The 72,089-nt window shown below is 41.1% G+C and overlaps 2 protein-coding genes and 1 long non-coding RNA gene across 5 annotated transcripts; 2 read left to right on the forward strand and 1 right to left on the reverse strand.

Annotated features, from left to right (window-relative positions):
• Positions 1-8,927: 8,927 nt before the first annotated feature.
• Positions 8,928-45,902, forward strand: FERMT1 (FERM domain containing kindlin 1). 2 transcript variants are annotated; one of them, XM_060785673.2, is made up of 15 exons: positions 8,928-9,031; positions 14,670-14,878; positions 17,186-17,419; positions 24,634-24,774; positions 25,204-25,417; positions 26,274-26,376; positions 28,753-28,860; positions 30,898-31,029; positions 31,769-31,818; positions 32,921-33,045; positions 34,726-34,832; positions 38,210-38,431; positions 40,317-40,441; positions 41,932-42,073; positions 45,049-45,902. In XM_060785673.2, the coding sequence occupies exons 2-15, from the start codon at positions 14,719-14,721 to the stop codon at positions 45,220-45,222; spliced, it is 2,037 nt and encodes a 678-aa protein (XP_060641656.2). In that variant the 5' UTR covers positions 8,928-9,031; positions 14,670-14,718; the 3' UTR covers positions 45,223-45,902. The 2 variants fall into 2 exon arrangements, with proteins under 2 accessions (XP_060641656.2, XP_060641665.2); XM_060785682.2 differs by having other exon boundaries at positions 14,670-14,866.
• A 3,859-nt stretch (positions 45,903-49,761) lies between these two features.
• Positions 49,762-55,771, reverse strand: LOC137095913 (uncharacterized). 2 transcript variants are annotated; one of them, XR_010909060.1, is made up of 4 exons: positions 55,666-55,771; positions 52,456-52,554; positions 51,424-51,579; positions 49,762-50,001 (listed from the first exon to the last, which is right to left on the reverse strand). It is a non-coding gene; the product is annotated as an uncharacterized lncRNA (long non-coding RNA). The 2 variants fall into 2 exon arrangements; XR_010909059.1 differs by lacking the exon at positions 55,666-55,771 and adding an exon at positions 54,017-54,109.
• Positions 55,772-57,621: 1,850 nt separating this feature from the next.
• LRRN4 (leucine rich repeat neuronal 4) lies at positions 57,622-70,249 on the forward strand. Its single transcript, XM_060755023.2, has 5 exons — positions 57,622-57,722; positions 60,161-60,892; positions 63,474-63,678; positions 66,038-66,175; positions 66,838-70,249. The coding sequence occupies exons 2-5, from the start codon at positions 60,181-60,183 to the stop codon at positions 68,135-68,137; spliced, it is 2,355 nt and encodes a 784-aa protein (XP_060611006.2). The 5' UTR covers positions 57,622-57,722; positions 60,161-60,180; the 3' UTR covers positions 68,138-70,249.
• Positions 70,250-72,089: the final 1,840 nt, after the last annotated feature.

Here is a 72,089-nt window from a genome sequence, read left to right on the forward strand (position 1 = left end):
CCCATGTAAGAGATCCATTGCCATGAAAAATACAGATTCTGGAAGTTGTTAGTGTTGCATACCTTCCATTTCTTTCCCATTTATGGTGATCCAAAAGTGAATCTTGGGACTTTCTGGTGCTAAGAGTGTGTAACTAGCCTGGGGTCACCCAATAGATCTTCCTGGCTGAGAAGGGCATTGAACCCTGGTCTCCACAGTCATGGTCCAGCACTCAAACCACTGCACCATGCCATTACTATCTAAAAAGGTAACATTTCCAAGCTTTGCTCAGGTCTTTGGGTTGATTTATATAACCTCCAGTCATTGGGGACAGACATCTATAACTTCATCATCACAAGTGCACTTCAAAGTTTGACACTACTCCAAACACAATGTTTTCAGGTGAAATAAGTCCACACAATCAATAGGGAGTGTATGTGTTGAGCAATCTGTACAAAATGCGTAAGCAAATCTGAGTCAAAGAGTGCAGGAGAATATCTGCTACTGAATTCCACTACTGAACTGTTTCATGGGCAACTTGAAAATTAAAATTCAGGATTGGCTGTCGGATGTGTGTACAGTGACATCTACTGGGGGAAAAGACTAATGTTGTTTTATTTTTTTACTCAGTGAATGTTTTCCGGGAGCCTTAAGTTTTCTGCTAGAGATCCCTAGGGATTCCATAACAGATCAAGATTGGGAAAGCTACAGGTATACTATTTTTAAACAGAGGTTCCCTAAGACCTGACAATTATTTCATGGGTTCCTCCAGGGTAAAATGATTGAGAAGTTCAGCTTATTTTATTGTACCCAGCTGTTTATGTTTCCTGCAGTGTGGTTCAGAAAGTAGATACAGGCAGTCCCCAAGTTACAAACATCCAACTTACAAATGTCTCATAGTTAAGAACAAGGGTGAGACAACAGGAAGTGAGATAAATCTACCCTTCAGAAGAGAAATTAACTCCTGAAAGAGTTATTATCATGGGAAAAAGGTGTCTCCACTGAAGTGTTAATCACCAATGATTGTTTCCAATTATTGTTTCCACAACAAGTCATTTTTTTCTAAATCCAGTTATCACAGGGACAGAAAGTATAGTGAAATCTTTGAACATGTTCATAGACAGCAAAACAAATACTACAGGGGTGTTAACAACAATAATTGCATGCATTTGAAGAGGGTTGGTGCATCTAAACTAAAATTAATGCAGCTTGATGATATTTTACTGTAGTTTTACAAGTTCTTCAGCCTCCTCTGCCAAATAATGCTGGTGCCTTGCCAAACTACAAATCCCAGGATTCTATAGCATTGAGTCATGGCAGTTAAAGTGGTGTCAAATGAGATTACTTCTATAATGTGCATGCACCCGATGTCCGGGGCTGGGAGTTTCCCATGCTTCATACACTAATTCGAATCTCATCACAGGGGTTGCCTAGATGAATGTGAGGAAGACAAGTGAGTTCCCTTATTGCTTAAATGAGTGATTCAGTAGCTCAAAGTATTGCCATAATATCTCAGTCCAGACTTTCCTGTCATGACTAAAATGGCTAACAATATTCTTGAAAAGCCATTGGAACTGAAAATGTGTATTCATGTTCATGAGTCATTGGTGAAAATAGAAGGAAACCTATGACTCACCTAAAACAGGAAAGGAAGCTCCATCACTTTCCATGTACATGGTCTGGGCCACAGGTCAACAACTATAATGGCCACAGAAGGTATTGCTGGCACCACCACCACCCAACTGGTGAGTCAAATGACATCCCGACATGGGTGGGACTAGGGCACCTTCTCTGATGTCATCTGGCCTGACCCACCCTACCCTACCAGACCTTGCTTTCCTTTTCTCTATTCCAATAAAGGTACATCTTGCACATTGTAAAATTACTACACCATGTAAATATTTAATTTAATTTACAGCAGCATGAATGATTGATTATTGGGGTAACTACCTAGAATCCATTGGTTTGTGTTGTAATTTCTGGAGCATCAGACAATAAGCTGGCTCCATCTTCTACATGACATCTCTTCAGATATTCAGATATTTAAGGGTGGCAATCATGAATCTATTATTATTATTATTATTATTATTATTATTATTATTATTATCTTTATTTGTACCCCGCTAACATCTCCCGAAGGACTCGATGCGGCTTACAAAGGCCAAGGCCCTCAATAAAACAACAACATAACAATACATTATATAACTCATAAGCAAACAAAAAAAACATTAAAGCAGTAACAATAAACAATAAAACAATATACCATGACACATTTAAAAGCTAGGGCCGGGCCAAATGTAATGGATACAGTTAAAAGTGCTGGACATGACAGGTGAAATGTAGGATTTTAGGGTAGGTGCAATGTGCAGACAGTCTTAAATCTCTAATAAAGTGCGTCCGGGACATGATGCTGGGAGTTTCCTATTCTGGAAAGGCACACTGGAACAGCCAGGTCTTCAAGCTCTTCCTAAAGACTGCCAACATTGGGGCTTGTCTGATGTCCTTGGGGAGGGTGTTCCAGAGTCGGGGGGCCACCACAGAGAAGGCCCTGTCTCTCGTCCCCACCAAGCGCGCTTGTGATGCAGGTGGGATCGCGAGCAGGGCCTCTCCAGATGAACGGAGGGAATGTGTGGGTTCATATACAGAGATGCGGTCATGCAGGTAAGCAGGTCCCAAACCGTTTAGGGCTTGGTAGGTAAGCCCTAAGACAGTTTGTAGGGCAACAAAGAGTTAGAAATGAGTTGTTGTGAATATAGAAAATCAATTAGACAATAGTTTACATAATTACACAACTTGCACCTCTCTCAATTTGCCAGGGACAATTCTCTGCCAGTTTGTTTCTGGCTGATTTTATTATATATATATATATATATATATATATATATATATATATATATATATATACATACACACACACACACACATATATATATACATGCATACATACATACATATATATATATTCTCCCTTTCTACCATTTCACTCTTTGCATGCACTTTTTGCAGCTTTTTGCGAACTCACTGTTTCGTGGGTTTTGCCTCCCAGTGTATGAATGGTTGCCATTGCCCAGAGCTGTGTTCTAATCCTGCCTCCTGGAAACGATAGAGTATGGAAGGGGGTTGCACACACACACACACACACCCACTCAGGAGAGAGAAAGCCATCAAGAGAGATTGCAAAATAAAGTAGAGATAGGTAGCAAAAAAAAAAAAGGTGTGTGGTGCCTTTAAAACTCTCCTCACTTCTTCCTCACCCTCGGAATGCAATATACATATATAGCATCCCTACTTCACGGATTTTCACTTTTTGCGGTTGGTCCTGGAATGTAACACCCACAATAATTGAGGGAATACTGTACACTCAACTCAGCAAGAAGAGTTAGGGGCAATATCTTGCCTTTTTTGGTAGGCCAAGGAAAAAGCAAACTGCTGCATAATCTCTTAGCTTTTGTGTTTTGACCCATCAATAATGTTTGCCATATTGACTTTACTCTGATGTTGCTTGGCCACATCTCACAGTTTTCATTTATGAACTCTTTTGGGGGTATGGAATTAATAGCAATATAACCATGGCTCAGCTTGCTAGTATCTGATGTGGTATCACAACATTATCAAGGTAAATGAGGGTGGAGGAAATAGCAATGGGGCAATCAAAGAGACTGTTTGCTGAAAGCAGAAAGTGAACAGGATAGCAACGATCTCAAATGTGATGAGCAAAGTGGGTTCGTGCCCAAAGTATCCCAAACTTGGGGCAGTGATTCCTCCCTGCTGCTCCCCGCAAGGTATTATCGGATTTGAAGAAGAGCATATAAGCACAAGCTTTTCTTCTTCCACACAAGATCACAAAGAAGAGAATCATCATAGAGAAAGCACTTTGGACAGGAAACTATCCGACTTTTCCTCTGCCTACATAATGTCTTTCGAAAGCTGGATATTTCAGGAAAGTGTCTCATTGGCTACTTCCTCATCCCCCGCCCTTGTCTGTTTTTCAGACTGAGCCACGAAGTGCTCCTCTTCCAATTCACCTCATGATTTTGTGCTCAGCGTGCTCCAACTTGTAGATTTGTTCAAGGAAGTCTTTTGGAATGATGCCACTTGCTGGCAGATCATGCTGACATTGTCATCAGTGGCTGGCTCTTCCAATCTGCTGCAGAGGATGGGTGAAGTCAGAGTATGGGAAGGGACTCCAGATGTAGATGGACTGCAAATCCCATCAGTCCGAGACTTCATGGCCAATGGGCTACAACTGATGGATACAGCATCCTTGCTGTAAGCCTTAGAACCCATGTAGGCCAAAAGTGGTCAACTGTGGGGGACTAGGATAGCTACATCACCCCTCCAAGGAGACCTTGAGGAATGGCACCCACCACAAAAAACAAAAGGAAATATTCTCAATGCCCCCAATGCTCTTCACAAACTATGAGTGAAATTTTCATTTTTTTTTAGATTCCTTTGTACTATTTTAGGTGCAAAGTAACAAGTGAGCAGTTTAATTGTGGTTTTAAAAAAGCTTTCCCTGGTCCTAAAACAACTGAGAGGGACAAAATGGGGCAATTATGCTCTCCACAATTAGAAGGCATGGGGATGGTACATAATGCTTGCTTCTGAGGACAAGGAAGAACATGAATGTCAAGTACAAGCATGGTGTGATCGGTTGGTGCAATTCGGTTTTTGCTTCAACGACAAAAAGATGGAGTACTGACGACCAACGAGGAGACTGGTATCATCCAGGCAAATGAGGTGTATATCCCAAAGTCAACACCTTCAAGTATTTTGGATTGAAAATAACTTCAGATAGCAAGCTTTATTGAAGAAGTCACCACATGGATTAATGGGGCTTGGATGAAATGGCGCTTGGTAGCATGTATACTCTGCAACATAAAGATGCCCGATTATGTGAAATCAAAAATCTATCAAATTGTCATAAGGCCTGCCGCAACATATGGAGTCGAAGGTTGGCCAGCAACAAAGGAAGAAAGCTGCCTTGGTGTTATGGACATGAGGATGCTATGATTTACAGCTGCCATCACACGGCTTGACCACATCTGCAACGATGACATCCGGCAATGCTTTGGCATTACTCCAATTACTGACAAACTACGAGAATTATGCCTCAAATGGTAAGGTCATACTCTTCAAAGTGAAGACCAATCCATTCTCAAGATCACTCTTGATTTAGAAGTGCATGGCAAGAGACCAAAGGGACGATCAAAACAATGCTGGCTGGATACATTGCACAACGATCTGAAGTCTGCTACCACACTCTGATCAGACACATGACTGGGTGAAATGGTGCCAACAAACCAGTAAAGTGGACCCCACCATCAAGTGGGACAAACACTGAAGAAAAAGAGAATGAAGATCTGCTTTGATAATGTGGATTATATGACAATGTAGAAGAGATCTGAGACCTATATTTGAGAATTCATATTCTCCAGATTGTTGGAAATGGCAGCCTTCTCTAGCAATCTGTCTATGATCTTGTTGCTTTCTGTTTCCTGTATGTATGTTCTGGTGTGCAGCTTCCTTTACTCTATGGTTTCTGAGAAGTTATAAAAGGGGCTGCAGACCACATCTTCTCTGTCTCTCTCCTTTTGACTATGTGACCTGTTAATAGCTGTTTTGTTACAAGACAGATGTCCTGGCCAGCTGGCACAAGGAACCATCTCAAAGATATTTGAAATTGGACTAATAAGTTTTTGTACCTGTGTATGCTGAACACATGAAAGTTGTGAGTAAACGAAATATGTTATTTTCATCAAAGTCTATTTCATTTTTTTCTCTTGAGTGCATGATATAAAACAAGTTGTTTTATGGGAGAGTATTTTTGGGCACTAAAAAAGAAAACACTTGTAAAGCTCTGCTGTTTTTATGCAGTGGTAGATCGGAGATGGCAGGTTATTTAGTCTAACAACTGAAACCATTGCTTAGCATAATTATATTTGGTTGTATACTACAAGAGGGGATTCTACTCTAAAGGGTTTTTTGCTCCTCTCTAAAAGATTATGTTCTCTAATCAAGATAGTGACAAAGATGTGACTCACTAACAGGTCTAGTAGGATGGAGACTCAGTGCTGATGTGTTAAGTTTCCTTATATGACTGACCTTTTTGAATCAGAGGAAGAATTCTGCTGGGCCATGTACTGTACATGTCATGATTACTCATAGGAGAGGCAACGGGGTTTGCATGACTTTCTGTCAGTGTTTGTCAAGTTCGGACATGAAGAAACCTGTGTGTAAAGCATATGGTCAACACTGGAATGGTAGCATTATATGAGCCTTGTGGGCTGGAGGTTTGGAACAAGGATGGAAAAACAATGCTATCCTTGAGTTATAAATCTGCAAGGTCTCCCTTTGCCAAAGAGTGCCGGTGCCTCATCGAATGACAACTCCCAGGATACTACAACATTGAGACAGGGCAGTTAGAGCACAGCATTAATTCTGCAGTGTTGATACACCCAATGTATGGCCACTTGAAATGCACAAAACACATGCGAAGGAAATCTGGCTTGTTTTATATCCCCCACTCGATTGCTCCGCTTTGTGCCAGGAACAATGAAATGAGCTCTGGTCCATGGATTTCCATGCTGTGTAAACACAGGCAACTGCCCATTCTAGGTTTGGTGCTCTCATAACAAACCTCGCCCTTTTGTAGTGGTGTTGTTGAAGAAAGAATCAAAACAGAGACAGGTCGCTTCCTGCATATTTCCTTTCTTCTCCATTTACTTACTTACTTAGGCAATCCCTCGTTGTCTGAGTACAAGAGTCTTCCAAGATCAGTGTACTGGTGGGTCTGTAGGAACCCTATTCTTGATCTGCATCTTCTCACACAGTGGTTTACAGGTGGAAGGCAGTCTCAGTCAGGGTTGGCTTGATGCGCCTTCCTCTTGGCACATTTTTCTCTTTCGCCCTCCATTCGTGCCTTTTTAAATTCTACAGCACTGCTAGTCACAGCTGACCTTCAGCTGGAGCGCTCAAGGACCAGGGCTTCCCAGTTCTCAGAGTCTATGCCAGAGTTTTTAAGGTTGGCTTTGAGCCCATCTTTAAATCTTTTTTTCCTGCCCACCAACATTCTGTTTTCTGTTCTTGAGTTCGGAGTAGAGCAACTGCTTTGGGAGACGGTGGTCGGGCATCCGGACAACACGGTCGGTCCAGCGGAGTTGATGGCGGAGGACCATCGCTTCAATGCTGGTGGTCTTTGCTTCTCCTCCTCCATTTACTGGGGCCCCTTCTACACTGCCATATAATCCAGATTATCAAAGCAGATAACCCATATTAGTTGCCTTGAACTGGATTATATGAGTTTACACTGCCAGTTCAAAACGGATAATCTGGATTTTATATGGCAGGGTAGAAGGGGCATGGACTTTCATTTTTGTTCCTGGTTTATAACTGTCATTTCCTAATTGGTTCTGTCATAAAAACATGGGGAAAGTTGGGTTGCAGTGAATTTTCCCCTCTGTATGGCCATGTTCCAGAAGCATTGTCTCCTGATGTTTCACCTGCATCTATGGCAGACATCCTCAGAGATTGTGAGGTCTGTTGGAAACTAGGACAATTGGGTTTATATAGCTGGGATGTCCAGGGTGGGAGAAAGAACTCTTGCCTGTTGGGGGCAAGTGTGAATGTTGCAATTGATTAGCTTTGAATGGCCTTGCAGCTTCAAAGCCTGTCTGCTTCCTGTCTGGGGGGATCCTTTGTTGAGAGATTTTATTTATTTATTTATTTACAGTATTTATATTCCGCTCTTCTCACTCCGCAGAGGACTCAGGGCGGATTACAATGTAAACATACATGGCAAACATTCAATGCCATAGACACGCAACACATATAGACAGACAGTCAGAGGCTATTTAACATTCCAACTTCTGGCCACCAGGGGAGCTGTTGCTTCACCGTCCATCTGCAACACTGATGAAGTACTTTCCGCCAGGCCCGTAGCCTGGATTTTGATTCGGGGGGGAGGGGGGAGGGGGCTGAGTTTTTTTCAGGGGGAGTTTCGGGGGGTGAGTTTCGGGGGGGGGGGCTGAGTCTGAGTGAAAGAGGGTCTACCCTAGCAAACCTTTTGTATTGTTACCCCAATACCCCCATGCATATGGGATATATTGAGTATGGTGATCAGATCATGATATGAATAAACATAACAGTTTAAATAATGCACCAGTAAGGCCTTTTCGCGAACCATCATGAGAATTTCGGGGGGGGGGGGGGGCTGAAGCCCCTCAAGCCCCCCCCCCCCCCCCCCCCCCCCGGCTACATGCCTGCTTTCCGCATTCTCCGCATGCTTTTGCTGGAGATTTTTTATGGCCTCGTAAATTTTGTTAGACTCCCCACACATAGGTGGTACCTAAATTTCCTACTTGACAGATGCAACTGTCTTTCAGGTTGCAAAGGTCGACAACAAGCTACACAATTGGCCAGATGCTCACTCTGACCCGGACTGGCTTCAAACTCATGACCTTTCGGTCAGTAGTGATCTTTAATGCAGCTGACACCCAGCCAGCTGCGCCACAGTCCCGGTGCAGATGTTAGCTGGCCCTGATTGATTCCTGTGTGGAATGCCCCTGTTTCTTGAGTGTTGTTCTTTATTTACTATACTGATTTTAAAGTTTTTTAAAAATACTGGTAGCCAGATTTTGTTCATTTTCATGGACCACGAAAGACACTGCAGACTAAGTCAACCAGAGAAGTCAGCCATAGCAGAGCACCTGATGAACCAACCTGGACTCAGCTCTTGATGGAATGTGTGATTCTGCTGAATCTACAGAGGCCTTCTAGAAAGAGGATCAACACAAGAGGATCCTGGAAGCTGCACTCCCCAAAGCTCCTTTCCCAGTCCAGATCTCCTTCCCTCCCAGAGCCAGATGAGCAGGAGTAAATGGGCTTGCCTTGCCTGCTGGGGGACGTCTCAGACGGCGGGGAATGAGGGGCGTCACCTGCAAGAAGGTGGGGCTGGAGACAAGCAGCAGCCGGAAGCCATAGGGAGAACGGGAGAGGAGTTGGCACGTCCGGCTTGGGAGAAGCAAATGGGTCTTGGATCAGGCTTTCTCAGGTAGGGGAACGGCTGGGAAAAGTTGCATGATTCTGGACAGCCACTTCCAGCACCTCAGCTGGGGGGTTGTGGGAGCTGTAGTCCCCAAAAGGCTCCCCAGTTTGCTTCTTTCTTCCAATCCAGAAGAAAACTCTGCACCAAGAACTCTGTAAAGGCAAAAGAGTTGTTGCAAGGGCCTATGCAGAGAATGAGGGGGAATATTATGGAGAGAAAAAATTGATAGATGAAGAAGTATGTTGTTGTTGTTGTTGTTGTTGTTGTTGTGTGTCTTCAAGTCATAGCCCATTGATGGTGACTTAAGAATAGAATAGCTTTTCTAACACCAGATAATCTCCCAAAGAAGGATTCCCCCAGGCAGGAAGCAACCAGGCATTGAAGTTACAAGGCCATTTAACGCTAATCAATGTTGCCAATTGCAACATTCACACTTGCCTCAAGCAGACAAGAGTTCTTTCTTCCCACTCTGATAACACCTCCCAAAAAAGGATTTCCCCAGTCAGGAAGTAGTCAGGCTTTGAAGCTGCAACTCCATTCAGCGCTAATCAAGGTTACCAGTTGCAACTTTCACACTTGCTTCAAGCAGACAAGAGTTCTTTCTTCCCAACCTGATATCACCTTCCAAAAAAGGATTTCCCCAGGCAGGAAGCAGCCAGGCATTGAAGTTGCAAGGCCATTCAACACTAATCAGGGTGGCCAATTGCAACATTCACACTTGCCTCAAGCAGACAAGAGTTCTTTCTTCCCACTCTGATAACACCTCCCAAAAAAGGATTCCCCCAGGCAGGAAGCAGCCAGGCTTTGAAGCTGCAACTCCATTCAACACTAATCAAGGCCAATTGCAACATTCACACTTGCCTCAAGCAGAAAAGAGTTCTTTCTTCTCACCCTGATAACACCTCCCAACAAAGGGTTCCGCCAGGCAGGAAGCAGCCAAGCTTTGAAGCTGCAAGACCATTCAATGCTAATTAAGATAGCCAATTGCAACCTTCACATTTGCCACAAGTAGACAAGAGTTCTTTCTTCCCACCCTGATAACACCTCCCTACAAAGGATTATCCCAGGCAGGAAGCAGCCAGTATTTGAAGCTGCAAGGCCATTTAATCCTAATCAAAGTGACCAGTTGCAACTTTCACACTTGCCTCAAGCAGAAAAGATATATATATACACACACACACACACACACCACTTGTCTATATGAAGTGTGGACTCAGATAAACCAGTTCATAGCAGATATTGTGAGATTTTCTGCCTTGATATTCTGGGATATAAGGCTGTGTGGAGGGGCCCTGAATCTACACTGCCATATAATCCAGATTACCAAATTAGACAATCCACATTATCAGTGTTGAATTGGATTATATGTCTATACTGCCATATAATTCAGTGGTTCTCAACCTGGGGTCCCCAGATGTTTTTGGCCTTCAAGTCCCAGAAATCCTAACACCTGGTAAACTGGCTGGGATTTCTGGGAGTTGTAGGCCAAAAACATCTGGGGACCCCAGGTTGAGAACCGCTGAATCCATTTCAAAGCAGATGACCTGAATTTTATATGGCACTATAGAAGCGGTGTCAGGCTAGAGTCTACACTGCCATATAATCCAATTCAAAATTGATAATCTGGATTTTATATGTTGGTGTAGATGGGAGAAACAAAACAGTACATTGGTTTTCAACAAAAGGAAGTACAGTCCATGGAATATTATGTAGTAGTGACTCTATAATTCTTCAAGATCTTATAGAACTCCCTGTTGTTTTTCTTGAATGGGTTTATTGCAATGCATTGCAGCTGGGTTTACCTGTTGGAACAAAACCCAGCACAGATTCATCAGAAATCTGTGAATCGTTATGAAATATCCCAAGATTCCTCTGCTTGAATTTGATGTTTGATAAGGCACGCCAACTGCCCATGTAGACATGCATTTCCTCCACCGTTGTTTATCAGTTTTGGAGACAGCGAAAGTGTTTTCTGGAAATGCTTTCCAGTTCAAAAACACATTAAAACAGACCAAAACAATCAGAGTGATATCATCCTGACTGTTTGAATAAATCATCTTCACAGTCCTCATTGTTGTTTACATGGAGAGAAAAGCTGGGCACTCAAAAACTCAAGAGTTTGGAAACATTACCTTTGGTTTGTGAATTGTCAAGAATTCCTTTCTTTTTGGGGTTGGTGTTCCATTAAGTTCTGGAAAAATATTTTTTTCATATGTTTCAGATTTGAATAGGTTGGTCCTATTGCTGGTTAACATCTCTAATCTAGTTAAATTCCAAATTATTCCAAAATCCAGATGGGGCCAGAGTGGAAAGACTCTGTAGCCCAACAGATGCTATTGAATTAGAACTCTTGCCTCTATAGGCTGAATGGAGCTGGGATTTGGCAATTAGGCATGAATCCTTTGCCCCTGACCATTATTATTATTATTATTATTATTATTATTATTATTATTATTATTATTAGTGTCAGGAGTGATTTTAAGTCGCTTCTCATGTGAGAGAACAGACCGTCTGCAAGGATGTTGCCCAGGAGACACCCGGATGTTTGATGTTTTACCATCCTTGTGGGAGGCTTCTCTCATATCCACGCATGAGGAGCTGGAGCTGAAAGAGGGAGCTCAACCCATTGACCGCAAATTTTAACTGCTGACCTGTCAATCAGCAAGGTCTGCCCGCACAAAGGTTTAACCTATTACACTACTGGGGGCTGACTTATAGCTTCAACATTAAGGATAAGGAAATTGTGATTATAGTTTTTTCATTGGCCCCTCTACACTGCCATATAAAATCCACATTATCTGCTTTGAACAGGATTATATTTCTCTACATTGCCATATAATCCAATTCAAAACAGATAATCTGGATTTTATATGGCAACGTAAGGCTCCTTCCACACAGCTGTATAAAATCCACATTGAACTAGATTATATGTCAGTGTGGACTCAGATAAACCAGTTCAAAGCAGATATTGTGGATTATCTTCCTTGATATTCTGGGGTATATGGCTGTGTGGAAGGCCCCTAGATGGAGCCCTTCCACATGAGCTTTTCCTCACCAAAATTGTATAGTTGTTAAGGATGTACTAAAAATAATTGTGGCACAAAAACTTTCATACTAGAAACCAAACTTTAGGCTCCTTCTACACTGCCATATAAAATCCAGATTATCCGCTTTGAACTGGAAGATATGCCAGTGTAGAAGGCCCTTACAAACAAGACATTAGATAAAAGGTCTCTTTTCTGTTATCTCTGTTCAAACTGGGATCCAACATTGGTGGCAGATGGTTCATATGTCAGTGGGATAGTCAATCTGCTTAAAGCAGTGATTCCCAAAACTCTGGTCCTCCGCGTGTTTTGGACGACCAGTCCCAGAATGTCTGGCTATTAACTAAAGTGGCTGAGGATGCTGGAAGTTTAAGTCCCAAACATCTGGAGGACCAGGTTTTGTGGAATCCCTGGCTTCAAGGACTCCAAACCTTAGAGCTTTCCAAGTAGTTGAACTAATTTTGGATTGGGGTTCAGCATCTTGGATAACTTAATAATTTTTTAAAACTTTTAGACCTAAATCTCTTAGCTTTTGTGTTTGACCCATCAATAATGTTTGCTATATTGACTTTATAGCAAACTGACTTTATATTGACTTTATAGCAAACTGACTTTATAGCAAACTGCCACTGGATGTCAAAATAACACTAAAAAGAATATAGTTACATTGGATGTGACAAACTTAAGGAACTCTCAGTGTTTGGCAGGACCTATTAGTAAGAAAGCACAGAGTCAAAGGGATAGTGACAACAGTATAGGTTACCAAAGATACTGACTGTATAGTGTCTCTTCTAGACTGAAGAGGAACCTTCAAATTCAGTGGTGTTATGACAGTTTTCATCATGCATTGTGTAAAGTAAAACATTTCTTGTAAACATGTCAAGCTAGTAGTCACCATTTAAGATGAGTTTATAAACCCATCTTAAAGTAGAAGTGTGACACATGTAAAATCCAGGTATAGAGCCATCCCATATTTTAAACTAGTGGTTGTGAGCCTTGGCTTCCAATATGTTATAGTACAAGGGTTTTTCGGAAAGTAAGGTTACAATATTTTTTTAAAATACAAAGAATGAATATATTTTAATAAAACTTACATGGATTGTAGCATAGGTATTACATTTTTTCCACATAATCACCACTCAGTTCAATACATTTTGTCATCTGTGGGATGAATTTTTGATGCCTGTGTCCTTCCACTTTTTTCAGCCAGTTTGTCACCTCGCTGTTGTCAAAAAAGTGTTTTCCACCCAGGTGTTCCTTCAATTTAGTGAACAGATGATAGTCACTGGGTACAAGATCGGGGCTGTGAGAGGGGTGGCTTAAAACTTCCCAACCAAATGATGTCAACAACTCTTGTGTTGCGTGAGCAGTGTGCGGATGCACATTGTCATGAAGGAGACAGACTCCTGTCATTAGCATCCCACGACGTTTGTTTTGGATGGGTCTGCGAAGTTTCTGCATGGTCTCACAATATATTCCATACCCATTTTGTCACATGCTGTCTTGATATTATGTCCTCTCCATAAACTGAAACGATTTCATGATGAATCGCAGTGGCATTCATGCCCGTAGCATTTAGGTAGCATATTACAACATGAAGTTCGCACTTGGAGGGAAACACATCTCTAACCTTGACCACAACGCCAGTCGGTGAGCTACTGATGACTGGCACTGCTCGTCCACTTCCACTGGCTTCCCGCTACACAGCAGTGATACCAACTTCCCCTGAGAAAATTCCCCATGAGAGCTATGTGCCTTGTAACCTTACTTTCCGGATAACCCTCATACATCTATACCAGGCATACTCCAGCTGTGGCCCTCCATCTGTTTGGGCTTCCAACTCCCAGAAGTCCTAGCCAGCTTGTTCAATGGTCAGGTATTCTGGGATTTGGATGCCCAAACAGCTGGAGGGCTATAGTTTGAGGATGCCTGATATACACCCTATAATTCATGCATCCCTTTTAACTGCTGTAGCTCAGTGCTATAGAATATTAGGAGTAGCCTTCTCTGCCAAGGACTGCTGGTGCCTTACCAAACTACAGATCCCAGGATTACTCAACTTTGAACCATGGCAGTTAAAGTGGTTAACTGCATTAATTCTACGGAGTGGATGAACATCGCTTTCACCAATAATCAAGATTCTGTAAGTCCAAAACATCTAAAGGGCCAAAGTTTGGGGAACACTATTTTAGAAAGTCTGGAGTGGCCTCCTCAAATTATGCATCCTCAGCATCATGAAAGGGAAGCACACATTTGTTGCTATTACTATCTTTTCTCTCTCTCTGAGCAGAAGACTAGGCCTGATGGCTTAACACGGCCCCTTCCAGTGCTTTTATTCTATGATACTGTGGTTCTAGGGAAAGTGCTTGAAGCATTTTCTGGCTCTGATACCAAAGTATTTTTCTTGGCTTGGATACAATGCACCTGGATGGGAAATTGTGCATTTATTGCTCTCCTTCTGACAGAAAAATATCTTAGTCAAATCATTTCAGGAGGTCACAACAAACTGCAGAAGTTGATGCATAGAGCAGAATCTAATTTCTGTCTTCACTTGGGCAAAGATGTGTTTGTTGAGATAAAAATTAATTCCTTTGAAACAGATGTTGAGAGTCCTTCCATCCTTCAGTCTGTGGAATTCCCAATAGCATCATGATTTCTTCAAATGAATATGGCTCCAGCTCCTGGGAACTCATTGTCACCGTTGATCACCCTTATGAAGAACCAGAACAGAGCACCCTCCAAGTGTCAGGGGATCTTCATATTGGAGGAGTGATGCTCAAACTTGTGGAACAAATCAGTGAGTACAAAGGTATTTCTGCTTTTCCGCGGTGGGAGTTTTGACCAGAAAGAGCATTTCAGAATAATCTGTCATGAGTACTTTGATTGTGCTTTTCCTGCATGGAAGGGGGTTGGACTAAATGGCCCATGTGGTCTATTCCAACTCTATTATTCAGTGATTCTATGAAAACAACCACGTTTTAATTCAGTTGGTAATAACCTATTATTATTATTATTATTATTATTATTATTATTATTATTAGAAACACAACAAGATTGGTACACAGCAAACAAGGTCACTATGCTGGTTGTTGCATTGGATCACACGTCAGACACTTCCCAAGTATCTAGGACTATTTGATGTATCTGCGAATAATGTGTGCAGATCCCAGTAGGTTGGCCTTTTGCAGGCGACAGATGGTAATTTTGTCAGCACCAGTTGTGTTTAAGTGCAGGCCAAGGTCTTTAGGCACCGCACCCAGTATGCCAATCACTACTGGGACCACCTTTACTGGCTTGTGCCAGAATTATTATTATTATTATTATTATTATTATTATTATTATTATTTGAAATACAGCAAGATGAGTTCACAGCAGACAAGATCACTCTGCTGGCTGTTGTATTGGATCACACACTGGACACTTCCCAAGTGTCTAGGACTATGTGATGTATTGGCGAATGATGCGTGCAGTTCCCAGTAAAGTGGCCTTCTGCAGCTGGCAGATGGTAATCTTGTCAGCGCTGATTATGCTTAAGTGCAGGCCAAGATCTTTAGGCACTGCACCCAGTGTGCCGATCACCACTGGGACTAACTTTACTGGCTTGTGCCAGTGTCTTTGCAGTTCGATCTTTAGATCCTCATATCGTGTCTAGTTGTTTCTCTTCAATCCTGCTGTCACCTGGGATTGCAACATCGACAATTCATACTTTTTCATATTTTAACACAATAGTGAGGTCAGGAGTATTGTGCTCCAGAACTCTGTCTGTCTGAATTTGGAAGTCCCTGAGGAGTTTGTCGTGTTCATTTTATGTAACTTTTTCTGACTTGTGATCCCACCAGTTCTTTGTCGCAGGCAGATGGTATTTGTGGCACAGGTTCCAATGAATCATCTGAGGAAGGGTGTTGTGCCTCTGCTTGTAGTCTGTCTGCCCGATCTTACAGCAGCTGAGGATGTGATCTATTGTTTCATCTGCTTCCTTGCAGAGTCTACATTATTATTATTATTATTATTATTATTATTATTATTATTATTATTATTTATGCCTTCCATTTGAAGAGGGGGCAGCTCTACCCCATAGTCTCACACTGCATCCTCAAAGGCCCCTTCTACACTGCCATATCAAATCCATATTATTCGCTTTGAATTGGATCATATATTAGTGTGACTCATATAATCCAGTTCAGCATAAATAATATGTATTATCTGATTTCATAATCTGTATTATATGGCAGTGTAGAAAGGGCCAAAATCTGCTCTGGGATTCAGAGGCTTTCCGGAGCAGGGAACTGCTCAAATTCTTTGGAGAGAGAAACTTCCTTTGGTTCCATTTGGTCCATGTTGAGGTTGGAAATATAACATAAACTTACCTTAATAAGTGGAAGAATTTCTTTTTATCTATAACTAGACTACAATCCTATAGGGCTGAGTGTAGGTCCCAGAGACATAGGAAGGAAGCAACCTCTTCCTCCAAAATCTTTGAGAATCCTCAAAGAAGTTGTGACCTTAAAATGTCTTTGCTATGTTTCATTCCTGGGATAATCAGAAATCATTCTCTCTTATGGATCTTTGCTCACCATATCTGTGAATTAGTGGCTCATAGAGACTGAAATGGTACGGAGCAGGAATAATTATTCCTTAAAGGAGAGAATGAAGAAAAGCAGAAAGTGAGCAGTGGTTTCTCCTTCCCTGTACATTAATTTATGATCAGTGCTTGGGTTTGGGTAATTTTAGATTCTAGACTTAAAGATATCACATGGACGGAGAATTCTGGTCAGACTATGCCCTTTGGTGGGAATGTGCTTAACTACATTTGCTTCAAAATGGGTGGAGGCAAACCTGTTGAATAAGCCTCCAAATCTACCCCAACATTATACCTTTGACCTCTCCTTCAAATCCTGCCCTCATGGCATTATCCTTTTATGTTTTCTCTACCCATTTCTAGGAGAGCTTCAGAAAACTTCGCCATCAGAACCTGACTTCTTTTGTGTCTTCTTTTGATGTGACAAATGAAAAATAGAGCCAGGGTCTCAGTTCATTGTTAACTCTAAAATTAGGATTTGTTTGTGTTTGCTGCACTGTAACTCATTTCCTCTTTGCTTTGTTGTTGTTTTTTGAGGTGTCTCACAAGACTGGTCAGACTATGCCCTTTGGTGGGAACAAAAGCAATGTTGGCTTCTAAAGACTCATTGGTCACTGGACAAATATGGGGTGCAAGCCGATGCCAAGCTGCTGTTTACTGTTCAACACAAAATGCTGTGTCTCCGTTTGCCAAGCATGAAAACTGTGCGGTTGAGCATCAGCTTCTCTTCAGTAGTATTCAAAGTTGTTGGAGATATTTGCAGGACACTTGGTGAGTATGAAGCCCAGGAGAGGGTGAAAGATAGCAAATGATGGCTGATCCAAAACGTCAATAGATAACATCGGATAGACTGTGATGGTGATGATGATATTATATTAATTAATATTATTGTTGTCATTACCATCAACATTTTCATAGTCTACATGGTATTACCAACTTCCATTTTGGATTATCCATAATTCAGATTGTAGCCTATTGAAATAATTATCAGCAGATAACATTATGGCAGACTCCAAGCGGAATCATGTTGTGTTCTTATACTTTTCTTCCAGATGTTTTGTTAATTCATTTGGAACTTATTGATCCTGGAGAGAGTTTGGTTTTGTTTTCCCAGAGGTGGACTTTCAGTGTGTAGATCTCACTGTGTCCCCTTCTACACAGTAATATAATCCAGATGATCAAACAGATAATCCACATTATCTGCTTTGAACTGGATTATCTGAGTTTACACTGCCATATAATCCCGTGCAAAGCAGATAATCTTGCTTTTATATGGCAGTGTAGGTGGGGCCTGAGCTGTATAAAATCCCACATTATTGGCTTTGGATTATATGGTAGTGTAAACTTAAATAACCCAGTTCAAAGCAGATATTGTGGATTATCTGCCTTGATATTCTGGGTTATACAGCTTTGTGAAAAGGACCTTGTATCAGAATCATCTCCCTTGCTTTGTCCTTACTATAAATCCAAAGTTTGCTCTTTTTCTCACATCTTATGTTCTAATTGTTTGACAATTTCAATCTTGACGTCCTCTAGGATGTTTATATTACCATTTATGTTCTTATTTTGTGCATGAAACAAAGTTTGTGTACACTGAACCCTCAGAAAACGAACGTGTCACTATCTTGGCCACCTGCATGGGTGGGTTTGGATTTTGAAATTCCAGATAAGGCATGGCCAACCTTTAGTTGAAACTGGAGACATGGAAATCCTTTAAAATCCAAATTAAAGGATTCCTAATGTTGGTGATGACTGATGTGATTGTGGTGATGATTAGAATATAGGTGAATTTTCTGTTTCTGTAACCAAAAGATTCCTGCTTTTTTAGGTGTCCACTCCATACTTTTATTTAAGTATATTAATCCAAATTTAGTTCATTGATATCTTAATATCACATGCAATAGTCACCATCATGGATGGCAGAAATTTCCAAGTGGGAGTATCTGTTGCTGGAAAAAACAACAGAATCTCATGGCACCTTCAGATCAACAGGTTTTATTTGGCATCAGCTTTCATGTGCCCAGTTCATCAGATTCACTTCCATCCTTCCAAACATTTCATCCATGCTGCTTTCACCTGCTGTTTCTCAAAGGAATTGGGATTGCCTAGAACAGCATTTCACAAAATATTTCTTTAGGCATTCTTTGCGGCTGTTGCCCCTTCTAATTGCCTTATCATCAAGATTATCAAAGCAGATAATCTACATTATCTGCTTTGAACTAGATTATATGAGTCTACAATGCCATATAATTCAGTTCAAAGCAGATCAAATGGATTTTATAGAAAGGACCTAGATCTCACTTTCTGGTTGATAGTTAGTGGTCATCTTTCGCATAGGCAAGGCACCTTTTATATAGTGCTGTCTTAACTCCTAAGCCATATAGCAATACTGCAAAATCCCTCTACTTTACCAAGTGGGAGTTGTAGTTTTACAAAGTCTTCATCCTTCTCTGCCAACAAGGGAGGAAGTCTCACTGTAAGGATTCTTTGCTCCAACTGTGTTGCTATGGGTTTAGTCTTCTCTTGAAAGAACACGCCAAGACACACAGGGACTGAAGATACCATACATATTTATTGTCCAAAATACAAGAACCTAGCACTACTGCCCATCTATACCTTAGGTACAATGTCATAAATCACCCAAAAGCCCTGGTGCCTGACCTTTCCCACATACCACTTACTTAGGCGATCAATGGTTGTCCGAGTAGGATAGTCTTCCAGGATCAGTGTACTGGCAGTGGGTCCATAGGTGACTGTGGAGTCCTATTCTTGATCTTCATCTTCTCCCACGGTGAGGGCATTGCTTTCCAGGTGGAAGGTGGTTCCAGTCGGGGTTGGCTTGACACGCCTTCCTCTTGGCACGTTTCTCTCTTTCACCCTCCATTCGTGCATCTTCAAATTCTACAGCACTGCTGGTCACAGCTGACCTCCAGCTGGAGCGTTCAAGGGCCAGGGCTTCCCAGTTCTCATTGTCATTGCCAGAGTTTTTAAGGTTGGCTTTGAGCCCATCTTTAAATCTCTTTTCCTGTCCTCCAACACTCCGTTTTCCGTTCTTGAGTTCGGAGTAGAGCAACTGCTTTGGGAGATGGTCTTCGGGCATCCGGACAACATGGCCAGTCCAGCAGAGTTTATGGCAGAAGAGCATCGCTTCAATGCTGGTGGTCTTTGCTTCTTCCAGGACACTGACATTTGTCCGCCCGTCTTCCCAAGAGATTTGCAGGATTTTCCAGAGGCAGCGCTGATGGAAATGTTCTAAGAGTTGCATGTGATGTCTGTAGACAGTCCATGTCTCGCAGGCATATAGCAGAGTTGGGAGAACAGTAGCTTTATAAACAAGCACCTTGGTATCCCTACGGATGTCCCGGTCCTCAAACACTCTCTGCTTCATTCGGAAAAATGCAGCACTCACAGAGCCCACCTTCTCTCAGGGCAATTGATTTTTATGGCCAGTTCCTATGTCCTTGCAGCATCCTGTCCTCATCCTGTCTGCCATTATGCTTTGTTCCTATGTTTTGTGTATATTGTTTTATATGCTTTGATGTTTTATATTTTACTGTTATGTTGTTTATTTGATTGTAATTTGTATTGTTATATTGTAATTTTTGTTCGGGCTTGGCCCCATGTAAGCCGCTCCGAGTCCCCTTTGGGGAGATGGTGGCGGGGTACAAATAAACTTTATTATAATATTATTATTTTGACCAACGGCCATGTGCTCTATGTCAGGCTGATAGTTGCATGGCATGAGTGATCATGACACTCACCTAGCCAGAAAAGCAGGGATTCCCTATGGGTTTCCCTGCTTTTGAGCCATGGCAGTTAAAGTGGTATCAAACTGCATTCATTCTACAGTGTAGATCTACCCTTAGATACACTTCCACTGGGAGAAGGGCTTTGTTGACAGGGTCACAAAACTCCCAGTATAGAAAAGTTTATTGGACCCCAACCTTCTGTTCTTTCAGGCATTTGGCTAAGACAGAAATCCTTTGCAGAAGAATCTTAGCTAATAGTATTTTCTGTTCAAAATTCCATTGGCATCTAGTGGTACAACAGTAGCTTTTTCTGTCATTTGTTGCTATTGAGTGCTTTTATTTTATCATTATCTTTCCTATTCATATTTACACGTAAGTATTAGATTTGCCTGAGTAGAATCGCAGGATGCCTCAGTAAAACAACTCACATGTTTTTGTTTTTAAATAAGAGTTGGAATGATTGTTCTAGGCAGTCAAGGCAGTGTTGTGGGTTAAGTGGTTTTTTTTTCCTCTTACACCTTTCTGGTTTTAATTTTTTTGAATTTGGCTGCCATAGCAGTTTGAAGGAGCCTGCCTTATCCCAGGAAGGAATCTTGCTCTTAGGCCACAGATTTCCACATATATGGAGGAGTGTAGTGTGTATCATTCACATCTCTAGTGGAATGCGACCTAATGCATTCACTCCCTGTAGAAAGAATGTGTCACCCCAAGCCATACAAACAGCTGTGGAGTCCTCTAACTAAAGTCCTAGAACTGTACCTGCAAAGATATCTGCAGTGTTGCAATCACTATGAGGAAAGTGTCAGCTATTGCTCAACAGGAATTAGTCTCTTAAGTATTCCTAGACCACAAACAAATAGTTATGGAACTGATAAATTAGTGCTGCCTCCAGCAGGTATTTATGACCAACTGTCTTTATAACTTGGTCATAAATACTGGCGGCATTTATGAACTCCAGCAGGTATATTATATGAGACCATTGTTAAAGAAAACCAGATAGAGCAGAAGACGTTAAGGCATGTGACATCATTGATGGTATTTTTATAACTTTACAATACTTCTGTAATAATAGCAGTGGTTCTGTTGCTAAAGCCGAGAAAGTAAAATGCAGGTTAACCTGTGTGGGGCCACTATGGTCCCATCTACACTGCCATACAATGCAGTTTAACTGCATTGAACTGTATGATATGAATCTACACTGAATATATAATGTAGTTTTAAATATGACAGTGTAAATTGAGCCTGTGTAATTCATTCACAGGCATAAAGACAACCCTGAAATATATTGCTATCACTCTGTTTTTCTCAACAAGAAGACATGCGAAACTCTAAGAATTACAGTACAAAGTACTGAAAATAGCACTCAACATTCCTGTTTCATTTGGCTGATTTTGGGGATTTGTTCATTTTTTACTTTCAGATCTTTTGCTTTTTAAATAAAGTATGAAGTGGTTTTAGGTTTGTCTACACCAGGGGTCCACAAACTAAGGTCCGGGGGCCGAATACAGCCCCCCAAGGCCATTTATCCGGCCCTCGCTCAGGGTCAACCTAAGTCTGAGATGACTTGAAAGCACATAACAACAACAGCAATAATCCTATCTCATCAGCCAAAAGCAGGCCAACACTTCCCATTGAAATACTAATAAGTTTATATTTGTTAAAATTGTTCTTCATTTTAATTATTGTATTGTGTTTAAGTATGGGGTTTTTTTTGCAAGTGCAGTGTGCATAGGAATTCATTCATGCTTTTTTCAAATTATAATCCGGCCCTCCAACAGTTTGAGGGACTGTGACCTGGCCCTCTGTTTAAGAAGTTTCAGGACCCCTGGTCTACACAGTTGCCACAGTACACATTCTTTGTATCTTAGCTAATAGGACCAAATCAAAGAATATAGTAAGCTTTTGGGCCAGATACATCAACTACTTTGGGTACCACTTGAATCAACACTGGACATTTCAGGACCCTTTTCTATAGAACACAAGATTGTGGACTGATTTTGATATGAAGACATAGATTGCTATCCAAAACACATTCAAGCAAGTTATGGGCTGATAGGAAAACATTGGCGTTCTTCAAAGCAGCTGTCATTGCTCAGTTTTGCATGGAGTGTGGGCTCCAGCTACACTGACCATTTAATACAGTTCAATGCTTTCTCTGAACTGTGGCAGCTAGACAATGAATGCCCACAAAAGCAAGCCTGTTATGCTCATCAGCGCTCTGTGGTTTGGGTAATTACCATCCAGGGCTCAAACAGTTTCAGGATTTCCTTTGTATTCATCTGCACAATGAAACCAATTTCTTCAATACTGGTTTCAAACTGACTTAAATGGTCAGTGTATGTTCCCTTGGTGTGAAATGAGTTTTAAGGATAGTAGGTGCAACCAGTTTGTCTCATTCTGAAATCAGCATCAAATCACAGACAGATGTCTCATTTTAAAAAAATATAAACTCAGTGATGCATTTTTTAAAACGTCCTAAGATTAGTAGCATGATAGTTTCTGCCAATCTGTTAATACACATTGAGTATCCCTTATCTGCAGTGCTAGGGACCAAAAGTGTTTTGAATTCTGGAACACCTCTACTTGCATGTTTGTACATCATGAGATATCATGAAAATAAGACCCAAGTCTGAACATGAAATGAATTAATGTTTCTTGTGCGCCTTATACACATAGCTTGAAGGTAATTTTATACACAATGTTTTAATAACTTTGTGCATGAGACCAAGCTTGTATTCATTGAAAGCAAAGTTGTCACTGTCTCAGACACCCATGTGGACAACTTTTGATTTTGGAATAGAGTCTCGGAGCCCTTCCAGGCACCCTATATCCCAGGATCTGATCCCAGATTTTCTGTTTATCCCAGATTATCTGGCAGTGGGCACTCATATAATCCAGTTTAATGCAGTAAACCTGGGATCAGATTCTGGGATATAGGGCCTGTCTGGAAGGGTCCTGAGTTACAGAATACTCAGTTTGTGTCATGCATCAAGTGAAGTGGGACAGGAGAGTCTGATTTTAAGAGCAAAGGAGGTGGGGAGGAAGAAGATGAAACCACTCTGCTTTTGAACTTCAGCAGATAAGCAGAAGGGAAGTGGGGGAAAGCATTGGGAAGAGCGGGGACCCGTCTTACCCCATTTTCTCTTGGCAAGGTCCTTCTTCGGGGATGGCCAGCCATCCCACACTCTTTCCCCATCTTCTTCCTGCTTCTTCCCATTTCTTGAATCAGAAGTCAGGTGTTACCTGACTACTGAAAACAGAGTCTTCTCTCCATTTTAGCATGCTGGCAAGACAGATTCCCACAGGCAACCACTGGAAATGGTTGTGTATCATGGGATGGCTTCTGTCAAACTCTGTTTTGCTAGCATGCTAAAATGGAGGAAAATGTTAATTCATGTGATGAAGTCCTTCTTCTGGCTTACCTACTACTCCCACCATATATGGCAATTTTTATCTCCACTGACCTTATTTCTGAGTCCAAGCTGAGAGAGAAGTGCTTTACTTAGGCAACCTCTTGCTGTCCAAGTATGATGGCCTTCCAAGTGTAGTGGCTTGGCGGTAGATACGTAGATGACTGTGGAGCCCTATTCTTGACCTACATGTTCTTCCACAGTGAGGGCATTGGTTTCCAAGTGGAAGGCAGTCCCAGTCAGGGTTAGCTTGACACACCTTCCTCTTGCCCCATTTCTCCCTCCATTTATGCCTCTTCAAATTCCACAGCATTCTGGGGAGATAAGTGACTGCTAGAGAGGAAGATTCTCCTTTCACTCCTTAAATTGGTGACTTTTTGAGAGGACCATTTCCAGTTTTTTGACCCAACACAGCACCATCACCCCCAACAACTAACATACATTTTGGTTCCTCTCCATCCCAAACCTGGAAGTTCACCGAAACAGATGTTGGTCCTGAGCAAAAGCCTCTTCATCGGCCTAAGGTCAGGAGAGTTGTGCTTCCCAACAGGAAACCAATGTGTGAAAGAAAAGACTAGAGAGCAGGGGTTCCCTGAAATGCAAAAGGCAAAAGGTCCCTAAGACCAAAAGTAAAACAATTATATAATTGCAATAATGTATGCGAAGTATGCAAAGACATAATATACATTATTGCACTTATATAATTGTTTTACTTTTGGTCTTGGGTTCCTTTCGTCTTTTGAAAGAAAAGACTCTCAGTTGGAGGAAGCTGTGTTCAGCGTGTTTCCACTTTAAGACTTTTTATCTTGTAAAATTTTGTCCATAGGTATAAGACGGCCAGAAGAACTTTCTGTGCTGAAATTACCCGAAGATGTGAAAAAGAAAAAAAGGAAAGACAAAGACAAAGAGCCAGTCATAGAAGATATCTTAAATTTGCACAACTCCCCAGTGAGTCTGGGGTTGCCAGGTAACAGTCCAGCAGATAATAATTATATTTGTTTTATTAATGCGGTGTCCACCATCCAGATACAAAATACTCTACAGTAGGGAGAGAGACCCATGAAATTTAGGGAGATAAGATATCTTCCTGGAAAAGATGATAATGTTCAGTAAAATGGGCTGTGGTAGAAAAATAGAAGGAATGCAATAGGTGAATTGACTCAATTAAGAAAGCAGTATCTCTGAGTTCACAAGACATAAGCATGGCAGTTGAACTCTTGACAGGTGTTCATTCATTGGTTCATTCTTTCATGCACTGAGTCAAACCTGATCTAGTTGCAAATAAAAACAGCAAGATGGGATAAGTAAAAAAATCAGGCCAACATATTAGAAAAGGGTTTTGATATTAAGTGATCTTACAGACTGATTTTCTTGCTTTCCATCCCTAATATTTCAGCAAGCCCTGGCTTATACAGTAAAACCATGACGCCCATTTATGATCCCATGAGCGGGACCCCCATCTCTTCTACCATCACATGGTTTGGTGACAGTCCTTTGGCGAAACAGAACTGGAGCAGCCTTGCTTGCAACCACCCCAACTGTACCCCAGAAACACTCGCCAAAATGTATCAGCCTCGAACTTTGGTTGATAAAGCAAAACTAAATGCCGGGTAAGGGGCACTTCTGGTGATTGTCTCAATTTGCTGGTTTCGATAAGCTAGGAATAAATGTGTGTAGTGAAGCATTGTTCCAGTGTGTGTGTATGTGTTTGCGTTTGATTTCTGGGGTGGTTTGAGTACCAAACTGTTATTTAGTATTTTGAGGCTGGGATCCCATTCTTTATTGATATTGGCATAAGCAAGTATTATACCACATGCAATTACTTTTTGTTCTCATATGTTAACTTTGATGGAAGGTGGGGTGGAGATGTGAACATCCATAAACATTTGCATACTTAATTTTAAAAAGGGTGTTTTGGGCCAGGGATGGGGAGGTATCAGCTATGAAATTCTTTACTTTTGGAGCTTTCATTAGGAAAAATGTATTTGCACAAAATACACATACTTTTTCAGAAAATGTTTTGAGGATACTAATCCAGAAAGCTGCAAAAAAAATACCCATTAAAATACATTTTGCATAACTACATGCAGTTCTTTTGCAGGAAATTATGCAACTGCAACTTCACACAATTTATGCAAATAGTTGCTGAAAACCCATGTGTTGTTTTTCCTGACTATTTTTGCTGTGCAAACAAAAATATAGTTGGTTTTCCTAACTAGAATGCTTTCAGATGAATAGAGAGCTTCAGCTTCTACATTTCAGAAAAACTAACAGTTTGTGCGAGAACAAGCACTGATATACAATTTATCTAAGAAAATACATAAGAATTAAAAACTGGCACTTTGCTTAGTCAAATATTGCTTGTATGATTATAAACTGGACTTTTACTCTTTATTTTTAAACTAACCTTTTCCTTCCTCCTCAGATACGTGCAACTACATTTGTTTTTTCTCTTTCCTCTTCCAGGTGGTTAGATTCTTCTCGGTCACTTATGGAGCAAGGCATTCAGGAAGATGATCAGCTTATGTTACGCTTTAAATACTACACTTTCTTTGACTTGAATGCAAAAGTAAGGAACTTTAATACTCCTTTCATAATCTGCTACAATTTAAAACATATCGTGGAAAGTCACTTTCAGATCAGTTTTCTTATTTATTTATTTATTTATTTGTCATGTCAGTTATAATGTATTAAAACACAAACAAAGTTAAACGCTTGGCATTGTACTAAATTTGCTTTGACCAGAAGCTGGCCATTTGGAGTGCCTCTGGTATCACTTTAAGAAGGTCCTCCATTGTGCATGTAGCAGAGCTCAGGCTGCATTGTAATAGGTGGTCTGTGGTTTGCCCTTCTCACACTCGCATGTCATTGTCTCCACTTTGTAGCCCATTTCTTAAGGTTAGCTCTGCAACTCGTGGTACCAGAACACAGCCTGTTCAGTGCCTTCCAAGTCACTCAATTTTCTGTGTGCCCAGGACGGAGTTTCTCATCCGGTCTCAGCCATGAATTGAGGTTCCGGCTTTTAGCCTGCCACTTTTGGACTCTCATTTGCTGAGGTGTTCCTGCAAATATCTCTGTAGATCTTAGGAAGCTGTTTCTTGATTTAAGACATTGGCACATTGGCTGATATCCAAACAGAGGATGGAAATGTCACTGCCTTGATCCTGGCGGATGTCAGCTGGTACAATACCGGCTAAGTAGAATAATTTCTCCAGTGGTGTTGGGCATAGACATCTGTTAAAACCTACAACTTTACACTGTGAAGAAAGTAAAACATTTCAAACTTGCATTTCAACTGAGAGGTACATTTGTTTCAGTATTCCACAACATTCTGCTTTCCAGATGAGATTATCTATATAGTTTTAGTCACCCTCAGCCAGTGTAACAGATTTTTCCTTTCTGGCAAACTATGCATGCACATTAAATGTAATTGATCAACATGAAAGTTTATTGCCTTTATACTGGAATTTGTACCAAGCAAAACTATTTGTAAGTTTGAAGTGAAGAAGTAGAACTTGAAAATAAAATGTGTTTTGCTGCAAATAAGACAGAAAACATATTTTTAGTGCTACCCTTATAGAGTGGATATTTACTGTGCAGAAAAAAAATGAATACCTCGAACTCAAGCCCTAACATGTGTCTGGCTTTCCGAACCAGCATTCTATATTGCATTCCATTTTAAAATTGTCTGAACAAGTTTTCATTGTTTCTCCTGCCAATAATTACAAAGCCATGAACTTAGAAAAAAGAGGGAAGAGTATGTTATCTTCTGCAGTTGCTCCAAAGCGTTGGAGGTTGAGCTTTACTACACATGGTGACTGTGCTGCTAAACAAAATAGCTTCCTACTCATACTTATACAGCCTTAGTTATTACATGAAGTGGGGGGGGGGGGGGGTTGTTTGTGGTTTTTTTTTTTTTTTTGCTGTTCACTTCCCAAATTGGGTGTAGTTACATTTGCTTCACAGTCGTGGTTTGAGTTTTGGACAACAATTTGGATTTATCTATTGTGAATTGAGGATACAGTTATAATATATAGAAAAACCACAAACCAAGTAAAAAATGGCATTATACTAAATTTCCTTTGACCAGAAGCTGGCCACTTGGAGTGCCTCTGGTGTCGCTGTGAGAAGGTCCTCCACTGTGCATGTGGTGGGGCTCAGACTGCATTGTAGTAAGTGGTCTGTGATTTGCTTTTTTCCACATTTGCATGTCATGGACTCCCACTTTGTAGCCCTATTTCAACTTTGGAGACCAGTGGGTCTTCTCCGTTTGCTCATAGAGACCCACTGGGTGACCTTGGGTGAGTCACACACTCTCAGCCCCAGAAAACTCCATGATATGGTTGTAATAAGTCAAAAAATGACTTGAAGACACACACAGCAGCAGCAGCAGCAGCGACAACACTGTTGGTTTAGTTGGACACACTTGTACTATTGATTGCCTTAGGGATAAACCTAAGAGCTTGGAAATGTTACTTTTCTAAACATAACTCACAGAATCCGTCAAACAACAGGAATATTGTGGGATTCTGGGAAATATAGGCTGACATCCTTTTGGTTAGACCTAACTAGTGCACATCCATTCAACTAATTGAATGATGAGTCCACAAATAGGCAGAATCCATTGATTCAATTGATCTCCTTTAGTCTGGACTAGCAATAGCAGGAGGCTCTACTCAAGGCATGGGCAAACTCCGGCCCTCCAGGTGTTTTGGACTCGGCCCTCCATGTGTTTTGGACTTCAACTTCAAAGTCCAAAACACCTGGAGGGCCAAAGTTTGCCCATGCCTTCTCTAGAATCTGAAATGTAACTTTTTCCAAGCCCTGCTTCGAGGCACTCTGTGTAGAGGCAGTTGCACTGTTGTAAGTGTTTGATCTATGACAATTTTGCACAAAAATCATGTCCACTCTCATGCAGCCTTGGTCTTGCTTCTTTTCCCAACAGTATGATGCTGTACGGATCAGCCAGCTGTACGAACAAGCTCGGTGGGCTATTCTGCTGGAAGAAATAGACTGTACAGAGGAAGAAACTTTCATTTTTGCTGCACTGCAGGTACATGCTTGCTCCTAAGTTGAAAAACCAGTTTTCCCACTTGCGTTAAGCAGTTGCCAAAACACAAGTACAACAAACACCATATGAATTTATAGTTCCGCATGAGGCCTCACCTCCCTCCAGCTTCTCAACTGTAATTAACTGGTTTGCTCGTGCAAATTCTATTTAAACATATGTAAATAATGAACAGATGCCCTAATATTTTACAACAGATGTTGTTGTTTTTAATCGTGTCAGAAGCAAATTGAGAAAATACTGCAAGTTGCTTCTGGTGTGAGAGAATTGGCTGTCTGCAAGGACGTTGCCCAGGGGGTGCCCAGATGTGTTAACATTCTGTAGGAGGTTGCTCCCATGTTGCCACATAAGAAGCTGGGGTTGACAGATGAGAGCTTACCCCATCTCGCAGATTCAAACCACCAACCTTCAGGTTGTAAAGCATTTGTAGCTGCCGACCAAAAATATTGTTATGTGCTGCCTCCCAAGTGGTGGCAAATTCTAAGAGGAAAGTACTAGACAGAGTTATTATGTGTCTTCAAGATTAGCTTTATGTGCTAATATGTGAGCAATAGTGGAAGGAAGGAGCCACTTCTTTACCATGTAACTAGCTATTGAAACCTGTAAGAGGTTTTCCAATAAACAACTGGTGCAAGCTCCCTAATGATTTGTTGCACTGTAAGCAGATCTTAGCCACGTCCAATGCACAAGACATACAGACAAGAGTAGAAATGAAAAGAAAAGTCTTTACTCTTAATAGCAGAGATGAAATACAAACTTGCAATGCTGCATACAAAAACAAACAGTGGAAGAAACTTACACAGTCTTTGTAAGTAACACAAAATAAGGCATCTTCATCTTAAGTCAAATGAGAAAGCAAAACATAAACCTTGAGCAAACAGCTATTCCACCATAGCCTCCTTTAGAGCAGCATAACGGCTTCTCTCCAACCTGCTCCTCAGAGCAGAGCCTTTGAGCATAGATCTCCTCAGAGAAAAGGCTCTCCAGAACTGTATTCTAAAAACCTATACTGTTATACCCTATCGGGTGTGGTCCAAGATTGCTGGTTGACCTACATTACCAGCTGCACAAAATAATTACCATAAGGTTTTTCTTCAACACACACACACTTGGTCCTGCTACAACTTACTGTAACATGATTAACTCCAAAAGTAAACATAACTATTTCAGGTACCACAGCAATTCTTGGGAGCTATCTGGGCAGCCAAAAATGCTACAGCAATGCCTAGAACAAGCCAGAATTCCGACTGAGGTTTTGAAAAAAAAGAAACTCTTTTTGAAGTCCAACAGTGCAGGAGACCCAGTGGTACTTTGGAACCAATTTAAAAGGCAAATGGCTGCTCCAGGGTGCTTCCCATAAGAAGAACCATCTATCCTGGGAGAGGGAAGCTGATGGGCAAATATATAGTCACATGCCTTTTGGGCTGTCCTCTTCTGTCATACATGTGGTTAAAGTTGTGAGTAAAGTTGAACATTTTAGCCAAACTGCTTTGTGAGAGGGAACAAGGAAAGAAAGAGAGACAGACATGTGGCCATATTCCATTTTCTCAAAGTTTGTGAGCTATTGGGGGGATTTATCAAAAAAATTATGAATGACTTCCACAAATATCAAAAGGGTTTTTTTCTACTTGAGTCCTTTGAGTCCTTGACAACTTTAGGTGACCCAAAGATCTTAAGTTAGGCTGGATCTACACTCCCCTATATCTGCTTATCCCAGATTATCTGGCAATGTAGACTCGTATAATCCAGTTCAAAGCAGATAATCTGGGATCAGATCCTGGGATATAGGGCAGCGTAGAGCCAGCCTCACTATGCTTTCTGGGACTGCAATTGTGTGTAACCTAAGGTCATCCAATCGATTTCCATCACTGAGTGGACTTATAGCGAAGTAGGGATTCAAACCCTTGTGTCCAAAGTCATAGCTCCATGCTCAAATCACTAAGGTACTTCAAATCTCCCATAGGTATGAACTAAATGAAGCTGTTCTGATCATCTTTCCATATTGTTATATCTTTATTGCAGTATCATGTCAGCAAGCTGACATTATCATCAGGGTCACAAGCTTTCACAACTGAAACCGAAACAGATGAAGTGGAGGCTGCTCTTTCAAATCTTGAAGTAACTCTAGAAGGTGGAAAAACAGAAGGCGCATTGGTATGTAACATCCAAGATTTTAGGGGCCATAGAGTCATGTCAATGTGGCAAGAGAGGAGAAAGGATTGTGGTTTAATGTCACTAAGGCCCCTTCCACACAGCTGAATAAAATCCCACATTTTCTGCTTTGAACTGGGATCTATGGCAGTGTGGATTCAGATAATCCAGTTCAAAGCAGATATTGTGGGATTTTCTACCTTGATGTGTGGAAGGACCTAAGGTCCCATCTACACTGCCATATTAAATCCAGATTATCTGCTTTGAACTTGATTATATGGCAGTGTAGACTCATATAATCCAGTTCAAAGCAGATAATGTGGATTACCTGATTTGATAATCTGGATTGTATGGAAGTGTAGAAGGGGCCTTAGCCTTCTACAAAATAGATCCAATAAGGAGCCACACTGTTATATTTCCATTATACACATAATATTGTTGCAACTCTCCTCCTGAATTTCAGACTTTGCTGAGATATTTTTGTCAACTTCATATATTGTGAGAAAAATGTATTTCGGTTATTTCACCTCTTTGAAGGTGTAAAAGATCATTGCTTGTTTGAAATGAATGCTTCAATTTGTTCACAACGTATTCTTGGACTCTGGTTTTCTTAAAAAAAAATATGTCAGAAAAGAAAACCATAACTCGAAAATTATAGTATAATGTTTACATTATGGTTTTCAAATATGCAGTCAATACCTAAAATATATATTGTACTAAAATAATGATTGTCTGTCTACAGGAGGATATCACAGACATACCAATGCTTGCAGATAACCTCAAGTTATTTAGGTAAGTAAAAAGGGAAACAAAAGGGGAAAAAACAGTAGTTATTGTGCTTTATTAAATTACAATGGCTTTCTGCAATTTTAATCTTTTTCACAATAACAGAGGGGATAGCCACACTATTCTGTTGTGACGCCTTAAAGACTAACAGGTCTTATTTGCTACAAGCCTACATCATCAAGATCAGGCATGGGCAAACTTCGGCCCTCCAGGTGTTTTGGACTTCAACTCTCACAATTCCTAATAGACTTCTGGCTGTTAGGAATTGTGGGAGTTGAAGTCCAAACACCTGGAGGGTCGAAGTTTGCCCATGCCTGATCAAGAAGTAGTTCTACGTGTATCTTTAAATGAATACAAATATCCAGTTTGTGCAGGCACAGCATCCATTTGTCTTCTTAGTAGTTTTAAGTGCTGGTAAACAAACTGAGTTTCCAAAGAAAAGCTCAGTTGTTTGCATTGCAAAGTTGTTAGCTTTTCTTCCAGTGAAGTGACTCATTCAAACCTTTTAATTCTATGGTATGTTGAATAGGAAGTAATTCTCACTAATTTGGATCATTGTGCCAGGAAGTGTATTTGAGATATAAAATAATTCTGTTAAAATTAATTGGATTTTGCTCCCAATCGAAAGTTCAGCTGCTCCTCTCAATTGAGGATATGTCTGAAAAAAAATCTGTCATCCATCAGTGGTGCCCGCAAGAAATTCCCCAAATGCACTGAGGAATACAGCTTGGCTGTCTTAGTTGGTAGCAGGTTAAACTACTGAGCTGGTGAACTTATTGACTGAAAGGTTGGCCATTCGAATCCAGAGAGTAGGGTGAGTTCCCACTGTTAGCCCAGCTCCTGCCAACCTAGCAGTTCGAAAACATACAAATGTGAGTAGATAAATAGGTACCACTCCAGCGGGAAGGTAACGGCACTCCATGCAGTCATGCTAGCCACATGACCTTGGAGGTGTCTATGGACAACGCTGGCTCTTCAACTTAGAAATGGAGATGAGCACCACCCCCCAGAGTTGGACACGACTAGACTTAATGTCAAGGGGAAACCTTTACCTTTGCTTTAGTATACCCAGAAAGAGATCTTGATGCAATTCTTTTTTTAATTGCAGATCCAAAAAGCTGACACTGAAAGCCTTCAAGGAGTACTGGTTTGTCTTCAAAGACACTTCCATATCTTATTTTAAAAACAAAGAAGCAGGATATGGAGAACCCATTGAGAAACTCAACTTAAGAGGTAGGGAGAGATGTTTTCACTCTACATTTTATAAAGTGATGTTTTTGTATGCTACTTAACACATTGGATAATGTGTCTATTTGCGCTTTACCTGCACACAGGCACAATGTAATCAGTTTGTACATGAGGTTTTGATTTAATCATGTTTTTTTCCACATTTGTTTTACCAGCCAAATGAGTGAAGGATAGAGGATGAGTGCCATAAAGCCAGGGCCCATTTCTAAACAGGTGGTTAGCAAACAGTCCAAGTCCAACCCACAGAATCCAAACGAAAAGAAACAACAGCAGGGAATAACACCAGAAAAGCAATAGTCCATTCCAAGATTCAAAGCCGATTTTAACAGAGTCAAGTCAAGGGTTAATCCACAAATCCAAATAGCAGAGTCCAAGAGATAGTCAACAGTCCAGAGATCACCAACAGCCGAGGTCACAGCTCCAAATGCTGAAGTTGCTGCCAGCAACAAGGTGCCACTCTTGAGCACCTTTTATGTTAGCTTCTCAGGAGTTGCCTATTGATAGTGCGTTTCTCTGCTAACCTGGAGGAATTGTGAAGTTGAACCTTCTCCCTTCACATGTCCAAGAGGGCCGGGTCACTTTAATCCTTCCTCCATCTGCTCAGATGAACTTTTTGTGTAATACTTGTTCTGCAGGCTGAGAAGTGGTAGCTTCCTCCATAGGCTCTTCTTATAAGCGGAGCTGAGGGAAATGCTGGGGACTGCTGGGCTCCAGCTCAAATGCCAGACCTTCAAACAACATCTCCCTGCCTTCGCTATCAGAGCTATTCATGGCAATGAAGATGCTTGGTATTATTAAACCATTTCCCTACAATTAAGGGTTACAGCATAATTAAAACACATAAACATTGTAAAAACTGTATAAATACACATTAAAATGTATTTCTAGAAAATAATAATTAAAATACACAGAACAGAGATTAAACACAAGACACGAGTTTAAAATCCATGCTTAAAACTGGCTGGGTAGACTGTTTTATTAAGGACTTGGTTGTTCTTTGTAAACTGCCCCTGTTAACAGTCTAGTCTAGATGCAGTTCTATGGATCAGCTGAAGTTTCAAAAATATTCATCTCGTCCAACCAAGTACAGCAACGGGATATAACTAAAGCAAGTGCCACTGTGGCCAGATACGGCATCTCAAGAAATGGACATAGTTGACGCACAAGTTTTAAAATGTACAAGGTACTCCTGGCCACTGCAGCAATCCAGGCCTCCAGGTATAAAAGGAGTCAAGGAATACACCATATCCCACAGATTTGTATTTTCAGCAGGAGTATAGTGTCTGACACTGGCTTACGCTCTATTCTCTGATCTGTCTGCTGTTTGATCAGGAGCATCTTACCTGGTTTAATTTATTTGCTCTTTTCCAGGCCATTACTGATGACAGACACTGCTTTAAAGCCATGACAGCCTTCTTGTCTTGGGAGTGGAAATGAGTAGTAGAGTTGAGTGTCATCTGAATATTGATTGATGACACCCTTTTGGATTAACCTAGTCAACTCCTTTGTTCCCAAAGCTAATGAGTCAATGGAATTTATATTACTGTTGGCGCACTAAATTTCCATTTTTCCAACTTGGATTTAAGTCTTTTTGTTTTACATGATAGGTTTTTTGTTTCTTTTGTTTATCCTCACTCATGACTTCTCATGCATTCTGTCCTTCAGGCTGTGAAATTGTTCCAGACGTAAATGTGTCAGGGAAAAAATACGGAATTAAATTACTCATCCCTGTTGCTGATGGAATGAATGAAGTACACTTGAGATGTGATAACGTAAGTCAAGAAACGGCCAATGATTCTGTTAGAGGGTCTATTACTCTTTGGTTGTTTTTAGGAATGTGTGCTTAAGGCCCAGAGATCGTGATTAGCATAGTAAAGCCAGACAGTTGTAAAGCATAATTATTTCAGGTATGTGCACAAAAATAAATTGACCTCACAATGCAAGTTAGCCAGTGAATGAGGATATCTGTGGGGAGAGCTAGCATGGGGTTTACATGATGGACTAGTCTTCAGGGTTCAAATTCCCATTCAGCCATGGAAATCTATTAGATGACCTTGGGCAAGTCACTTTCTTAGGCTTAGAAGAGCAAAATGGCAGGACACGTCTGAATAAATCTAGTCAAGATGAGCCTATGACAGAGTCAACATAAATTGGAGTCCATCTGAAAACACACAACAGTAATGTATAAAAAGGATTAGCACAATGGAACGGTGATACTGTCTCATGGAGAATAATAATAATAATTATTATTATTATTATTATTATTATTATTTATACTCCGCTACCATCTCCCCAAGGGACTTGGTGCGGCTTACATGAGGCCGAGCCCACAATACATCAATAATAAAAGCAATAACAAACAAACAATACAAAACAGTTAAAATAAATATAATACACAAAAAATAAGCAATAAACATTGATAGTAGCACAACAAATGTTTAAAAACCTATGACTGAGAACAGCTAGAGTTAAGAAGTCTCTCAAAATACACTGCATTGTCCATATGTGGGTCTCAAAAGGATGAGGAACAGGGAGGAGGAAAGTGTTTAGGGTTCTCCAGAATCCAAAGCAATGAACTTAGTTCTTCCTCTGGAACAAATTTACTCTGTGAAGACAGGCAGATATAAAAAGAGGGCAGAAATTAAAGACCAAGTTAGCCATGTTGGTGCCCAAGAATATGTTGTAGTAAACAGTATATGTGTGTGATGCTATGGGGCTTGGTGGTCATCAGGCCAGCAGCCTAAATAAAGGGAACTTAACCCTTTCTTCCCGATTATGATCCTTCACTGATACCAGTGATGGCCTGCCTCTCAGGGCTTCCACGGCAGGTAAGGAAAGAAGTAAATCATTCCTCCTTGCACACCTCTGGCCTGATTAAAATCCAGACCCACACACACCTTCACAGGTTGGATCCCATATCCTGTCATCTTGTTAATTGGAAATCATGCAAGAAAATAATAGATCTTTGAAATGGATGCTCCATCAGCTCATAAGGCTACCGATTTAAAACTAAATTTGCCCTCTAGCGTATGCAGTGCTCTGACTATGTCTATATCCATGCACAAACGTATACAACCAACTCTAACTTAGGGCCCTTCCAGACTGATCCTATATCCCAGGGTCTGATCCCAGGTTTTCTGCTTTAACCTGGATTATATGAGTCCCCACTACCAGATTTTTTTTATCATGTCAGGAGCAACTTGATAGACTGCAAGTCGCTTCTGGTGTGAGAGAATTGGCCGTCTGCAAGGACGTTGCCCAGGGGACGCCCAGATGATTTGATGTTTTTATCATCCTTGTGGGAGGCTTCTCTCATGTCCCACTACCAGATAATCTGGGATAAACAGAAAACCTGGGATCAGATCCTGAGATATAGGGCTCTTAAAGACACCCAAAAGCTAGGAGAGAGGGCATCAAACTTAGCTCTTTTGAAATCAAATCTGAATGAGGCTTGTAGTAAGAGCAAGGTGTTCCAATATGATCAATCTTTGCCCCCAGTATATTTATTTTTACATGTCATTTTTTTCTGAACATCCCATATAATTGACCATTCTGTTCTGTATACTGACAAACTAAAAAAAATTCAGAGTAGCAAAGATGGATCATATTGGAACACCTTGCTCTTACTAAAAGCCTCATTCAGATTTGATTTTCAAAAGAGCCAAATTTGATTTTTCAAATTCTAAACTCCTCAAAACCCCAGATTGTACATAACATAGAAAGTGCATCAATTAAATCAACCTTCAAGCACATCCACTTGGAGGCTTTGCTTCTTCGAGGTTTGGTTCTCTGAAACCTGGGGATGTTGTATGACTGGTGCAACCTTATGGGCAGAGTTAGTTAACTGGTCCTTTCATCTGTGTCTGTCAGGGAGGAACGACCCATACACCTGCTTGTCCCTGTCCACATAGCCCTTCACAGAGAAGCAACTCTTGTGTGGTGACTGTTGCACATGAAGAGGGAGATGAGGAGAAATGGGATGACAATACTTTCCACCTGCACCTGGCTTGCTAGTCTTTGAGTTCTCCTTTCCCAGCTTCCTCCACCAGTACACATATATACGGATGGGTGGAACACTAGTATCCCTGTTGCATCAAGCAGTAACTGCACCAACGGTGTACAACTCAACCCACCTTACAATGGTTAGAGACGATACAAAGGTAGACCCAAACTCATCTAGTTCAGTCTGTCATCTTCTCTTTCCACAGTGAACATCCAGGGTTCACTCAGAAGCCCACAATTGGGGTGAAGGCACATTGTTCACTTTTACTATGCTTACGCAGTGACTGATATTTCCAGATTGTGAACCCAGGATTGTTGATAGCTCTTGTCTAATCTTGTTTTGAAACCATCTGGATTAATGCAGGTGAATCCTAACTGCTCTTTTTAACATATAAAGGAATTCTGTGGCTCTTTTGAGACTAAAAGAAAGAAGTTGATAACTTCACCAGATACCCAGAGCCTTGGTCTAGAGTTCTGTACATTTCAGTAATGAGGGATGTGTTGCCTTACAGAGTCCTTTGGAAAGTGGCTCCCATTAACCCTGGGTCAGCACAGACAGTGGTAAAGGATGATGGATGTTGAGGGATCCCCAAACCTTTTACACAGAGGGCCAGGTCACATTCCCTCAAACTGTTGGAGGGCTGGATTATAATTTGAAAAAAAAAATGAATAAATTCCTATACACACTGCACATATCTTATTTGTAGTGCAAAAAAACACTTTAGAACAATACAATAATTAGAATGAAGAACAATTTTAACAAATTTAAACTTAGTATTTCAATGGGAAGCATGGGCCTGCTTTTGGCTGATGAGATAGGATTGTTGTTGTTGTTGTTGTTGTTGTGTCCTTTCAAGTCGTTTCAGACTTAGGTTGTTCCTGAGCGAGGGCCAGGTAAATGACCCTGGAGGGCTGTATCCGGCCCTCGGGCCGTAGTTAGAGGACCCCTGTTGTAATTCAATAACTTCTGGCCCCGTGTTCCCAATCTGTGTGCTGTGTGATGCTTCAGAAATGAGGGCCTGCACCTATTTTAACCATAAACTAGATGTAATTTAAATCACTAGGACTAAAAATGCAAACAATATAACAGTGCAATGAATTTTCACACCCTCTTTCTTCATCGTGCTCAATGACCGGTTTGTTGCAGGAAAATCAATACGCCAGATGGATGGCAGCTTGCATTTTGGCTTCTAAAGGCAAGACTATGGCAGACAGCTCCTACCATCCTGAGGTCCAAAATATCATGTCTTTCTTAAAAATGAAAAGCAGAACTGCTGCTCCCCAAGATGTTTCAGATGTAGAAAGCATGGACATGAAACCGGAGTGCTTTGTCTCACCAAGATATGCAAAGAAATACAAGTCTAAGCAGGTAAGTGGGGATGAAGGACTGAGAAACAACCTCTGCACCTAAGGCAGATTTCAGGATTAAGCATTATGAAGCTGACTCAAGTTCCATGTTGCTTCTCTTAACCAAAGCAAAAATTGAATTCCATTGAACCCTTCCTCCACAAGGCATTGATCCACTGTTCTGTAAATGAATTTCTGAAGAGTTAGCTTGATCCAGGAGAGCTAGATAGTATATTCAGTGCAGACAGTGTATATGGAGAATGTGGATTGATAGTTTTTTTTTCCATAGTTGCACCATTTGCAAACTGTGCTTGACTCCTAAATTCCCAAAAGGGCATAAGGCAGCTGAACCCCAAAAGAAAGAAAAACCTTGGTGAATAACAGATGAAAGACAAGAAGCGAAAGGAAAAGGTGACAGAAATAGAGCCAGAGTCTAGGATGCAATAATTCAACAACTAGTGAGAATGAAAAAGACCTGGTATAAAATCCATGCAGGTGACAATAAAACAACAAAAAGATGTAACCTCTTCCAAGAATCAAATTTAAACCAAGAGTAGGGATGATCTACAACCATCAAGAGATAACATTACCTGGCACAAATATACATAAAAAGAAAATGGATAGAACACTAAATAACTGCAGTATATTGAAAAGATGAAAGGATGACAGATTCAAAGAACCATCAGAAAAAAGTAAATTGGAAGCTCCACTCAGAGTACTCGGGAAAAGCAAATCACCAGGAGGAGATGGCATATCAACAGAGCTGCCTCAGAATACAGAGACAGAATTTATTCTATTCTAATTTATAATCTCTCAAAAAATAAGGAAAATAAAACAATGACTGACAGACTAGAAATGTTCAATATACATTCCAGTCCCAAGATGGAGCCCCGGTGGTGCAATGGGTGAAACCCTTGTGCAGGTTGAACTGCTGACCGAAAGGTTGGCGGTTCGAATCTGGGGAGCAGGGTGAGCTCCCATCTGTCAGCTACAGCTTCCCATGTGGGGACATGAGAGAAGCCTCCCTCAGGGTGGTAAAAACATCTCAGCGTCCCCTGGGCATTGTCCTTGCAGACAGCCAATTCTCTCACACCAGAAGCAACTTGCAGTTTCTCAAGTCACTCCTGACACACACACAAAACTCCTGAGAAAGGGGACACCAGGAATTGTTGTTACTACCAGATGATTGCATTAATCCCCCATGCAAACAACATGATGTTCAAAATTCTCCACCAAAAAGGGGAAAATGCCAGATGTCTAAGATGGGTTCAGGAAAGGAAGAAGCACCAGGGATTATATTGCAAACGTATATTGAATAATGGAACACATTAAAGACTTTAGAAGAAAAACAGTCCATGCTTTGTAGACTATATCTAAGCCTGTGATTGTATAGATCATGAGAAACTATGGATCGCTCTTAAAGAAATTGGTATGCTGAAACAATCATATTGATATGTAACCTGTGCTCAGGACAATAGACTACTGTTAGGACAAAAACAAAGATGACTTAACTGAGACTGATATAGTTTGGACACATCATAGGAAGACATCACTCATAAGAAATGACAATAATGCTTAGTGTGGGAAAAGGCAGCAGGAAAAGAGGAAGGTTTTTACCCATGATGGAGATGTCTCACTGCCAGCCTAGATAATAGTGAGGAATGATAGGGATTGCTGAACTAAGTCCTTTTTTCATACCAGCCTTTTGTCTCGCATCAAATTTGTTAAGCAAACAAAACATACTGATATGGAAACAATAACTTCCTCATCTCTCTAATAGCATTCTTGTATTGCTTTGGTGATTTACATTCTCACAATCAGTCTTTCACACAGCCTCGATGTCTAATGCTGTTCTGTAGTTTTTCACATCTATATATCAAAGCTTTTTTTTCACCTATTTTATATAGCTTTCTGCTCGTATCTTGGAGGCTCACCAGAATATTGCTCACATGTCCCTGATGGAAGCCAAATTGAGATTTATCCAGGCATGGCAATCCCTTCCTGAGTTTGGCTTATCTTATTACATTGTAAGGTAAATGTAACACTGTACTGCCATAATATTTAAGTGGCAAATGTTTATCTTTCTGTGTGAGCTGAAAAGTATGGAAAAGTATGGTGAAACATAGAGTTACAAGTGGAAGATGAGGATGTCTGCATGCCTTGTAAATCTGTTTGTCGGAAGACTATTACACAAGAACACCCTCATCTGAAGGCATCCTGAATTTCAACATTATTTTCAAAGCATTATATGCTTAGCCAGTAGAGGGGAGCATAATTTCATCAGGTAAAGACATCAGTAAATGTTCTCATTTCAACCTCTTCTTCTGCATCTCCGTATTTGGTTGTTATTGATTTGCAGTAGCGAGACATGCACTCTTTTTTCAATTCTTCTGTGACAGAAGAAAAGCTTTTCTGTGCTGTAGTCTGCTGCCCAGCTTTCCATCATGCATCATCATGGTCCTATGAACCCTCTAGGACTCTAAGATGGACTGGGGAGGCCCTGCTCTCGGTCCCACCCTCTTCGCAGATGTGTTTGGTGGGGATGAGAGACAGGGCCTTCTCAGTGGTGGCCCCTCAGCTGTGGAATGCCCTTCCTAGGGATATTAGATCACCCCCCCCCCTTCCTAACATTTTGTAAAAAAGTTAAAACCTGGCCTTTCAAGCAAGCATTTGCAAATATAGTGTGACAGGCAAATATAGATCTATGGAACGACTGGACGATGTGAATTGGAAAATGATTTTAGCAAGGAGACATTGAGGATTTATGTTTTTATTGGTTTTGTATGGTTTTTATATTATTTGCTAAATGTTTTTGAATTGTATTTTATGTTGTTGGGGCATCGAGTTGTGCCAGCTATAAACCACCTTGAGTTGCCTTCAGGCTGAGAAAAGCGGTATATAAATACGGTAAATAAATAAATAAACAAATAAGACGCATCCCAGTTACATTCTCCCTTATTTGCAGAGAATATTCTGTAAACAAAGAGAAGAGCTTGCCCTAGTAAGGAAAGCTCCTTACTCGGTGCTTGGCTGCAGACCCTGCGAGTCTCGGGTGCGTAGGTCCAAAGCCTGCACCCGTAGGCCCGGGCGCTTTGGGCCTATGGGTGAAGTGTACCTCCTAATAATGTGCTGAAAAAAAAAAGATCTTTCAGCCCCAAAACCAAAAAATAAATATCTGACCTCCCAATTTTGGGAGGCTCAGAAAAAAATGGATCAGGGGCCCTGGTGAAAGCCAGGACACGAAATAGATCAAGGTAAGTCCTGAATGCACATGACTACTTTGTACTCAAGTAACTCTGCAAGAAGGAGAGGAGGAGGCAGAATAGACAGAGGCAAAAGCCACGTGCTGCAACTTCTCTTAGCTTTGGTGTTCTTCCTCGTCAATAAATTGTATCATCTTGGCTACACTCTAATGCTACATGGACTTGTGTATCCTGGTTTTCATTTGTGTTACAAGTACTTTTAGAAAAGCATGGGACGAAATAAATGGGCTGGTGGTGATTCTCTCCCCTCCTCTCCTAGATTTAAAGGGAGCAAGAAAGATGATCTTCTGGGAATTTCTCACAACCGACTAATAAGGATAGACATGGCGACAGGAGACCCAATTACAACATGGAGATTCTCAAATATGAAACAGTGGAATGTGAATTGGGAGATACGTCAGGTAAGCTTTTCAAGGAGTTAAGTAAAACTACCTTCAGTTTTAGTTTGTGTGATTGTATGTGGGTTTGCAAAACACTAAATTGGAGAGGCAAAAATCCTTACAGGAGTGACACATGCAGATTGTCAGCATTATTGGGCTGCAGTTCAATTCAATTCAAAAATTCAATAAAAACTATACAGTATTATGAGCATTATTGGGTTGCAGTTTGTTATACTCTTACAACATGGATTTCTCACATCTACCTAATACAATACGATTTGTATTTAGGACATGGGTACTTTGGTCTCCACTATGATGTAAAATATAATTAAAGGAATTTGTCTCCTCATCTGCTACTTGAAAGCAGAAATAAGGGATTAGCTCCAGATTTAAGCTCCCGAGATGATGTTGGCAGAAACAGACTTCCCAGTGCCCTCATTCCTTCAGTCATATCTTCGGAACACCAAAATGCTACACAAGTGAAATTAGGGGATCTGCTGAAAGAAGGTGTTTCCATTTAGGGTTTTTTTTTGCAGGGGGTCTCCTTTTCCTACAGCCCTTTGAAACACGACCTTGAAACACAACTTTGATAGAATTTAGACCTCCAGTTGCGGTCATAGTGACAAGGTGATTGGCTTTGAACCAGATTTAAGTACATGTTTAAAGTACAGGTCTATCAGAGTTTTTTCATCACAGTGGCTAAGTGTTGAGGAGCACAATAGTCTCAAATATGAGCTGCTGGGAGGCAAACAATTAGGAAAGGTTGTGGTTTTTGACAAATACTTTTTGACAAGTTGGGTCTCTCTTGCTATACAAGGTGGACTGCTAGTCTGATCTGATGGAAATGCTCTTTGTAACATAATCCTTTACAAACATTTGGCTGACCTCTGTTAGATAAGGATACAATTTAACCGCCCCTTATCCATGGATTCAATATCCACAGTTTTTCTTACACCATATATATATGTTGTGTATGTGGGCTGCAATGGCACAGCAGGTTAAACCACTAAGCTGCAGAACTTGTTGACTGGAAGATCGCCAGTTTGAAACTGCGAGACGGGGTGAGCTCCCATTGTTAGCCCCAGCTTCTGCCAACCTAGCAATTCGAAAGCATACACATGTGAATAGATTAGTAGGTACCGCTTCTGCAGGAAGGAAAAGGTGCTCCATGCAGTCATGCTGGCCACATAACCTTGGAGGTGTCTACAGACAACACTGGCTCTTTGGCTTAGAAATGGAGATGAGCACCGCTCCCCAGATTCGGACTCGACTAGACTTAATGTCAAGGGGAAACCTTTACCCCTCCTCCTTCTCCTTCTCCTTCCTCTTCCTCCTCCTCTTCTTCTTCCTCTTCTCTCTCTCTCTCTCTCTCTCTTTGTCTATATTTATGTGGAATGCAAGTAAAAGTTTAGAGTTTAAGTTTGTGGGTCTCTAGCCACCCGGTACAATTCTGTAGGAAGCTTCTACACAAGTATAGTTGAAACAAAGGGATCACCTTTGTCTACAATTTCAGTTATCCACAGGGATGGAGTGTCTTCAGACATATCCCCCATGGATACAGATGTAGTATTGTACTAATTGTGAAACACAAGCCTGCTGTACTACTGTATACAATGGATGAGGCTAGGTTTTACTGTGAAAGCAGCAAGATAACTACAATGAAGGAGCATATTGAGTTGGCCGAGATGTCAGTAATCTCTGGAACTTCCTATTTGTCATCCAGCACATTAACAAACATAGCTATTCCATCTGTATTGCTAATATGGATAGGAAGTGACTTGTGATGAACACATATTTGACCATATGCTTTTTTTTATTTACATCCCTTGTTGGAAGAGTGGAATCTTGACAGTAAGCTAATGGCATGGAAAGGCCTAATTATTGTGTGATCACCTTCCAACAACAATAGTCCTGTTTTCCAACCATGGTATAGCATAGCAGCAGTTGTCAACACATATGTGTTTGTGTACTCCAGATTTCAATCTTAACTTTAAAAGTGCTATCCAAGGTGCTGAAAGCATTTTGCAGACCAGGGATGAGATTCTTCTCAGAGTTCCATTAAAATTTAAAGTGAAACCCCAAGTGATTTCATTACCGTGCAGACATAGAAATCACTATGATCTCAATATCATGTGAAATAGTCCTACATGGTTCTACTTGTGGTTTTAATTTTTTTTCTTCTTTCCTTGAATAAGTACATATAGCAAAAAATTATCTTCATTTAAGATCTGGCACTTTTGAATTTAAAAAAAGGATTTAAGTCTCCAGAAAGGGACAAATTAGACATTGCAAAGAGAGGAATCCTATATGAATAAGCTCCCAGTGTTCGCTTGTATTTATCTCTATAAATGAAGACGAGAGAGTGGGCCTTTTCGGTGGTGGCCCCCGACTCTGGAACTCACTTCCTAAGGACATCAGGCAGGCCCCAACTCTGGCAGTCTTTAGGAGGAGCTTGAAGATTGGCTGTTCCAGTGTGCCTTCCCAGAATAATGATCCCATAGCACTTTGTCCTCCAAAGCACTTTACTTTTTAGGTCTGCTTGTATGTTTTCTACAAACGCCCCATCACTTTTTCGCCCATGTTCCAGCATTACTTCCAATTTTAATTTTACATTTGGTTTTCCCATAGTTTTTAATCGTGTGGTCTTATTGTTAATGTTGCATTATTGTATTGTCCATGTTTATTTTAATTGCTTGTATTGTTGTTATTATTGCTTGTATTGTTGTATTTGGGCTCGGCCTCATGTAAGCCACACCGAGTCCCTTGGGGAGATGGTAGCAGGGTACAAATAAAGTGTTATTATTATTATTATTATTATTATTATTATTATTATGTTTTTACACCACATCTCAGAAAAAGTTGTCAAGCTCAGTAAGATGCTTTAATCATAAACTTTTTTTACAAGGCAATTTTGGGGAGACTGCAACTAGAGTGATAGAGGAGCTAAGCAAAAGGCTGCTTAATTTTTATTATTATTCCTATCTCCATTTCTTCAGGTTGCAATTGAGTTTGATCAGAACGTATCCATTGCATTTTCTTGCTTGAGTGCAGACTGCAAGGTGATCCATGAGTACATTGGAGGTTACATTTTCCTGTCAACTCGCTCCAAAGACCAGAATGAAACATTGGATGAAGACTTGTTCCATAAATTAACTGGAGGAAGAGAGTAAAGGGAAGTCAACCACCTTCTCTCTGTTGGACTTCCTGAGCTGATGAGGCTTACAGAACAATACAGCTGGACCTCTATGATTTGAATCTGGGGTTCTGCATCCACAGGTTCAACCAACTATGGCTCAAAATTGGGGGAGAGGGGGAATCCAAAAAGCAAACCTTGATTTTTCCTCCTGCCAAGCCTTCTGCTATTTCACAGATCCACAGTCTCTGCTTGGCATGCATTTGGGTTGTTCCCCATTTTATATAAGGGATGCCATTCTACTACATCACTGTATATAATGGAATTTAAGAATCCTCATATTTTGGTATCCACGGGGGGACCTGGATACCGGAAGATACCAGAGACCCAATGTATATTTGTTCTCTTTGATATGCCTCTGTTTTGAACCAAGAGGTATTTGGCTGCTTTGATGCTACTGACTAACTTTTTTCACTACCATTGTCGTCATTATTTTTATTATCTCAGGGATTATTGCCAAATTAAGGTATATACAGCCTATTTCACTAGGACAAACTATCTGTGGTGTGCCTGTGATGCATACTACTTTTTTCTTCCTAATTTTTATTAACAAGATACAGCTAGCTAATACAGCAAACTCTGAGAGCATCTCCATGAGCTACTGAGTCCTTCTTTCTTTCTATAAGCAAGCCTTGGTGTAGATTACATCTGTATACTCCACTCAGTATCATGCATCACCTAATGCCATATACAGGGGCATATCCACACAACTGAATTATAGCACCATGATCCATGATTCTTTTGCAATTGCCCTGGCTTCATCCTATGGGATCCTGGAGGGATTCTAGTTTGGGCAGAGGCACCAGAAGAGTTGTTTGAGGATTTGAAAATGAACATATTCTCCCCTATGAACCATCAAGACTATTAAGATCTTCTGGTGCGGCCCTGCTCTCGGTCCCGCCACTTTCGCGATCGCGTCTGGCGGGAATGAGAGACAGGGCCTTTTCTGTGGTGGCCCTTGGCTATGGAACTCTCTCCCAATTGAGATCAGATCTGCCCCCTCCTTCCTGTCCTTCAGGAGGCTGGTGAAATCCTGACTATGGAAGGAAGCAGAGTAATGGTTGACACCGGCTACAGAACAAAGTTATCGACCACACATACGGACTGAGTTGGACATGATTGTATCTTGGCGATTTGGCTTATTTGTAATTTTAATCTTTGTTATTGTATTATGTTTTTAGACTATATTATTAGCATTGAATCCTTGCTGTGAGCCGGTCTGAGTCCCTCTATGGAGGTTAGAGAAGATTGGGATATAAAAATTTTAAATAAATAAATACAATATAAAAAGCCATTTTCTAAGCTATAGTGTGAAAGGACCCCAGAAAAGTCTGGTGTACTTTTTAATGTTGAGTTATAGCCATTTTTGTATGAATTGACTTTCCCCTGTGTGCCAATAGATCTATCCCAGAGGAACCCTCAACCCTTTTAGAGTAGATTTAAGTGAAGTTTGGAGAGGGAAAAATTGCAAGAGCGTAAGGGATTTCTTTCTGCCAAGGCCTTCTGTTCCACTCGCAAGCAGCTGGTATTTGCTCCAAACCCATGCTCTTGCTAATATGGCCTTCTCATTGTTGTAAGACATTGAAAATCATTCACACTAAGAACTCTTATATTTGCATTCCCTTGGTAACAATACCTGTCTCTTTTTTGGATGTGGCTACAGTATATTTCCAAATACTTAACTGAAGTTGTTAAAGTTACTGCAATGCTGGAAACCTGGAGAAAGAGAGAGAGAGAAATTTTCATGAAAACAGCAGTGAGTTTTGTGGGCATCTAGAGTCACACCTTTCCTGTTTTGGTGTAAACAAAGGTGAACCTGAAGCATACTTCCATCCTGTTGTTGGCCGTGGCTACCTCCAGCTCCTTCAAAGTCAATCCAGTCACTTCAAGGATACCATCCATCCATCTTGTCCTTGGTCGGCCCCTCTTCCCCTTTCCTTCCATTTTCCCCAGCCTCATTGTCTTCTCCAAGCTTTTCTGTCTTCTCATAATGTGGCCAAAGTACTTCATCTGTGCCTTTATTAGCCTTCCCTCTAATGAGCAGTCAGGCTTTATTTTCTGGAGTATGGACTGGTTTGATCTTCTTGCGGTCCAAGGCACTTTCAAGATTTTCCTCCAACATCACAGCTCAAAAGGTCTTCCTTCGCTCAGCCTTCCTTATGGTCCAGCTCTCTCATCCATAAATTTGTTGCAGGCCCTATATTATTCTGGCTTTTAAAAAGTCCACCATTTCTTATTTTAGTTTAGTATTTGAAAAGTCTACCATTACTCTGTAAGAATGCTAAGACAACAGATATTAAACAGATTATATAGACTATGTATTACCATTTGCATTGTCAATGTGTGTATATTTGTTAATTATAGGTGTTTGCATTTATTCCGCTTTTGATTTTTCACCAAGTAAATACACAGTTGAGATTTGTTTGTTTGTTACATCTGATCATTTTTTACAGTTTCTATAAAGTCCTTCCATAAATATTAGGAACTTTTTAGGCTGATAAGCCATTTCCTGGTTAAGTGTAAATGGACTGCTTTTTCAACTAAATTTGTCTATTTTGAAAAGTTTTTCATTTTTTACATTGTTTTCTGACCTTTGCTGCCTTTTAAAACAATGTAAACAATTTAAATTCTAAAACTAATATTTTCTAATAAATTTTCAAATAGTTTTGATATTTCATTTCAAAATTGTAATAAACACATTGAAACTATTTTTGGATACAATCAGTTTCCTGAAAAATGACTTACTGGTAATGGGATTTGAAAACCTGTTCAAGTTTAACTAAAGTTCAACTTCTCACAGGGCAACTCTGTGGTCAACATCCAATATAAGTTGTCTATTAAGACATACTGGAGGATTTAGAGATTCCTAGAGAGGTGTTCTCACGGATTAAAAAATCATGGGGCATTATTATTTGAAACACAACAAGATGAATCCACAGCAAACAAGATTACTCTGCTGACTGTTGTATTCGATCACACGTTGGTATTATTATTATTATTATTATTATTATTATTATTATTTGATACACAATAAGATTAGTACATAGCAAACAAGATCACTCTGCTGGCTTTTGTATTCAATCACACGTCAGACACTTCCCAAATGTCTAGGACTATGTGATGTATCAGCGAATCATGCATGCAGATCTGAGTGGGGTGGCCTTTTGCAGATGACAGTAATTTTGTCAGCACCAATTGTTATTAAGTGCTAGCCAAGGTCTTTAGGCACTGCACCCAGTGTGCCGATCACCCTTGGGACCACCTTGACTAGCTTGTGCCAGAATTATTATTATTATTATTATTATTATTGACACAAAAGCACAGTATGTCACAGCAAACGAGATCTATATGCTGGATTTCGTATCACAAAATCACAAGTCAGGTTCCCAATTTTTCACTCAGAAGGCCCAATTTTTCACTCAGAAATTCGAAAATAAAGAGGAATATAAGGAAAGTGAGGAAATAATAAAACATATGATAGAGGGAATTAAAGCCTCAGTGGCCCTGGGCTGGAAAGACCACAAGAAATGGGATACAAAAACCTGGTACAAATATTTAGCAGATTACCTTCTTCAAGATTATATTAGCGAAAGGAAAAGTTACTATATGACGGGTCAAAGCAAAAAGACATGGAAAGCAAAATGGAAGGGTCTCATATATAGAGACCCAAGCGTCTAGGACTCTGTGATGTATTTTCAAATGATGCATGCAGATCCAAGTAAGGTGGCCTTTTGCAGTTGACAGATCGTGATTTTGTCAATATTTATTGTTTTCAAATGCTGGCTGAGATCTTTTGGCACTGCACCCAGTGCGCCAATGACCACTGGGACCACCTGTACTGGTTTATGCCAGAGCCTTTCCAGTTTGATTTTGATAGCGGCTGAGTTTTTCCTGTTGTTTTTCCTCAATGCTACTGTCACCTGGCATGGCAACATCAATAATCCAGACTTTTTTTCTTTTCCACAATCATGATGTCTGGCGTGTTGTGTTCCAAAACTTTGTTAGTCTGGATTCGAAAGTCACACAGTATTTTTGCATGTTCATTTTCCACCACCTTTGTGGGTTTATGATCCCACCAATTCTTTGCTGCTGGCAGGTGGTACTTGTGACTTATTATTATTATTATTATTATTATTATTATTATTATTGGTTTTATTTGCAGGGGTCCTGTACCCCAGCAACTGTGAATAAGAACTGCATGCATTTGTCTGGGGAAGAAAGAACTCAGGCAGTGTCAACTCTGCTTTACTGCTGCCCGGTAGCTAGATGGCATCTATAGGGGGCCTTCCTATCCTATAATTATAATTTCTTGTATTAAAAATGTGATGCAAAGTAGGAAGATTACTGTTAACTTTTCTTTGAGGAGAAGGCTTCATATAATTTATTTCATGCAGTTCCGATTATGCAAAATTCTGATTCAACCTCAATGATGTACGCCTGCTTGTCAAATGTCTTCAAATTGTCACTGAATGGAGACCTCCAGCTCATCCTATCCTCATTATGAAAGGGGAAAAACTGAATTTGAAGATTATTTTTTTAGCCTTTGGAAAACATTTCAGTGCTTATAATCATTGATGGGGTGTAGGGAAGGGGGAGATACTTCCAACATTTCCCTAGAGAGGGGTAGGTGGAGCGGAACGAATGGTGCCATCTCCTTGTGGAACTGTTCTGTTCTGTTTATCTTCCAACGTCAGTTAGGAATTCGGCTTTCAATTGTAACATTCCAGACTGATTTGTAGCCAGCACCAATTCAGACCTGGGAAAAGCAAGAGGTGAGTGAATGTCTTGGTATGAGGGAGTTTCGCCTTCAATGTCTACTTTAGCACATAGAAACCACAATGCAACACACACACACACACAACATACTCATCACCATGCTGGAATCCTGCCTGAGTCAACTCAATTCATTGTAGCATTTGAGCCATGAATGTATCAGCTAGTCCATGTAGACTTAGGTTGAGGAGGAATTGCCATTTGACCAAAACTGACTTTCCTATTTATTTGAAGTCTTGCCAGTTTCTTTTTTTAATAATAAACATTGGAGAATAATATTGGAAGATTGAAGAAAACCATTGTATTGTAGTGGTTTGTGTGTTGGACTAAGACTTTGGGGACCAAAGTTAAAATTCCTGCTTGGCCATGGAAACCCCCTGAGGGGCCTTGGGCAAGTCATAATCTCTCGGCCTCAAAACCAAACTTCCTATGCACAATTCTTGGCAAGCAAACCCCATGATGAGATTGCCTTGGGATTGCCGTAAGTCTGAAACATCTTAAAGGCACAGTACAACAACATTGGGATGTTGAGCAAAGAAATAAGCCCTATATTCAATGATCCTAGACAAGTCGGTCTCAACTTCAGCTTCCTTTGGGCAATAGAGGGGTAATGAAACTAGTCCACGTTACAAGATTGTCATAACATGTTCTGGGATAGCATATGAGCACTTAGTGTAGTATCATCCAGACATTTTTGGATTGAAACTCCTATGATCCTTTCCCAGCAGGTATGCTGGCTAGGACCAATGACCATTGTCCTCCAAAACGTATAGAGAGCTGCTTCCACAACCCTGGTTTGAAAAACATACTAGGTCAGGAGAAGGGCTGCAATGGTGCAGCGGGTTAAACTTGCTGATCAGAAGGTCAGTGGTTCAAATCCGCGAACAAGGTGAGCTCCCATTGTTAGCCCCAGCTTCTGCCAGCCTAGAAGTTTGAAAACATGCAAATGTGAGAAGATCAATAGGTACCACTTTGGTGGAAGGTAACGCTGGTCCATGCATTTATGCAGGCCATATGGCCTAGAAGGCATCTACAGACAATGCTGGTTCTTTGGCTTAGAAATGGAAATGAACACCTAGAGGGTCTGTGGAAAGATTTCAGGGGGTCTATGACTCCATGCAGTCATGCCGGCCACGTGACCTAGGAGGTGTCTATGGATGACGCCGACTCTTTGGCTTAGAAACTGAGATGAGCACCATCCCACAGAGTTGTACTTGACTAGACTTGACTAGACTTAACCTTTATCTTATGAGCTTGAATAGAAAAAAACCCCTCAACTTATTATCTTTATTTCCTCTGTCCTCCGAAATCTAGCATTTCCATAACTTACAAATGTGTGCAATAAATTACAGCAGTATTCATTTCATATCTCATTACAGATGTATATCTCAAAAAAATTACTTACGCTAATCCATGCTTCAACATTTCAGTGGCGGTTAGACCCAATGCAAGATCACATGGATCACAATCCTCCTCTGTACAGACTATTGAGTGTCATAAAACTATCTGCTGCTACATTCTGAGATGGGATCCATGGATTTCACCTGATTGGCAAAGGAGTCTGTGGAATACAAAAGGTTAAGAACCCTTGTATTAAATTGCTGTTGTTATTACGGGTACCCACTGATTGTGGTAATGTGAAAGTATTTAAATTAACTCAATGTATACATTACAAATACATATATCAACAAAACACAGAGCTGCCACATTCACATTAAGCAGAAACAATTGGTTCTTCTTCTTGAAATATGAAACAAAACCTTCATGTGAGTAAGAATAGTCCTTGAATGACCATAAATGTCCTATTCTTTGTTGCATACGAGTAGGCTCCAGTAGACACAATAGGTGTCCTATTCCCTTCGTTACACATGAGTTGACTCCAACCTGCAACCAGTTTCGACTCACAAGAGCCTTCATTAGGGTCTACAAACAACACATAGCATGAATACACACATACAGTTAAACAATTTGTTACATCAAGTTTGTGAGTACACTCTACTTACTCAAGTACACTCTACTTACTCATTTATCAAAAAAGGCTCATCTATCAAAAAAAGGCTCAACTTTTGAGGTAGGTGTTTCACCAACAATGTTCTTGAGAGGTGGATCCTAAGGGACATGCATAGTGGCTAAAGGTAGTATTGCATTGTGGCATGAATTATAAGCCATACATAAAGAAATATATCTCTGAAATAAAAATAATATAATACAGCTAGTCTTTGTTGGTCAGTATACTCTGCAAAGTGTTTTATTCTGTAGATCAAAACAACTCAACCCATTACTAATATAGCATGTCCATTGGTCAGGACAGGAAAAAAGTCAGGGCCAACTAACACCTCCCAACAAAGGATTCCCTCAGGCAGGAAGCAGCCAGGCTTTGAAGCTGCAAGGTTATTAAATGATAATCAAGCTTGCCAATTGCAACATTCACACTTACCTCAAGCAGACAAGAGTTCTTTCTCCAACCTTGGACAATCACAGATATATAAATCCCACTTGCCTAGTTTCCAACACACTTCACAACCTCTGTGGATGTCTGTAATAGATATGGGCAAAACATCAGGAGGAAATGCTTCTGGAATATGGCCATACAGCCCGGAAAACTCAGCAACCCACAGATACAAATAACTGTATTCCAAGATGCTTTTCCATAATGTGGCTATCCAAAATGTTGTTTCAACTATGTAATTCTGAAACAAGTTTTACTGCTGAATTTTCTGCTTAGATTTATGAAGCCAAAATTGTATTTCTTGTTACTTGTAGCAATTCATGCTGCTACTTTATCTGTGTATTATCCTCATTTGTGCATATGTTGCTTGGTCTAAACAAGCAATGTGTGAATACATAAAATACATAAATCTAAACACTGGACTTCCAAATCTTTATAACAGCATTAGTTTATCAGCAGTTAATGTCTTTTGTGGCTGTAGTTTAATCCAAGCATCTCTGTACTAATTTGCGGTATGTGCAGTCATATTTCACTTTGCTGCCTGGATCCTTGTTTTTCCAAGACGAATTCTGATGGAGAAATTAGACTTTGCCACAAGTACATACTATTTACAGGAGTTGAACAATATTGGGCAATACTCAGCTATGCTTCTTGGATTTCAGACGGGTGTTGCAAAGTTCCAAAAGTACAAGCTGATCTGTTTAGGTTAAAGAGGAAAGAATCACAATGGCCCCAGACAGCACCATAAAGGAATCTGCCTTAAATCTCTAGGAAGCCTGCTATTTCTCAAGGCTCCTTTGATAGTGAGTGACAGCTGTAAAGATAAGGCCACCAGAGCACATTTTCAAGGTCCTTGGAGGGGAAAAGTGTAGCCTTAATAATTGTGCCACATATATGTTGACACTCATAAACTCTTCCCTTTGGGAAAGATTAACCACTGTTTTTCATATTGCTATCGACAGGTTGATTTGCTTTTCCTCCATATATTTTATGTTGGCTTTCCTTAAACTACACACCATACAAACACTACACAAACTCTTCTCCAAAGCAGTTTCAAGAAGTAGTAGTTTTGATGGTGTTGCTAAGACATTGCCATGTTATTCTGAAATATTAGAATGCAAAGGGATCTTGAATGGGTTTGCAGCTTCAAAGATTGGCTGCTTCCTGCCTACAGAATCCTTTGTTGGGAGGTGCTACCTGGCCGTCGCTGTTTCTTGTCTGGAATTCCTGTTTTTTTGAGTGTTGCTCTTTATCTACTGTCCTGATTTTAGAGTTTTTTAAATACTGATAACCAGATTTTGTTCATTTTCATGGTTTTCTCCTTTCTATTGAAATTGTCCACACTACAATTTCTCTCAATCTCAAGGATGCTACAATGGCTTTTTGCATACTGAGATCACTATAAGGGCTAGTCTTTGGTGGTTTGCCTTTTTATTCATTTGGTACAAATGTCTGGAGAGCCAAGGTAGTGTAGAGGTTTGAACATTGGAGGAAGACTAGGAAACGAGAGTTAGAATCCCCATTCAACGATCAACAGCTACTAGATTACCTTGGACAAGTCACATTCTCATGGGTTCAAGGGAGGGAAATGGCAGATCCCCCTTCAATAATTCCTACCAAGAAAACCAAAAATAAAATCACCTTAAGTTGGAGCTGGCCTGAACGACACAATAATGAATTCCAATTTTTTTATTTCTTAATTTATTGAATGTATACCACTAATTAAAATCTGATATCAAAACAAAGGAGGAAGAAGCAACTGGGAATCATAGAATCAAAGAGTTGGAAGAGACCTCGTGGGCCATCCAGTCCAACCCCTTTCTGCCAAGAAGCAGGAATATTGCATTCAAATCACCCCTGACAGATGGCCATCCAGCCTCTGTTTAAAAGCTTCCAAGGAAGGAGCCTCCACCACACTCCGGGGCAGAGAGTTCCACTGCTGAACGGCTCTGACAATCAGGAAGTTCTTCCTCATGTTCAGATGGAATCTCCTCTCTTGTAGTTTGAAGCCAATGTTCCATGTCCTAATCTCCATGGAAGCAGTAAACAAGCTTGCTCCCTCCTCCCTATGGCTTCCTCTCACATATTTATACATGGCTATCATATCCCCTCTCATCCTTCTCTTCTTCAGGCTAAACGTGCCCAGCTCCTTAAACCACTCCTCATAGGGCTTGTTCTCCAGACCCTTGATCATTTTAGTCTCCCTCCTCTGGACACATTCCAGCTTGTCAATATCTCTCTTGAATGGTGGTGCCCAGAATTGGACACAATATTCCAGGTGTGGTCTAACCAAGGCAGGGGTAGCATGACTTCCCTGGATCTGGACACCATACTCCTATTGATGCAGGCCAAAATCCCATTGGTTTTTTTTTGCCGCCACATCACATTGTTGGCTCATGTTTAACTTGTTGTCCACGAGGACTCAAAGATCTTTTTCACACGTACTGCTCTCGAGCCAGGCATTATCCCCCATTCTGTATCTTTGTATTTCGTTTTTTCTGCCAAAGTGGAGTATCTTGCATTTGTCACTGTTGAACTTCATTTTGTTAGTTTTGGCCCATCTCTCTAATCTGTCAAGATCGTTTTGAACCCTACTCCTGTCCTCTGGAGTATTGGCTATCCCTCCCAATTTGGTGTCATCTGCAAACTTGATGATCATGCCTTCTAGCCCTTCATCTAAGTCATTAATAAAGATGTTGAACAGGACCGGGCCCAGGACGGAACCCTGTGGCACTCCACTTGTCACTTCTTTCCAAGATGAAGAGGAAGCATTGGTGAGCACCCTCTGGGTTCGTCCATTTAACCAATTACAGATCCACCTCACCGTAGTTTTGCCTAGCCCACATTGGACTAGTTTGTTTGCCAAAAGGTCATGGGGGACCTTGTCGAAGGCCTTACTGAAATCCAGGTACGCTACATCCATGGCATTCCCCACATCTATCCAGCTTGTAACTCTAGTCAGACTTGGCCATGATAGTCCATGCTCTTGTTAAATCTGGTATAGACTACTGCAATGCACTCTATGTGGTGTTGCCTTTGAAGACAGCCTGAAAGCTTCAATAAGTCCAACAGGTGGTAGCCAGATTTCTAACTCGTACAGTATATGAAGAGCATACTACTCCTCTGTTATATCAGCTCCACTGGCTGCCAATCTGCCACCGAGCCCATAAAGCCCTAAACAATTCTGGTCCAAATTACCTGTCCGAACACATCTCCCTCTATGAGTCTACAAGAGCTTTAAGATTGCCTGGGGAGGTCCTGCTTTCCATCCCAGCCTCTTTGCAAGCCCAATTGGCTGGGATGAGAGACAGGTCCTTCTCAGTGGTGGCCCATCAGATGTGGAACTCCCTCCTCAGTGACATCAGGCAGGGCTCATCGCTCCTGGGTTTTGTTTTTTTTTGGGGGGGGGGGGACCTTAAGACCTGGCTTTTTTCACAGATATTTGGTGAATAGGAAACTACGGAATGAGACTTAACAGCTTGAATAATGGACTGGATTTCAGACAACAGCTCAGCATTTTATATGGTTTTAATCTGTTTGTTTGATTGATTGATAGGTATTTTAATTGCTATATGTTTATATTGATTTATATTATGATGGGATGAGTTTTATTGTTTACCTGTGTGACATTGAATTTTTGCTAGATTTGTAAGCCACCTTCAGTCTCCTCCGGGGTCGAGAAAGGTGGTGTAGAAATGAAGGAAATACATAAATAAACACCCACCCACCCCCACCCCCAATTGTTTTTGGCTTTGCCATGTATATTTCAACCACCCAAACATCTGGTGGGCCACTGTTGTCCATCTGAATTGGAAAAATATTTTAAATTTTTAAAACTTTTAGTCATTTCCTTAAAACTTTTAGTCATTTCCATTTTAGCCCATCTTTCTCCCAGTGTGGAATACAGTGAAGAATCACAAAGGGGGAAATACTCATCACTTTATTTGGCCATAATCTTTGTCAGCAACTGGGGCGGGGGGGGAGCCAGCTTTGTCCCCCTTAGAAAAACTTTTTTTGTGTCAGTAGCGACTTGAGAAACTTCAAGTCTCTTCTGGTGTGAAGGAATTGGCTGTCTGCAAGGACATTGCTCAAGGGACGCCCAGATGTTTGATGTTTACCATCCTTGTGGGAGGCTTCACTCATGTCCTCACATGGGGAGCTGGAGCTGACAGAGGGAACTCAACCCACTCTCACCGGATTCAAACTGCTGAGTCCTGCTATCAAAAGGGTTTAACCAGAGGCGGCCCTAGGTAATTTTCAACGGTAAGCAAACAGTATTTTGGCGCCCCCCCCCCCCCCAACCAATCACTGATATATATTTTCTGTTCGTCGTGGGAGTTCTGTGTGCCATATCTGGTTCAATTCCATCATTGGTGGAGTTCAGAATGCTCTTTGATTGTAGGTGAACTATACATCCCAGTAACTACAACTCGCATATGTCAAGGTCTATTTTCCCCCAAGAGCGCCTGGGCAAAATCAACTATACTGCAAATGCTTACATTGCATAATGGGTTGAGCCGCCCCATAGCACCACCAGGAACTCCACTTGAAAAAACGAACTCCCAGGAACTATGAGCTTCCACCAAGAAAGCCAATGGTGTTTCAGATGTGTGCTTGCAATAGCCATCTATTATATCCCCTGTGAGGGTAGGGGGCAAGCATCAGAAGGGTAGCATCAGCCTAAATATTTCTGGTTGAGGGTTAATCCCCCTTTCTATCTTTCTCCAAAGACCATAGTCTTCAAAGTCCACCTTAAAAATAGAGGGGGGCTAAGACACAATTGTCTATAGTACATCTTGATAGGAAAAAAGGGGGAAAAGAACATTTCCTAGCTCACTTATCAGTAGAGAAGGACTCTTTACTAATCGTTAATCTTTGTGAAGTGTAATTTCCTCTCTTCTTCATCAGCAAAGAAACCCAGTTCTCTCCCTCATCAGCCCACACAGACAGCTAGATAGAGGAGAGACTGTCCATCTACTCCCCTATATCAAGGAAAGAGGAGAGGTGGGTGGGAGACAACCCATGAGGAGTGGTCTTCCCTTTGCCCTGCAAGAGGGATGGAGGGGGCCCCCACTGACACGTGAGAGACGCCGGAGGGGCTGCTCTCTCTTACACCCATCCAAAGAGGGTGGTTTGGGTGGGAGAGGCCAGGACAGGGAGGGCAGTCACGCTTTTGCTCAGAATCCCTGGAATGTTTATACCAAGAGGTGGGAGATTGAGAGGCCCTATCCCTTCAACAAACTCCTTTGCAGCAGGTAAGCACAAAGCAATGCTAAGGGGGAGGATAAAAAGGAAATGGACAATTAACTTTAACTTCTTGTGTCTACTATAGGTGACTAAAATGAAAGAGCAGTGCATACGAAGAGAAAGAATTTTGCAGTGGATAGTGCTTAAGGGAGGGTTTGTGTGTGTGTGTGTATGTCAGGGTGCTTCACACCCATCTCTCCTCTTGAGAAAATACAAATCACTTATGTTGTGAGAGAACTGGCCGTCTGCAAGGACGGTGCCTAGGGGATGCCCGGATGTGTTACCATCCTGTGGGAGGCTTCTCTCATGTCCCTGCATGCAAAGCTGGAGCTGACAGACAGGAGCTCCCACTCCCCGGATTCAAACCGCCAACCTTTTGGTCAGTAGTCCTGCCAGCACAAAGGTTTAACCCAATACAGAGCTAATACACTGTGTTTTTAGAAAGGCCTTGATAGGAAGATGAAGAACACATATCCGTTGCACACGGATGCCTTGTATAGCTGCTATTCTACAAGGGGTTGGTTGATTTCCACTACTGCCCAGTCCAAGCTGCCTATTGGCATTGTAACCTCACACATAAACCTCCCCATTTTCCACCAATTTTCCATGCCAAGGCATTTCTTCCATTTTAAGGGGAAACCTGCACATGTTTCTTCTTTTTTTCTTGCTGTAAGGAAAGGATGAAGATGCATGCACCATCCTCTAAAGCAGTGGTTCTCATGAGAACCACTGGTAAACTGACTTAGATTTCTGGGAGTTGTAGGCCAAAACACTTGGGGACCCACAAGTTGAGAACCACTGCTCTAAGGATTCGAAAGCCTCCCCCTTCCCTGTGGAATAAGGAGTTGGATCTGGGTAAAGAGGGGTTGTTTTCGGAAAGTGGTGCATGAGCTTTCCCCAAAGTGGCAGCCTTCAAATGTGCAAGACTTCATCTCTTGTAAAACACGTATCATACTTGGGTTGGAGGGATTATGGGAATTCTAGTCAAATACATCTGATCTGGAAATTGTAGATCAACATATCTGGAGTTTGCCAAGTTAAGGAAGACCAGTATAATCTCATATTAGACCCTGTCATCTGCCCAATTGACATTGTTGCTTCAGCTTTGTTGGAGTCCCGCTGTGGTGTATAAGTGCTCTTGCTTGGCGCTGTCACTCAGGGCTCAGCCAATACTTTGTGGATCTGGGTTGCTATGAGTTTTCCAGGCTGTATGGCCACATTCCAGAAGCATTCTCAGAGGTTGTGAGGACACCTGCCATAGATGTGGGTGAAATGTCAGGAGAGAATTCTTCTGGAACATGGCCATACAGCCCAGAAAATTCACAGCAACCCAGTAATTCTGGCCATGAAAACCTTCAACAACACTTTGAGGATCAATATGGAGGAATACAGCCTTCAGTCTTATGACTTATGCCATTCCCAAAACATACTTTTCTTAGCCTCACAGCATCCTCTGTGGTATTACTCATAATTATTTCAGACTAAAATTGACACTGAAGCTTCCGAAAAATGCCCCTTTGTGTTCAGCAGGGCTTACTATGATTTCAGATTATAGATTGAACATCCTTTATCTAAAATGCTTGGGACCAGAAGTGTTGTAGATTTCAGATATTATTATCATCATCATCATCATCATCATCATCATTATCATTATTATCATTATTATTTTGAAATTATTATTATTATTTTGAAATTATTATTATTATTTTGAATATGGAGCCCCTGATGGTGCAGTGGATTAAACTGATGAGCTGCTGAATTTACTCACCAAAAGGTTGGCAGTTTGAATCCGGGGAGTGGGGTGAGCTCCTACTGTTAACCCCAGCTTCCACCAACCTAGCAATTCGAAAACATGCAAATGTGAGTAGATCAATAGGCACCACTTCAGCAGTAAATTCAGCACTCCATGCAATCATGCTGGCCATATGACCTTGGGTGCGTCTATGGACAACACTGGCTCTTCGGCTTAAAAATGGAGATGAGCACCAACCCCAGAGTCGGACACGACTGGACTTAATGTCGAAGGGGAAACCTTTACCTTTTCCTTTAAATGTATTCCTTATACACATAGTATGAAGGTGATTGTGTATGCAATCTTTTTAATTTTAATAATTTTGTGCATGAAACAAAGTTTGTGTGTACTGAACCAACAAAAAACAAAGGTTTCACAACCTCAACCACCACAATTTTGGTTTTTTGAATATTTCAGATTTTGGAATTCCAGAAATTCCAGACTGTATGTGTCTCAGATTAACTGACCTTGTTCTTTAGAGTTCAGTATTCTGAGAGGTGTCTATGATATGTCACTTTGAACAAGTCTAACACTTTATCTGATATTTTCTGGGTGCAGCTTCTGATGACATTTGAATGCGTGGGGTGGTGGGATTTTTCCCAGGAGAATGAGCATTTGGTAGTACTGTATTCTTTCATTCTGCTGTCTCTTTAGTTTCCCCCTTTATGTAGAAGATGCTTCAAGGGGCTGTTATGCCTTGCCTCCTTGCTTGCTTTTTTCTGCTTGCCCAAGCAGTGATGGTCAAACCAAAAGAAAAGGCAGATCCTGAAATGCAGAGAGACATGACAGCCTTTTTGCAGCTGGTTAATCAGAACATTTGGGAAGAAAACATCAACTTGACCAGTTTGTCCTGTGAGGATATGAAGACACAGCTGTGGACCACCTTGAGGCTCAAAAACCAAGACCTGACTAATTTCCCTGCCTGTCTCCCTGAACATTTGGAGCATCTGGATCTGAGCATCAATCTTTTGCCTGAATTCCACAGCCGGGATGTGGCTTACCTGCCCATGTTGCAGGTCCTGTATCTGAGGCAGAATGGCATTCAACAAGTGGTGTGGGAGGCTGGGAGCCTCAGCAACCTCCACTTCCTGGACCTGAGCTTCAACCAGTTGTCCTCGCTGCCAGAATGTAATTCCTTCACTATGGAAAATCTCAAATGGCTCTCTCTGGCTGGGAACCCTATTGCAGAAATCCAACCCTTTGCTTTCTCCTGCTATCCTCAGTTGAATTTCGTAAACCTGTCTTCCACTTGGCTGGGAAAGGATGGCCAACAAGGAATCGGAGAATCTGCCTTTGCAATCCGCTTATTGCATGTTGGAGACTCCAACAGTAAAGCTGAAAGTGCTATCAATGTGCTGGACCTCAGCATGACGTTTTTGGAGAGAAGTAAGTGCTAAAGTGATTGAGGACTTGGCCTGTAAGAATTACTGTATTACCAAGAGAAATAAGGTTGCAGAAGAAAAGGAAAACACTAGCACTGCATCTGATTTGCAAACACTGATGTCTCCTCCACATTATAGCATGTTGATATCACATTTCATACCATGGCTGCATCATACAGAATCATGAAATTTATAATTTCAGGAAGTACAGCTAGTCTTTCACATTCACTAACATTAGGCACAGGTTTCCTGCAAAAGTGTGTGTGGGGGGGGGGGGGGATGTTCAAAGCTGTTTTTGCCTCAGATGCATCTCTAAAGAAAAATAAATACAAAAACTACAGATTGCAAATCACAATTTCTATATTACAGGAAATTCTTCATTAAACGTAACATGGGAACATTAAAATGATTAATTAGTAACTGTTTATAAATGAAAGATTGCTTATCAATATTTTGCCAACACAATGAAATTTAAACTTCCAAAATAACAATTACTATATACCAGGAGATTCTTCATAAGTACACGACATCAGAAATAGTAACTCAAATATTGTTAAATGTAATATAATAAGATTTCAGCTTCCAAAATAACAATTTCTATGTTGTAGAAGGTTCTTCACCAATATATAACATCAGGAACAGTAACACAACAAGGTCTGCCTGGGATAGTGCAAAACAGCTTAGCATATATAAGGCCAAGGAACTGGAAGAAGTGCAGAGAACAGAGCACACAACACTTGGCAATACTAATACAACAATACTGTACACATCTATTTACAGTTAGCATCTCTAAGGACCTCTTCACACATACCCTGTTTTTGGCAGCACAATCGTATTTTTAGTCTTCAGCCATGGATAGCTCCCATCACGACCCAGATAACTACTTCCGGGGCAGTTCCATGGCTGAAGTGCTACCATTGCCAAAAAAATGGCAATGGCAGACAATGATCTTTGCATAAGGAAAGATGGGTCGAGCCTCTGAAAACAAGCCTTCCCCATGTGATGAGGAAGGGAGAAGCCATGATGGAATGGGCCATGGGGCAGCAGAGTCCCTATGCCTCCTGAGCGCCCACCGACTTAACTTCAATCCTACTTAATACAAATCTAGTTTGAGATAAACCCAGTCCTTGGTGCACCTGGCAGGTGGTAGTGGTGGTAGTGGTGGTGGTAGTGGTGGTAGTGGTGGTGGTGGTGGAGGTGGAGGAGGAGGAGGAGGAGGAGGAGGAGGAGGAGGAGGAGGAGAACTACTACTTTATTTTATATCCCACCTCCATCTCCCCAAAGGGACTCAAGGCAGCTTACACATGGGATAAAATGTCCACAGAACATCAAAACAAAAACAAAATTATCCATTAAAAACAAAAAAACACGATTAAAATAAAACATTTCAAAGCATAACAATCAAATAAAATACAATCAAATAAACATAAGGGTATAAAACAGCAGCATTAAAACTCATTCAAACAATACACAACAAAAAGCAATGATCAGAATACGAAAGTGGGAATGATTAAGGTATAAAGAAGTCCGGGCCTGGGATAGTGCAAAACAGCGTAGTACATATAAGGCCAAGGGACTGGAAGAAGTGCAGAGAACAGAGCACACAACCCTTGGCAATACTAATACAACAGTACTGTACACATCGATTCACAGTTAGCTCCATTGGTCTCAGCATGGCTTTCTCCCAAGTAAGTTCATATAGAAATATAACCCAAATCGTTTACAACAACAATGGTTATGGTTATTAATCAAAACCTCTGTAAGAATTCCAACAGGATAAACCTACACACGTCTACTAAAGCTGCTACTCTTATTTTGGAACCTGCGACAGAAAGGTCAAAAGTACCTTTCCTTATAGTTGGCAGCAAAACTACAGTGAATAAATAACAATTTGCTCTCCTTTAATGTCACCCCAAATATCTACTACCTGAAACTGACAGCTGTACTCAACAGTAAAAAGCCTGGCCCTGTTTAAAATTAAGTTTTCTTAATCACTGTTTTCCTTCTAGGGTTCTACTAATTCATTCTGACTCATCTAGAAATGAAGCTAATAAAGTAGAAAATATTCAAGTTGTCTATGATCAAAATGTTGCTGTTTTTGTGTGCCTTCACGGTATTTCTGACAGCAGTCCTAAGGCATCCCTATCATGAGGATGTCTTAACAAGATTTCTTCAGAGGGGACAGAGAAAGTGTCACCAACTGGGTTACCATGGCCAGCAAGAGTTCAAACCCTGATAATCAGAAACTTAGTCCAACACTCAAATCATCATAACACACCACCAGATATTACTTCTATGTCCCCTGCCCTTTCTTACCTCTTGGAGGACAAAGTTGCATGTATCCCATAGACTATCCTGCACTTGCTAAACTAATCATCCAGCAAGGAGAGGAATGAGGTCTAAGTACCAGTGCTGGCATAAGATTAAGATAGCTGTCCAGACAGCTTCTCTACATGGGTAAGAGAGGGGAACCATCTTGTCCAGTGCCATAGGTCTAAAACTGCTTGGGCCAAGCCTAGTCAATATTATCTAAAGTTTCCATTGCCTAACAGGATTGCATGTTAATCTGTCATTCTCTTTCCTAGTTCAGGAGGACTGGATCAAAGACCTGCCTAGACTCTCTTCACTTCATCTAACAAATATGAGGAGGCTGAGAAGCCTTGAGTCCACTGTCTTCCAACATGTGCTGCATCTGAAAGAACTGGACTGTCGAGACTCTCCTGCACTAAGTTTGGTGGAAACAGAATCTTTTAGACATACACCTCATCTGGCTTTCCTTCTGCTCCAAAAGTAAGTGTCCCTGCATGTGATCAAGGCTACAGTTAAATCAAAGGGCTCTGCCTAAAGTAGTGCTCACAACTCTTCCTTGCTATGCATGAGTGGATATTTAAAGGGTTGTTTTAAAGGGAGGCAATATCTGAGATATTATTATGACACCCAATATGTTGGTGCTTTAAAGGTGGGATGCTGTGGATGTAGCATATCTTGATTTCAATAGGGCCTTTGACAAGATTATTGTGATCTTCTTGCAAACAAATTAGTAAAATGTGGGCTAGGCAATGCCACTGTTAGGTGGACCTGCCATTGGTTAAGCAACTGAACCCAAAGGGTGCTCACCAATGGTTCTTCTTCATCCTGAAAAGAAGTAACTAGTGGACTGCCACAGGGTTCGGTCCTGGGTCAAGTACTGTAAAACTTCTTTTTTGATTACTTTGATGAAGAGTTAGAAGGTGTGATCATTAAGTTTGCAGATGACACCAATTTAGGAGAGATAGATAAAACTCCAGAGGACATCAGAATTCAAAATGACCTCAACAGATTAGAGGGCTGGGCCAAAACTAACAAAATGAAAATCAATAAAGAAAAATGTAGAATACTACACTTCGGCAGAAAAAAACAAAGAGCAGTTCCAGGATGATTGATGCCTGGCTCAACAACGGTCCATGTGACAAATATCTTGAAGTCTTCATGGACAAGTTGAACATGAGCCAACAGTGTGACACAGCAGCTTAAAAAGCCAACGGGATTTTGGGCTGCCTCAAAAGGGGTATACTGTCTAGATCGAGGGAAGTCATGGTGCCTTTCTATTCTGCTTTGATTAGACCTCATCTGGGATAGAATCATAGAATTATAGAGTCATAGAGTTGGAAGAGACCTTGTGGACCATCCAGTCCATCCCCCTGCCAAAAAGCAGGAAAATAGTATTCAAAGCACCCCTGACAGATGCTTTGTCTAATTGGATACTGTGTCCAATTCTAGCACCACAGTTTAAAGGAGATATTAACAAGCTGGAAAGTGTCCAGAGGAGGGTAACTAAAATGATCAAAGGTCTGGAGATCATGAATCCCTCTGAGGAGCAACTTAAATACCTCAGGATGTTTAGCCAGCAGAAGAGAAAGTTGATAGGAGACATGATAGCCATGTATAAATATGTAAAAGGGTGTCATAAGAAAGAGAGAACAGGCTTGTTTTCTGCTGCCCTGGAGACTAGCTGCCTCATCATATTAAGGCTTTAATTCAGACAGTCTCGTTCTTCTTGAGTGAACAAAATTCTGGGAAATTTAGTATGGAAAGATGGGAACACCTGCAACAGATAATTCAAAAGGCCCCGCCCAAAACTATATTCCCCAGAATTCTGCTCTCTTCAAAGACCGGAGCTGCCCACGTTAAAGCCCCAATGTGATTATGCTGTTGGACTCAGAGTAATGGGTTCAATGACAGATTCCACCTGAACATTAGGAAAAACTTCCTGACTGTGAGAACTGTTCAGCAGTGGAACTCTCTACCTCGGATTTGGTGGAAGTTCCTTCCTTGGAGGCTTTTAAACAGTCGCAGGATTTCCATCTGTCATAGGTATTTTGATCGTGCTTTTCCTGCATGGCAAGGTGTTGGACTGGATGTCCCATGTGGCCTCTTGCAACTCTGATTATCTAACTGGATATCTCAAGATTTTAGATATTGATAAAAGAGGGAACCTGCGCATATAAAATTAAATGAATGTGCAATTTTCTGAGTATGAGTACAACTTACATCTGTATTTTGAATGATAGTATTTGTGCACAACTAGAGAGTCCAAATGCTCCATTCAGTTCCAACCAGAATTTCCATACAGGTCCTATGAAATATAATTTGAATTCGTCTATTGAGACAGGGGAGGCAGATTTTATATTTTTGGAATCTAGAACACTGCTTCTTAAACTTTGGGTCCTGACCCCAAATGTTGGATGTTAGGGTCCCAAAACATTTTTTTGCTGAATGTCGCCTAGTGGCTGTTTTTGAAATTTACATGAATTTCTTGCACAGTGTTTACAATAGACTCTGTAGAAAATACTACCACTGTACTCCACAAAAAGGAAAATCAGCCTGTTAACAAGCCTTGCAAATGTGGATTTATTACCAGCAAATGTTTAATTTTATATGTCTTTTATATACCCTACCTACCTGGGGTCACATAAACATTTCTTGGGGTCCTGAGTGAGAACGTTTAAGAAGCCCTGTTCTAGAGCATGAATGGAAGATCTGCAGACTTTTTCAAAAATTATATATATGTCAACCCCCCCCCCCCCCCAGATAAAACTCCATTCTTTGATATAGAGGATTTTCTAATTTTCATATATTTGTTGACCTTTGTTTGTGTGTTTTATCATAGTTGTAACTTGAGTTCTTTGCATGAGTGGGACCTTAGCTCATCAAGCAGCCTTGTGATCAACCTCTATGGAAACCCTTTGACCTGCCATTGTGAGATTTCCTGGCTAATTGCCAGGCGAGACAAAATAGTTCTGCAGAGGTAAGATGTATTACAAGCACAGTTCCACAGGCTTTATGATTTCTCAAATATTGACACAGAAGATTAGTCTTTGAACTTTATAAGCTCACTAGTGTATATACCTGGTGTTGCCTTGGTGCTGGAGGGGCGACTGCCCCCCTGCGTTCATCTCTTCTTTCTGTTTCCCTCCCATCATACCTTTTCCCCTTTCCTTTCTCTTCCTTTTCTCCTTCCTTCCCTCTTTTTTTGCTTTCTTCCCCATTCCATTCTTCTTTCTCTTCTCTTCATTCCTCCCCCTCTTCTTTCTCCCTTCTACAGCTCTGAGAAGGCCTATCTCAAAATCTCTTTATGGAAACATGGCTCCCTTTATGGCTCTTTCCTTCCTTCCCCTCTTCCCCTCATACACATGTCTCCTTTCTTTTGCAGTAATATCTCAGAGGGCCACTTTGCCTAGCAATAGTCAATCTTTCACCTAGTAACAAAGGGCCACTGGATTGTCACTTAGCAACAGCCTTTGTGGGACAGACAAATCAGCTTTGAGTTTTACATATATAGATGTCAAATGATTCTTACTTATCAGACTTCTGTGAAGTTTACGTCCTGCTTTTCAAACATGTTCCACATGTTATCAGTCCATTTCGTCATAACACATCTTTTACGTTGATCTCTTCTATGTATCATAGGGAATTGGAAACTGTGTGCTACACAGCATCAGAAACCAAATCAGCATCCTTATCTGAATCTAAACCGTTGGCTAACTTGTATGAGGACTGTCAAGAGAAAGAGACTGCCCATTCTACTCCACTGTCTACTCAAGGCAACACTTACAGCACATCTCTGACCATCATCTTAGACACATTGCAAGATACCAGTGCATTGCCCCATGAATGGCACAGCCTTTCTTTTGCCCCAGAGAGCACTCCTGTGAGCCGTGGGGACACATCTCATGTGACTTTGGAAGATACAGCAAAGCAGGGTTCAACAAAGACAGACGTTCTTGCCTACAAAGAGGAAATTATCCATGGATCTACAGACATGTCACTCATCATAACAGCTCCTGCCACAACTTCATCAGCAAAACTGGGACAACTCACCACTGAGCAAAGCTTAGTAGACACAGTTGAGATAGGTAAAAGGAAACAGGATGCCACAACAGTTAATTCTATTGTCCAATTGGAAGGAACACAGCGCCACATTGTTCTTCAGAGTCCAACAACAGAACCCACAGAACAGGAAGGCTTATTTTCTCCTTATAGTACAGCACCCTCAGATCAAACCATGCCACCATGGCAAATTCCCACCAAGACAAGCGCCCAGCCAAATCTTGCCATTACTGACAATACAAATTATTATGCGGATGACTATGACTATGAAAAAGGAGGGAAAGAAACTGTGACAAATACACTTGGGCCTTGTGACTATGATCCTTGCAGGCACCTCCAGAAACCTTGCGTTGAACTCCAAGAATTGTCTCCTTGCCTGTGCCCAGGCGTATCTGATGAATTCACCATCCCAGATCCACCAAGGCTCTGGGACGTAACCGAAATCAGGGACACCTCTGTGGAGATCCACTGGTGTGCTCCATATTCATCAGTAAGATTCTACCAGCTCGCCTATCGTCTTCAAGGCAGTACGAAGAATCACACAATTTCTGGAGAGATTTATACAACAGCCAGGCAGTATACCCTTTATAACCTCCTGCCAGCCTCAACCTATCGGGTATGTATCATCGCTTCGAACAAAGCCGGCCCAAGTACAACAACAGACGGAAATGGTCAGAGTGCTTCTTGCAGTACATTTTCAACCAAGACCAGCTACAAATCTGTCTTTGCTGCCTTGGGTGTAACAAGCGGAGTCTTTCTCCTTGCCACCATAATGTTGTCTGTGTGTCTCTATAGAAAATGGAGAGCTCCCCGCCTTGAGCAATATAACATGGATTTAGTCTCATATAAAAATCCTGCTTTTGATTACTCCTTAAAATAAGAAAGACAGAGAGGATGTTATGAACTTGTCACAAAGAGATAGTCTTCTCACTGTTCTCATCCTCCCACCGCTCTGCCCCCCCCTCCCCCCCAAAAAACAAACACAAGTAGAGGAGTTTAAAGGACAGAATGCAATGAGTTTTATTTTAGGAAAATAACTGATTCATCCAGGTTGTTTTGGAAGGGTCATTCCCAACCAACCCCACTTTGATGCCTGTCACCTAAGACTCTCCAAAACCAGTTGTGGATGTCTGTAACCAGTAGGAAATTGTCACCTTTCACTGAGAAACAAAAGCAGTAAATGTATTGTCGAAGGCTTTCATGGCTGGAATCACTGGATTGTTGTAGGTTTTTCCGCTCTATATGGCCATGTTCTAGAGGCATTTTCTCCTGACATTTCGCCTGCATCTATGGCCACATGAAAGGCACTGCAGACTACTTCAACCAGAGAAGCCAGCCATAGCAGAGCACCTGATGAACTAACCTAGACACAGCATATTATTTGAGAACACAGAAATGCTGGACCACTCTCACAACCACCATGTCAGACTACACAGAGAAGCCATTGAAATCCACAAGCATGTGGACAATTTCAACAGAAAGGAGGAAACCATGAAAATGAACAAAATCTGGCTACCAATATTAAGAAACTCTAAAATTACAACAGCACAAACAACAGAGAGTAAACAATCAGGCACATCTCAACAAAAAAATTCCCCCAGGTACTGCCAAGCCATCAAATGCTAATTAAGGTGGTCAGTTGAAACATTCACACCTAGCTCCAGCAGACAAGAGTCCTTTGTCCCACCCTGGTCATTCCACAGATATATAAACCCTTTTTTCCTAGTTCCAACAGACCTCACTACCTCTCAGGATGCTTGCCATAGATGCAGCCGAAACGTCAGGAGAAAATGCCTCTAGAACATGGCCATATAGCCCGGAAAAACCTACAACAACCCAGTAAATGTATTTTCGAAGGCTTGTAGGTTTTTTGGGCTGTATGGCTATGTTCAAGAAGCATTCTGTCCTGACGTTTCGCCTGCATCTATGGCAGGCATCCTCAGAGTTTGTGAGGTCTAATAAACAGGTCTCACAACCTCTGAGGATGCTTGCCATAGATGCAGGCGAAACGTCAGGAGAGAATACTTCTAGAACATGGCCATACAGCCTGAAAAACCTACAATAACACAAGCAGTAAAATATCTTAATGTTAAGTTCTGACTTACTGCTTTTACTTCAAACTAGCTCTCTTGGTCATCATCAGCTCTAAACCAAATCCAAGTCCTCATTTACTGATCAGACTATTTTGCCACTGGGATTGGGATCTGAAAAGTTAGATACACTTGGAGGCTTGAGTATGAGCAACAGCAGGTCATTCATTCTTTGGGCAATACCATCATCAAAAACCATTCCTGAAAGTCTAGAGTCAATGTCATCTGAAATCATACAGGAGGACCTAGAGCTTCCTAGAGAGACAATAATAATTAAATTGGTCAATAATCTTGGGTATATACATCAATAATCAAATCTGTAAATGTGGGAGGCTGTGCATCCCTCCCCCTCCAGTTTCCAAGTAAGGACTACTATACAGGGAAAACATGTCTACCCTATACATATACACACAGGAAGAAATCCTACTGGTTTCACTGGTACTTATTTCCAGGTAAATGTGTATAAGGTATGGCAACTTAACGCATCAAATCCTGAACATCCTGATTGGAAAGCACATGCCACTGATCTTTAATTTTTTTAAAACCTACTATCTATTAAGAAGTAAGAATGACTTGCACCACAATCCTCGTTTGAGAGCAAAATATTTTACACAACTACCTTTTTTTGCAGTTTGGTTTTAATGTCAATTGGAAAGAAAATGAAGGGACATATTTTAAAAAAATTATAGCATTTCTGAATCAAAAGCTGTTGCCCTGAATTCTTCCCAGTTTGCACTGCGATATTATGAGCTGAACTTTTCAATTTGCTCACTGCACAAAGTAGATATACACATAAAATATTGCGACTGGTTAGAACTGTGTCATGCTTAGTGTTTGTGTGAACCTTTGTGTCTTCTATTAAATGCATCTTGTACTATATTAAAGAACTAATTTTATAATAATGGTTTAGAAATGTGGGGCTATTTCAGTCTTGTGAAATTTCCTCAAAACATGGCAAAATGAGAAAGAACGGGTATATGTGTGTATGTGAGTGTGTGTGAGAGGATATATTTGGTATATGTGTGCGTGCACATGTATATACATATGAGGTATATATATTTTAAGTCCAGTTGTGTCTGGTTCTGGTGGTTGGTGTTCATCTCCATTTATAAGCCGAAGAGCTGGCATTATCCATAAACACCTCCAAGGTCATGTGGCTGGCATGATTGCATAGAGTGCTGCAGGCCCGTAGCCAGGATTTCAATTCGGGGGGGGGGGGTGAGTTTGATTTGGGGAGGGGGCTGAGGATCTACCCTAGCAAACCTTTTGTATCGTTATCCCATTACGTCCATGCATATGGAATATATTGAGCATGGTGATCAGACCATGATATGAATAAACATAACAGTTTAAATAATGTACCAGTCCCCGCCCCCCTGGCTATATGCCTGGAATGCTGTTACCTTCCCGCTGGAGTGGTATCTATTGATCTACTCACATTTGCTTGTTTTCAAACTGTTGGAATTGGTTGGCAGAAGCTGGGGCTAACAGTGGGAGCTCACCCCACTCCTCCGGATATGAACCTGTGACCTTTTGGTCAGCAAGTTGAGCAGCTCAGGTATATGACTGTTGTAAGCACACTGAGACACAATGGGGTAAACAGGAATTCTGTGGCAGAAAATCCAAAAGACCCCGCTCTAATTCTCACTTCAGAATACTGGGGTTGACCTCATTAAGGCCTCAATGTGATGGTATCTGCCTGTCTCTTTCTGGGCAGGTAGCCAGCCATGCACCAGAGGGGCTTTTTCCTTGCCCAGCCACCCAGCCAGGCATCCACTCTGGCCTCACCATCTTCCTCGGGGCTCTTTGTGGGAAGTAAGCCCAGCCCCTTTGAGGGAGAAGTGATGCCCACAATGGAGATTTGGAACCTCTTACCAGAGTTGCTTAACTCATCCAAAGTCATAGGTCAGATGGATTTCTGTTCCTTGATCTGCCTTTCAACTGACAAGGAACAATTTGTCTTGTTTGGAATCAAGTTCCTTTTAGTAGTGAAGGTTAACTCTTTTCACCCTTTGTCATCAGTATGTCAAAGGCAGTGGTTCTCAACCTGGGGTCCCCAGATGTTTTTGGCCTTCAGCTCCCAGAAATCCTAACAGCTGGTAAACTGGCTGGGATTTCTGGGAGTTGTAAGCCAAAACCATCTGGGGACCCAAGGTTGAGAACCACTGATCTAAGGCCATGTCTACATGGCCAAAATAAAGTGAACTCACCATTCAACTGCTGTGGAGAGTTCACATAGCTGGATTCATAGCAGCCAACCATTAACATGGGTCAAGAGAACATGGGATTTACTCCAGAGATTCCTGGAAGCTCCAGAGTGATCCCAGAGTTTTGGAGACGTGAACACCAGGATCTAGCCTGATCCACTGTCCACAGTTTCAATAGGCCCACTTCTGCATCGCTGTCATCAAGCAGTTCCCTCCCAGAAGCTTTCTGGGAACATCACCTTTCTGGTGATGTATGTCACTAGAAATGCAGCATCACAAGCTTGCCTCTGGGAGGGAACTGCTTGCTGGCACTGATTGCTAGCAGCCCTGATGTGGTTTTAAAGCACCTAAAAATGGTGATTCCACACTGCTATCACAACTTCCAATAACTGTATTGTAGGATAGCCGAAAGTGAGTGCTTCACAAAATAAACATTGTTATTGGCCCACACTTCCCATTGAAATACTAATAAGTTTGTATTTGTTAAAAATGTTTTTCATTTTAATTATTGTATTGTTTTTAAGTGTTTTTGCAC

Source organism: Anolis sagrei, chromosome 1, assembly GCF_037176765.1.
Source record: "Anolis sagrei isolate rAnoSag1 chromosome 1, rAnoSag1.mat, whole genome shotgun sequence".
Taxonomy (NCBI): Eukaryota; Metazoa; Chordata; class Lepidosauria; order Squamata; family Dactyloidae; genus Anolis; species Anolis sagrei.

What these genes read in the sequence shown, in the direction of transcription:
- LRRN4 (XM_060755023.2), top strand. Translation starts at nt 60,181, where the DNA reads ATGCTTCAAGGGGCTGTTATGCCTTGCCTCCTTGCTTGCTTTTTTCTG. An exon ending in CATGACGTTTTTGGAGAGAA is followed by an intron (nt 60,893 to 63,473) that starts GTAAGTGCTAAA and finishes TCTCTTTCCTAG; the next exon opens with TTCAGGAGGACTGGATCAAA. An exon ending in GACAAAATAGTTCTGCAGAG is followed by an intron (nt 66,176 to 66,837) that starts GTAAGATGTATT and finishes TATGTATCATAG; the next exon opens with GGAATTGGAAACTGTGTGCT.
- FERMT1 (XM_060785673.2), top strand. Translation starts at nt 14,719, where the DNA reads ATGATTTCTTCAAATGAATATGGCTCCAGCTCCTGGGAACTCATTGTC. An exon ending in GAAAAACAGAAGGCGCATTG is followed by an intron (nt 31,030 to 31,768) that starts GTATGTAACATC and finishes GTCTGTCTACAG; the next exon opens with GAGGATATCACAGACATACC. An exon ending in GATAACCTCAAGTTATTTAG is followed by an intron (nt 31,819 to 32,920) that starts GTAAGTAAAAAG and finishes TTTTAATTGCAG; the next exon opens with ATCCAAAAAGCTGACACTGA.